General features: G+C 34.8%; 1 protein-coding gene and 1 pseudogene across 7 annotated transcripts in view; one reads left to right on the forward strand and one right to left on the reverse strand.

Annotated features, from left to right (window-relative positions):
- The first annotated feature begins 28,758 nt into the window (after positions 1 to 28,758).
- LOC146888758 (uncharacterized) lies at positions 28,759 to 48,824 on the forward strand (annotated as a pseudogene).
- Positions 48,825 to 68,692: 19,868 nt separating this feature from the next.
- The window catches only part of LOC114186008 (bromodomain testis-specific protein), a 17,641-nt gene continuing 14,244 nt past the window's right edge, over positions 68,693 to 72,089 (reverse strand). For 6 of the 7 annotated variants that reach the window (XM_085670457.1, XM_028074008.2, XM_028074016.2 and 3 more), the window contains 4 exons: positions 71,400 to 71,489; positions 70,836 to 70,894; positions 69,138 to 69,288; positions 68,693 to 69,014 (listed from right to left, as the gene is read on the reverse strand). In XM_085670457.1, coding sequence (XP_085526583.1) covers positions 68,931 to 69,014; positions 69,138 to 69,288; positions 70,836 to 70,894; positions 71,400 to 71,489 — 384 coding nt within the window. In that variant the 3' untranslated portion in view covers positions 68,693 to 68,930. Of the gene's footprint in view, positions 69,015 to 69,137; positions 70,749 to 70,835; positions 70,895 to 71,399; positions 71,490 to 72,089 lie in introns of all 7 variants that reach the window. The other variant, XR_014993307.1, reaches the window with a different exon arrangement.

Genomic DNA, 72,089 nt, shown 5'->3' on the forward strand with positions numbered 1-72,089 from the left:
TTATTATCCTTACTCTTTATTTTAATTTACATATACTATGTTTATTCAAAATGATTATCAAATCTCAACGAACTCTATTCAAGCCCCCCTTTCTGGAGCCACTTTGCACCAACACTACGAAATCAATACATAATGTTACAAACTTTTTCAAGAAGATTTTATGTATTGAATATAGTCTTTTAGATTATGTTCTTGTCATAGAGACCCCATTTTCTCTATAATTCTCTGATAGTACCATTGCGTCACAAAGCCCTTTTGTCTTCAAGACATGATCTTCTTCACAAAGCCCTTTAATCGAGAAGCCTTTGTCAACTCTCACTCCTAAATTATCTTCTTCTATCTGAACCGGTAGAGTCTGGCTAATCTCACTATGGAGACTAGCAATTCAATATACCTACCTTGCACACACATAGTTATTTCCTACCTAGAATCACTTTATACAAATAAATACACATTTATTTTAATACCATAAGTCTAAATTTTATTTGGCCTTTATAACATACAAAAGATACATACATATGCATATATGTTTCCAGTGACTTCTAAACTTAATGCATCTCACTAATGTATTCATTCTTATCTAGGCCTTAATGCCACTGAAAGTAATTTTCAAGCCTTAATATATATATATATATATATATATATATATATATATATATATATATATATATATATATATATATATATATATCCTTGTATATTCTAGACTTATTGCCACTTATTGATGATTCCCAACCTCAATGCCTTTATCACACTATAATGGCCCCATTGCCTTCATTTTGTACCTTCTCATTCCTTCAGTATCTTGATAAATTCATCAGATGAGTTATCGTCTAATAACTGTAACATCTAATACTTAATGCACTCATCAAATGAGACTATTGTTTGATAGTCATATCATGTGATGGTACATCTCATTATACTACTTCCACTTACATAGTGTGATTAGTCTAATAAGGTTATTGTCTCCTTTTCTTACAAATACAACAATGTCTTAGTTTGGCATTACTTGGCTTCTACATAAATTTCCTTCTTCAAAAATCTTTTAAAAATGTATCATCTGATATAGAATATATATATATATATATATATATATATATATATATATATATATATATATATATATATATATATATATATATATATATATATATATATATATATATATATATATAAACTTATACTAATTAATCCTAAATCACTCATTAATACTCTACATAACCTTATAGCACTTTCCATTATATCAGCTATCTCATTTGATCTTGTATTATATTTAAAATGTTTTAAAACTAGGACTTCTATTTCAGTAAGAAAACTTTCATATATTTTTGCAACACTTGAATCAGTCGATATAATGAGTACTGAAATGTTCCTGTTTCTTGATAACTTTTCTTGCAATAGATTTTATCAATAATTCAATCAACCATATAAATCATATTAACATGCAACAATTTCACACAATCGCACTCTTTTGTCATATTAATCACACAACATCAATACATATATTCACAGCTTTTTTGTATTTCAGGGTTCCTTTTACCAAAATATTGTAAAATGGGGTTCGTTGAATTTTTTTTTTAAAAATGGGTCATGTCGTTAGCTAGGAGGACGACTTCCGAGGTGAAGTCGTCATTCCCATGACGGTTTCGCTTTTTTTTATTTTTTTATTTTTTTTTAAATGAATGTCGTTACTTCACGTAACGTTTTTTTTAATAGAGAAGTGAAGTCGTCCTGTAGCATGACGACTTCACTTTTCATTTTTTTTAACTTTTTAGTTTTTCAGTTTTAATTATTTCTTTTTCTTTATTTTATTTTTTAAATATTTCAGATTTCTTTTTTTTTTAATTTAACAGTTTTGTTTATTTTTTTTATTTTTCAGTTTTGATTAATTTTTTTTATATTTTTTCAATTTTCGTTATTTGTTTTTTTTAAAACTGATTAGTTATCAATATTTTTTAAATTTTTAATTTTTTTTCAAATTTTATTAGATATAAAAATTATATTGATTGTATCTATAATTATTTTTAGTTTATTTTTATTATGTAATTTTATATTATCTAATCTATTTTATTAAGTTTATTTTATTACAAATACAATCAACATAATTTTTGTATCTAACAAAATTTGAAAAAAAATTAAAAATTCAAAAAATATTAATAACTAATCGGTTTAAAAAAAACAAATAATGAAAACTCAAAAATTATAAAAAAATTAATCAAAACTGAAAAATAAAAAAGAATAAGCAAAACCGTTAAATTTAAAAAAAAAAGAAATCTAAAATATTTAAAAAATAAAATAAAATAAAGAAAAAGAAAAAGAAATAATTAAAACTAAAAAACTAAAAAGTTAAAAAAAATGAAAAGTGAAGTCGTTATGCTACAGGACGACTTCACTTTTCTATTAAAAAATATCGTACGTGAGGTAACGACATTCATTTTTAAAAAAAAAAAAAAAACGAAACCGGTCTTGGGAATGACGACTTCACCTTGGAAGTCGTCCTCCCAACTAACGACATGACCCATTTTTTTAAAAAAAAATTCAACGAACCCCATTTTACAATATTTTGGTCAAAGGGACCCTGAAATACAAAAAAAGCCTATATTCACCATTATCACAATCAAAGAATCAAAATTACATATGATCATAGCTACACATCTCAACACACAATGCACACCAAAAAGTTAGCTTCCCTTACCTAGAAGTTAGTTATGTACTTTATCTTACTGCGCCACAAGATTTTTCATTGAAATATTATTTTACAACAAAATAGAACTTAGATTATTACAATAAACCACCTCTACTAATAAAAAAATGGGTTAAGTATATTTTTAGTCCCTGAACTTTGACACAAAATTGGAATTCGTCCCTGTCTAGAACTTCGATACATTTTAGTCCCTAAACTTTAGAAATAAATGAATATAGTCCTTTTAGCCTAATTATGTTAACTTTTTTTTACTTGTCGAATGCGTTTTCAGGTTAGTATTGGAGTTGTTTACATTGTTTGACACATTCCTGGTTCAATATCTATTGAGAAATGCGTTCGACACCTGAAGAAAAGTTAACATAATTGAGTTTAAAGGACTATATTCATTCATTTTTAAAGTTTAGGGACTAAAATGTATTGAAGTTTCAGACAGGGACGAATTCCAATTTTGAGTCAAAGTTCAGGGACTAAAAACATACTTAACCCTAAAAAAATCACTAAAAGTTTATATTTAACTTAAAAGAATCTCATTGATAGATCCTCTAAGCTACACTAATTCTAAGAAGGATGTACTTACCTATAAACCAACTCTAGTTATATTTACATACAAATCTCTTTACTAGTATGTTGTAGATTAATTTTGATATTCAAAAGGAATAGATACATGAATAGAATTTGTAAAGAGAAATGAGAGAAAATGTAGTTCTAAAGAGAAGTTTTGAATTATAAAATGAACTCAATTTCATTAACTTTTTTTTATTTGAGAAGCCTTTTCAATTGACAATCTAATCAAGTTACATGTTATAAGTATCTATCTTCTCTCGTGGACACTTATTTTCCACTTTTTGGCACATGTGCTCCACAATGGCTTAAGAATTTGATGCAAAACATTATAATTTATGATCTAATCAAGTTACACATAATAAGTATTTATCTTCTATCATGAACACATGTTTCCCACTTTCTAGCATATCCACTCCACCATTGATTAGTCATTTAATGCATCTTTCCACAACTATTCTACTAGCACTAGTGCATTTTTTGCTTTTTAATTTTGCCTATATGCAGTGGTTCCAGTTCTAGCGAAAACAGGCATATGAACATGGTGGCAATTTTATAAATATTGTAAATTTTTAGGCCCTAGTTGCAAAATAACTGAAACATGTTCCCCTTTATGCTTCGATTCCTTTGAAACTGAGACCTAAAGGTTAGCTAGATATTAAATTTTCTCCCTTTTTAAATTACTTTATTTAGGGGAAGAGGAACATGCACTGTTTACAAAAGAATGAAAGCATGTTTCCCTTTATGCTTCGGTTCCTCTATAATCGAGAATTAAAATTTGACCTAAATCTCAAATTTTTTATTGAGGCCAGCGTTTTAGGCTTTGGTTTCTTGGAAACCTGCAACCTAAAAGTTCATTTTAGGCTTCGATTATTAGTACAACTAACGCATAAGTGGAATATGCCTATGTTTTTCTTAATAACCAAGGCCGAAAGTTCTTTCCAAGGTTAAAAATTGGGGAAATTTTCATAAAGTTTCTTGGGTCTTCTTCTTCCTCGCAATTTTCTTCCTCGTCTCCGTTCTCGTTGCGTAGGTGTAGTAGGCCGCCGTCTATCTTCTCTCACAATTTCCATAACATTTGGACCTTAATTGCAAAAACTATATCATTGATTTCATCAAAAACCTTAATTTCAAGCTTAGCACAATTGTATCTTGATACTAATTCGCTATATGAGAAGCACCAAACTCAACATAAAGTTATTTGATGCTAAGAAAACTACCTAACTATACTAGACTAGGCAACTCATTGGCTATATTTCACTTAAGAATTAAAATAATACTAAACTTATTACTTATTTACTTTAAACTTGACTATGACTCAATACAACTATTTGAATGCTCACAAAAACAATCCTAATCCAAACTAAACTATTTAAACTAACTAAGAATACTAGTCTACTATACACTAACCTACTACAACACATGAACTACTACTAAGTCTATCTATTTAGGCTAGAATACTAGATAACACACTAAAGCATGACTATATAACTGAAATTCTATAGAACTAAGGTATTCTAAAAGCTAATTCTAAAACCTACAGTAAAATTCCTTTAAAATAGCATAATTAAGCTAAATTCATGAAACTAACATAAATTGCTTCTTAAACTAAATGTAGACTAAGAACTCACAATTAACAACTTAAAATCACCTAAAAGAATGCAATTAGTCAAGAAAAATTTCAAGGATAACACACTTATCACTTTATTCTAGTGTTTTTGTTGCATAAGCTTGGTTTACATATTGAATTCGTGATTCCATTGCATTTGATCAGTTCTGCATTTGCATTCAAATATTTTTAATGATTTTGAATGTGTTCCAATCATTCATACTGCATAATCTTTATCTTTAATTCTCATGTGCATTTTGTCAAATACTTAGTATACATTATGTTTTCACCATGGCATTTTATCAAACAAATTTCATTTTCGCATGTATACATTGTTTTAAGTAACCCTAGGGATTAGAACTTGTCTTATTCATATCTCCTTATTGTTTTGCATATTCATTGATCATTCTAAATCATTCTAACTTCATATTAATTTGACCATTCCATTCACATTTTATACTATAACATGTTGCAGTTTTGAACATTCCCTTTTATCATTTTTTTATTACTTTGCATGAGTTTTTTTACATCCTTTTATGCTATTTTACATTTTCCCTATAGTCTTCTTACTTTTCGTGGTAAAGTAAGCACAAAATAGCTACTAATAACTTAATTTTCCTGGGATTGACACTTAGGTTGTCCCTATGCTACATTTAGGAGCAACTTATATTAATTAGAGCCTTATGCTACACTTAGGATATCTTACTTAATAAGTGAGATATATCCCAACAATGACACGATTTTAACTAATACGGGGGGACACGTGTCTCACCAAATTTCAATTCTCCCTTTTACATTCTAATTTAACGCATTTATTATTTTATATAACATGGGTAAAGCTCCTTTCAATCGTGCTTGGATGTATGATCGTTGTTATAATGGAAGAAGAAGATTGAAGGACTCTTTTGTGATAGGCATTGAAGAGTATGTCCAAACAACAAGACAATCTAAATATTTTGAGCTTGAAGGTGGGATTAGATACCTTTGCATTAAGTGTGATTGTACAAGGATTTTGAAAAATGAGATTGTCAAAGTTCACCTTTATAAAAAAGGGTTCATACCAAATTACTGAATTTGGACATTACACAATGAAGATATGCCACATGTTTATTTACATGAAGGTGATAATTTTGTCCTTAGAGATGATGTACGTACTTTTGAAATGGAGCAATTGTGTGACATGGAAGAGATGGTGAATAACACTTTGTGTCAATTTGAATCAGCTCAACAACCCAATGACACTAACTTAGAAGAGTGTCCTAATGAATCCAACTAAAGGTTTAATAATTTGTTGGGGGAGGTAAATCAACCTTTATTTGAAGGTGTGACAAACTCTAAATTTTTAGTATGTGTTACACTTCTATCTTATAAGTCTAATTTAAATATTCCCAACCAATGCTTAGATGCTTTCACCGAACTTTTGTTAGATCTCACACCACCAAATATGAGCATGGCAAAAATTTATTATGACGTTAAGAAGTTAGTATCAACGTTGGGATTGAAGGCTAAGAAGATTGATTGTTGTGTGAGTGGTTGTATGCTCTTTTATGATAACGATAGTGGAAAAAAAGATGTAACATTGCTTGAATGTAAATTTTGTCACAAACCAAAATATCACTAAATTCATCAAAGATCAAGGTGCAAAAAGCCAATTGCAGTTAAGTCAATGTTATATTTGCCTATAATCCCAATATTACAAAGAATGTTTGCTTCTATGCAAACTGCGCCACATATGACTTGGCATCATGAAAACCAAAGCCAAGGAATGCAACCATACCCATATGATGGTGAAGCCTGAAAGCACTTTGATATCGCTGTTGTTGGGCGATCAAATTACCACTACTTTAGCAACTTTAGTATTGCCAGTTAGTAGTGAACAAAATAGTTAGGGTTAAGATAACCCTGAGTCGTCTCACAACGAATACGGAATTGATCTCAAATATTTGATTCTTAAAAATACAATTAAAACTAGCAACTATAAAAATAGGGGGGATTTTGATGTGCAAAGAAAATGACACGGAAGATTGTAAACACAGTAATATTAAATAGGTCAATTCCACTGCTTTTTCTAAATAAGATTCTTCATTGGTTATCTAGAGATTATTGTTAAATTAATTATTGTTGTTGATTTACAAATCAATCAATGTAAAGACTCAATTCATTTGTTGGCATCCTACTTTTAATCAAAGTACAGTCTCAATTAAAAGTGAGAATTGTTAGATTGTCCATAGTAAATTCAATCAAAGTACAGTCTCAATTAATTTTACTATGCCTAATCATGTCTATTCCTTTGTTTCTTCACCAAATAGAAAACTTAATTAATCAAAGTAAAGTCTTGACTAATTTTAGTTAAAGTAATTACCTCTAATCAAATTAAAGTCTCAATTATTGGCAAAAACTTATTTAATCAAATGAAAGTTTCTAAACAAAATCAAAGTAAAGTCTCAATTTAATTTAAAAACCTTTTAACTCATATGATTAGCATGCATGTAGATTTAAAATCATTATTTTCTATTCGATTAAGAAGCAAAGGACATAGATAAACAAAAACCACAACAATTATCAAAATAACAAACGTATAAATTCATCTAACCACAGAATCCAGTTAAGAAATTACAGTGGAATCAACCCTAAAAGCTTAGCCCTCCATGGCTTTGATGGAATACATGATGATATGAAGGAAAGAAAATAAAAGAAAAGAGAGATGTGATGGATGACGGTGTCTGCCAAAACCAGAGAGTTTTCAGCTGTCTAAGTTGTAAATTGTAAGTTGTCCCGCTTCTGCTCCCTTAAGTCTCTTTATATAGGCTTCAACTGGACTTTGGGCTTTATCTATCAGTTGCTAAAATCTTTTATTTTTATTTAATTAATTAGCAACTTAATTCCTGTCCAATTTCCAATTCTGCCCCTCTCATTTAACCATATTTGCAGTTTTGACCAGAGTTGACTGCTGACTTTGACCAGTTGACCAGAGTTGACTAGTTTGACTGTCCTATCAGATGCTGACACGTGGCGCAGAGTACTCTCTCTTCAGAATTAGGGTTTGCTGCCCCTTCCTCCTTCCTCCCTTGGCTGCGCAGGTGCAATGACAGTGCGGCTGACGGCGCGGCACCTCCTTCTCCGGCGAGGCTTGACGGTGGCGGAGTTGCGGTGCTCATGGTGGTTGACGGAGATGTCGCCACTGGATGTGCATTGCAGGTGAAGGTGGCGCAAAGGAGGAAAATGGTTGGTGGCTGCCATGGCTGAGGCGCGATGGTGGTCGGAAAACAAGCTTCCATGGTGGCTAACGGAGTTGGCGGCGGCGGCTGCCGTGGAGGGTGGAAGGGAAATTAGGGTTAGGGTTTCATGTGTGAGATAAAGGAGATGATGACGTGGCAAGATCTGAGTGGTCAATTTGGTGAGTGGAGGATTATGACACGTGGCAGCTTATGGTTGGCTAATTTTAAAAGGTGGGGATTGCCACATGGCATGATCTGGTTGAGTGGAGTTTAAGTGGTAGGAGGGGTGCAACTTAGTGAAAACTGGGGGTGCAGAACAGGGTTTTTGGTGGTCCACTTTGCAGGAGTGTGCAAATAAAATCTGGGGGTGCATTTAGCTCCTGATTTATTCTTTTTCAGAATTTCTTGATTTTTGACTTATTTTGTAACTTTGAATATTTTAAAATCACACTATTAATTGACCAAAAATAAATTCCAGTTGCATTAACAAACGTTAGAATATCCAATAATATTTTATGCAACTAAAATCAATTTTTACGCCACTTTTACCAAACTTACTCAATAAATCCAATAATCACAAATCCTAATTAAATCAATCTTTAAGCACAAAAAAGCTTAATTAAATCCCCAAATTTAAATATTAAATGAGGGCAAAAATAGGAACTCATCACACACCCACACTTATCCTTTTGCACTCCTGGGCAAAATTGAACAATTTCAAAACTTTATTTTGAAGTCTTTTATTCCATATTTTCAGTGGATTAAAGAAATGAATACAAATGGAAACAGATCAATCTTCTAGAAATCATGTTGTCATGCACAAACAAATGGATAAAATTATGTTTTTCACACATGTGTTAATCTTTTGAGTTTACAAGATAATCAAATATGAAAGAGAAACACTCAAGTCAAATGTATATTTTCTCACCAAAATTCGCTCAAGTGTTTTGGCTTGTGTTTTCACTCAAAATACCCATGCAAGTAAAACTCTCAATGCTTAGCAAGACTCTAATATTCACAGCTTTCAGAAAACATGCATTCAAAAATCATGAGGACTTTTCAAGGTTATAATGAGGCCAAGGCAAAGGTAGGAAAAACTTTAGGATTTGTGTGTTTTTGAAATAGTAGGGAAGAAAGAGTTATGGAGCATAGTTTCAAAAACAATCCTTACTTCTTTTTTTTTCTCCTTTATCCTTTGTTGCTCTTTTTCAGACAGCAATCATTTTTCATTTCAACACTCTATCATCAACAATTATTTTCCTTTTGCCATTTTTATAACTTTGTGGGGGAAATACTCACCCCCACACTTTATTCCCCAATCAATCTCAACATAATCCACTAGCTCCTTCTTTCTCCCTAAGGTAAGGAAAAAAATGGTCTTTTTCTTTTTAAGGTTTAACAGTATTCTCAAAACAAGAAAAAGAGGTTTAAGCTCAAGGGGCTACCAAATGGATCAATGTCATGGTTAACTTATTTGGCCAAGTAGCTAAAAACAAGAAATGCCTCAGTCATATCAAACAATGCATGTTCACCTAAGATGCAAAACAATAGAATCAAGCTAAACATTTGAGTACCAACAAGACATGAGCAAATCACACAAGAAAAATAGGCATGACACATGGTAGTTCATCCTTACAATAAAGCTCAAAACTCACAAGGTCAAAAACTTTTTCACAAAGATTTATTCCAAAAACTCTCAAATCAACTCAATTAGTAAATCACAAAAACAATCCATTCATAGCACATGACTCTTATTTTCCCTGAATTATGACCGTTCCAATTAGTGAATCAAATCCAAAAATCCAATGTCAATATGTTTTATTGAAAGCAGAAACCTTTTTTTTTAAATAAAAACAAACAGAAAACAAAAAACAAAATTTAGAGAAGAAAGAAAACAAAAATAGAAAACAAAAGCAGAAAAGGGGGAAATCTCCCTACACCCCCACACTTTATCCATGCATTGTCCTCAATGTATTCAATATGTATAAAATGCAAAGAAAAAGTATGAAGTGTACTTACCTCCTCAAGGTGGAAGGTATGAGGGAGAAGTCAAGTTCATCCCATCCATCGTCTTATTCAGCATATCTTGATTTTCATTGAATATCCGAAGACAATGCCCATTAACTTTAAAAGTTCTTGCTGAGGATTCTTCCTTGATCTCCACTGCTCCATAAGGGAAAACTTCTGTAACAATGTATGGTCCTTCCCAAGTAGAGCGCAACTTACCACTCATGTGACCAAGCTTGGATTTGTATAGTAACACCTTCTGGCCTACCTTGAAATCCTTTCTAGCCACAAGCTTTTGGTCATGGAACTTCTTGGTTTTCTCTTTGTAGAACTTTGAATTTTCATAGGTTGCAAGCCTAATCTCCTCTAGTTCTTGCAACTGAAGTTTTCGCTCATTTCCTGCTTCTTCCAAATCCAAGTTGCATGCTTTCACGGCCCAATAGGCCCGATGTTCAATCTCCACAGGTAGATGACAAGCCTTTCCAAAAACCACCCTGAAAGGTGACATACCTATAGGTGTTTTGTAGGTTGTCCTGTGTGCCCAAAGTGCATCATCCAATCTTGTTGCCCAATCCTTTCGGCTAGGCTTCACTACTTTTTCTAATATCTTTTTAATCTCCCTGTTAGAGATCTCTGCTTGTCCATTAGTTTGGGGGTGATATGGTGTAGCAATGCGATGTGTCACCCCATACTTCTTCAACATGTTCTCAAGTAGCCTATTACAGAAATGAGTCCCCTGGTCACTAATGATGGCTCGTGGTATCCCAAATCTGCAGAAAATGTTAGACCTGACAAAACTCATAAGAACTCGAGAATCATTAGTCCTTGTAGCTATGGCCTCCACCCATTTGGAGACATAGTCTACAGCAAGCAAAATATAAGAAAACCCAAAAGAAGGAGGAAAAGGACCCATAAAATCAATACCCCAAATATCAAATACCTCACAATATAGCATAGGTTGTTGAGGCATTTCATCCCTTCTTGTAATGGATCTGGCTGCCCTTTGGCACTGCTCACAATTTTCATATACCCTCTGTGCATCTTTAAAAATAGTAGGCCAATATAATCCACAATCCAACACCTTCCTACCTGTTCTTTGTGTGCCATAATGTCCACCAAAAGGAGACGAATGGCAGAACTCAAGCACATGAGGTATCTCGATATCTGGAACACACCTCCTTATGACTTGGTCACTACCAATGCGCCATAAGATTGGGTCTTCCCAGATGTAGTATTTTGCCTCACTTTTTAGCTTGATTCTTTCATATTTGGAGAAGGAAGGAGGAATAGCAGAAACAACCAAATAGTTAACAATGTCAGCAAACCAAGGTTCAGGAAACATACCTTTCACAGTAGTCAATGCTAGGAGGACTTCATCAGGAAAGTCATCCTTAATAGGAACGTTATCTTCTCCATTTTCAATCCTGCTAAGATGATCGGCTACTAAGTTATGTGCTCCACTTCTGTCTAGAATCTCAATGTCAAACTCTTGGAGCAGTAGCATCCATTTGATCAACCTTGGTTTCGAATCTGCTTTCTTCAGAAGGAATTTTAATGCTGCATGATCAGTATAAACAATTACCTTGGAACCTAGTATATACGGTCTGAATTTGTCCAAGGCAAACACAATAGCCAATAATTCCTTCTCAGTCGTGGTGTAGTTAGCCTGCGCTATATCCAATGTTCTGGAAGCATAATATATCACATGTGATAGCTTCCCATCTTTTTGTGCAAGCACCGCTCCTACTGCAAAGTTTGATGCATCACACATCAACTCGAATGGTAATGTCCAATCAGGTGGCTGGATGATAGGAGTAGTGGTAAGCGCCTTTTTCAATGTATCAAATGCATCTTTGCACCTCTCTCGAAAGTCAAATATTGCATCCTTTAGCAACAGGTTGGAGAGAGGGTTGGCTATCTTGCTGAAGTCCTTGATAAATCTCCTGTAAAATCCTGCATGTCCAAGAAAAGATCGAACCTCTTTCACAGAAGAGGGGTAAGGCAATTGTGAAATAATATCAATTTTAGTAGGATCTAAAGATTTACCATTCTTGGAAACAACGTGACCTAAAACTATAACTTGTTCCACCATAAAATGACATTTTTCAAAATTTAGAACAAGGTTAGTTTCTTCACATCTCTCCAAGACTCTAGCAAGATTAGACAAGCAGTGGTCAAAAGATGAACCATATACACTAAAATCATCCATAAAAACCTCAATACAATGCTCCAACAAATCTGTAAAAATACTCATCACACATCGCTGAAATGTTCCAAGAGCATTGCAAAGGCCAAATGGCATTTTCCTATAAGCATATGTACCGAATGGACAAGTAAAGGTAGTTTTATGTTGATCCTCTGGGGCAATACAAATCTAAAAATACCCAGAGAGTCCATCAAGAAAATAGTAATGAGACTTACCTGCCAATCGATCTAACATCTAGTCCATGAATGGTAAAGGGAAGTGGTCCTTCCTGGTGGCCTGGTTTAGTCTTCTATAATCAATACAGACCCTCCAGCTATTCTGAATACGAGTAGGAATCAACTCGTTCTTCTCATTCTTGACCACGATGATCCCAGATTTCTTGGGGACCACATGTACAGGACTCACCCAAGTGCTGTCAGAAATGGGATATATAATACCTGCTTGTAGCAACTTGGTGACTTCTTTCTTCACAACCTCCATCAGCTGAGGATTCAGTCTCCTCTGAGGTTGCCTTACTGGCTTAGCATCCTCCTCCAAGAGTATTTTGTGCATGCAAAAAGAAGGACTAATACCAGGAATATCTGCCAAAGTCCAGCCTATTGTTCGCTTGTGATCTTTGATAACCTGCAATAGCTTTTGTTCCTGCTCGTCAGTAAGCAAGGCAGATATAATAACAGGGAGTTTCCCATCCCTCTCAAGATAAACATATTTCAAATGAGATGGTAAAGGTTTCAACTCCAAAGTGGGTGGTTGTTCCACAGATGGCAACATTTTACTGCCTAAGGTAATTTCAGCCACCTCAGCATCACACTTGGACGCCACAGAGGTATCAAATAGTGACACCGCGTCCTCAACATCACCTGTTTTACAATTTTCTCTTTCGTCTAAAATTGAGCCCGAAATATTCGAAAAAGAAAAATCCAAAGAAGAAGAAAAACCAGATAAAACGTCCAAAAGTCCAAAAGCATAATTGTTCACTACATTACTCAATAAATCAATACAAAACAAAGAATGGTCTTCAATTGGGTGCTTCATGGCTTCTAGCACATTGAACTGCACCTTCTCATCTCCTATCTCCATAGTCAAGGATCCTACATGCACGTCTATCTTGGTACGTGCTGTCATCATGAATGGTCTTCCCAAGATAATTTTGGTTGAACTCATTCCTTCATCATCCTTCATGTCCAAGATATAGAAATATGCTGGAAAAATTAACTTGTCCACACGGACAAGCACATCTTCTAGCACACCTGCAGGATTAACTGTGCTACGGTTGGCCAATTGAATGACCACACCAGTAGACTTAAGAGGTCCAAGATGAAGTGAAGTAAAAACAGATAAAGGCATTACATTAATGGAAGCTCCTAAATCTAACATAGCATTGTCAAACTTAGTACTTCCTATAATGCAGGGAACAGAAAACATACCTGGATCCTTACATTTTTGCGGCATTCTGACTGCAGGCTTCTTAATTAAGCTAGAGACATTTCTTCCCATGTTCACTACCTCTTTGTCCATAATACGCCTTTTATGTGTACATAATTCTTTTAGAAACTTGGCGTATTTAGGAATTTGTCTTACAGCATCCAACAAAGGGATGTTTATCTCCACTTTCTTGAAAGTATTCAGGATTTCTTTGTCTAACTCTTCCATCTTTTTAGTTTTTGGTTTCAAACAGTTTGGATAGGGAGGAGGAGGAGAATAAGGAGAAGAATTTTCAGAGGAAGTATTAGGGGATACCAACCTGGAGTTATCACTAGGTGCAGGCATTTCAGATGTTGCTTGTGTTGCTTCATTTGATCTTCCTCTTTCATCATTAGGTACAACTTCATTGTCCTTATCTTCATCTTCTTGGGTATCCCCAAGGCCTTGTATTTGCTTACCCGATCTTAAAGTAATAGCACTTACATTTCGTGGGTTGATTACAGTTTGTGTAGGCAAATTGCTCGAGCCTTGTTAAGACTTCATCTGATTTAACTCATTTGCCATTTGTCCAATCTGATTTTGCAAATTTTGATTGGTTGCTTCCATTGTCTGTTTTAACTCATTGATTTGTCCCTTCATCATGTCAGCCATCATTTTCATCATTGCTTCCATGTTTGAATCACCAGAGGTTGTAGCTGGTTGTGGTTGTTGCCTCTGTTGAGGTGGAACATAGACTTGTTGGTGTTGAGGCTGTTGATTTCCCCATTTCTGGCTGGGATATTCCTTCCAATCTGGGTTGTACTTGTTGGAGGACAAATCATGGTTGTATTGCTGCCGAGGTGGTCTATTATTGCCATAGATGTTTGCAGCATATGCCTGAGGTTGTTCATTGTCTAACGTCTCTGTCTCTTTTAACATAGAACAAGCCTCTGTAGGATGATTAGTAGAAGCATAAATTCCACATAAAGTAGAAGGGATATGCTTTTTCTGTAAGTCTATCAAGGTCCTTACCATGGCCGCTAAGTCGTCCAACTTCCCTTCTAATTTCTTGTGATCTGCAACATATGAAGCTTCTACTCCATGGGTTCCCTTCAATAGAGTTATAGAATTACTCCTTGTGGAAAATTGTTGATGGTTTGACGCCATAGTTTCAATCAATTGTCTTGCATTTGTTGGCGTTTTGTCCACCAATGACCGTCCACTTGCAGCATCTATCATTTGTCTATCCATGATACTCAATCCCTCATAAAAGTACTGAATGAGGAGATGCTCGTTTATTTGGTGTTGAGGACATGAAGCACATAACTTTTTGAATCTTTCCCAATACTCGTGAAGACTTTCTCTTTCTTGTTGCCTTATCCCATAAATATCTTTGCGAATAGCAGCAACTCTAGATGCTGGAAAAAACTTTTCCAGAAATAATCTTTTCAGAGTCTCCCAAGTATTGATGGATCCTGGCGGAAGGCAGTATAACCAATTCTTAGCGGTATCTTGCAATGAGAATGGAAAAGCCTTAAGCTTGATATGTTCCTCTGTCACTATTGTAGGTCTCATGGATGAACAAACAACATAAAATTCCTTCAAATGATGGTACGAGTCTTCTCCTGCTAATCCATGGAATTTGGGTAAAAGATGGATTAACCCAGACTTAAGCTCACATTCTCCATCTGGATATTGGATGCACATGTTTTGTGTAATTGCTACATCCGGTGAAGCCAACTCTCTTATTGTTCTTTCTTCCATTCTATCTTCTTGAATTTCTGGTTCAGGTGATGGATCAAAAGATATGTTCATCACCAGAGGTGATTCTAGTGGTACACTTTCAGTGGTAGGTTCAGATGATGATGGTGCTCCTTTAGTAGAACACCTGAGTTCAAGTCTCCTACGTGATTTACGCAAGTTCCTTTCAAGTTCTGAATCAAGTTGATAAAATTGACCCGGATTGGCCCGAGTCATGCACTATTCAAGTCCACCTGAAAGTGTTTCCCTGTGTGTTTTTTTTTCTTCCTATTCTTGTTTTAGAGAAAGATTTCAAGAAAGAAATGAGTTAAGATGTCGTTGGGTCTACTCCCAGGAAAGAGAGGTGTGTCACAGTGGACAACTTAAATACCAAGTCTTTCCTAGACAGAGTTTTCCAAACTAGTCTCAAAAAATTTCTTAAAAGAAATTCTTAATCAAAACAAAAATAGAACTTTGCTTGAAATATATTAAAATAAAACTAGAGACTACAAAATAACAAACTATATTAAACGTATATGCGTAAAATAAATAAATAAATAAAAATAAATAAAATAAAATAAAATAAATAAATAAAAACAGAATCAAAATAAAAGAAATACTAACTGTATTCCCCGGCAACAGCGCCAAATTTGATATCACTGTCGTTGGGCGATCAAATTACCACTACTTTAGCAACTTTAGTATTGCCAGTTAGTAGTGAACAAAATAGTTAGGGTTAAGATAACCCTGAGTCGTCTCACAACGAATACGGAATTGATCTCAAATATTTGATTCTTAAAAATACAATTAAAACTAGCAACTATAAAAATAGGGGGGATTTTGATGTGCAAAGAAAATGACACGGAAGATTGTAAACACAATAATATTAAATAGGTCAATTCCACTGCTTTTTCTAAATAAGATTCTTCATTGGTTATCTAGAGATTATTGTTAAATTAATTATTGTTGTTGATTTACAAATCAATCAATGTAAAGACTCAATTCATTTGTTGGCATCCTACTTTTAATCAAAGTACAGTCTCAATTAAAAGTGAGAATTGTTAGATTGTCCATAGTAAATTCAATCAAAGTACAATCTCAATTAATTTTACTATGCCTAATCATGTCTATTCCTTTGTTTCTTCACCAAATAGAAAACTTAATTAATCAAAGTAAAGTCTTGACTAATTTTAGTTAAAGTAATTACCTCTAATCAAATTAAAGTCTCAATTATTGGCAAAAACTTATTTAATCAAATGAAAGTTTCTAAACAAAATCAAAGTAAAGTCTCAATTTAATTTAAAAACCTTTTAACTCATATGATTAGCATGCATGTAGATTTAAAATCATTATTTTCTATTCGATTAAGAAGCAAAGGACATAGATAAACAAAAACCACAACAATTATCAAAATAACAAACACATAAATTCATCTAACCACAGAATCCAGTTAAGAAATTACAGTGGAATCAACCCTAAAAGCTTAGCCCTCCATGGCTTTGATGGAATACATGATGATATGAAGGAAAGAAAATAAAAGAAAAGAGAGATGTGATGGATGACGGTGTCTGCCAAAACCAGAGAGTTTTCAGCTGTCTAAGTTGTAAATTGTAAGTTGTCCCGCTTCTGCTCCCTTAAGTCTCTTTATATAGGCTTCAACTGGACTTTGGGCTTTATCTATCAGTTGCTAAAATCTTTTATTTTTATTTAATTAATTAGCAACTTAATTCCTGTCCAATTTCCAATTCTGCCCATCTCATTTAACCATATTTGCAGTTTTGACCAGAGTTGACTGCTGACTTTGACCAGTTGACCAGAGTTGACCAGTTTGACTGTCCTATCAGATGTTGACACGTGGCGCAGAGTACTCTCTCTCTAGAATTAGGGTTTGCTGCTCCTTCCTCCTTCCTCCCTTGGCTGCGTAGGTGCAATGACAGTGTGGTTGACGGCGCGACTCCTCCTTCTCCGGCGAGGCTTGACGATGGCGGAGTTGCGGTGCTCATGGTGGTTGACGGAGATATCGCCGCTAGATGTGCATTGCAGGTGAAGGTGGCGCAAAGGAGGAAGATGGTTGGTGGCTGCCATGGCTGAGGCGCGATGGTGGTCGGAAAACAAGCTTCCATGGTAGCTGACGGAGATGGCGGCGGCGGCTGCCGTGGAGGGTGGAAGGGAAATTAGGGTTAGGGTTTCATGTGTGAGATGGAGGAGATGATGACGTGGCAAGATCTGAGTGGTCAATTTGGTGAGTGGAGGATTATGACACGTGGCAGCTTATGGTTGGCTAATTTTAAAAGGTGGGGATTGCCACATGGCATGATATGGTTGAGTGGAGGAAAAAGTTGTTGGTTTGACTCACGTCGTAGGTTCTTACCTAATGAACATCACTTCAGGAGAAATAGTAAAGCCTTTCGAAAAGGCCAAGCTGAAACAGATGGGTTGCCTCCTAGTTTGACACCATTACAAGTTTGGAGAAGCATGAAACATTTTCCAAAAGTCATGGAAAGTGGTGGTACAAGGATAAATGGATATGAAGAGTTGCATAATTGGAGAAAAAGAATCATTTTTTGGGATCTTCCATATTGGAAAGATAACTTGTTAAGGCATAATTTTGATGTAATGCACATAGAGAAAAATTTCTTTGAGAATATATTTAATATTGTTATGAATGTGACGGGGAAGATAAACGACAATAAGAAGGAAATAAGGGATTTAGGATTGTATTGCAAGCAAAACGACTTTTGTTCTCATTACCTCAACAACACCATGTCATCACCATGCAATTGGAGGAATGAAGTAGAATTTCCAAGTGATTTGTCAACGTTGTCTATTTTTCAACAATAGGATCGTCATGCAGGGAGAGAATAAATTCATTGGTTAACTGATGTGGAGTTCAAATTTGTTCATGTTCATGCTTAATAAATCCCACTGAAGTCAAATCCTATCCTGAGTATGTTGTAATATCATTTGTGAAAAACTTTGTGGTCAATTATATATAAGCCTATTTATATTGACCATTGTAATAATGTATTTTGGTCAACTCAATCCTTATGTTAGAGCAAATACCTGCGACGAGTGCTTCTACTCGTATTCATTCGGTGTTTCCTCAATGGTTTAAATATCAAGTATGTATCATATCATTAATTATACAAATATGTTTCCACGTAACATAATTATTCATAAATGGTGTATTTGTAGGTTTATAACGAGCCATTAAGTGTTAGGAACCAATAACTAAGTGATTTGTCAAATTGGCCCATGAAATGTGTTAAAAAATGGCACAAATAATTCGTGAATGGGTACAAGTTCCATACTAACTCATGGAGTAAAGGGAAAAAGACTATAAATAGTGGTTTTCATGTAAAGGGCCTTACCGAAGGAGGTAAAGATGATTTTTATGGAATTATTCATAGAATATATGAACTAGAGTATAATACTTCTAATAAATCGAAGAAAGTTGTACTTTTTTTGTGAATGGTTTGATCCCTTTAGAAAAGGTACAAGAGTGGATCCTAAATATAACATTGTGGACATTCACAGGAGTTCAAGGTACCAACAATTTGATCCATTTATTTTGGCAAACAATGTTAGACAAGTAAATTATGTAAAATATCCAGCATCTCGAATAAACAAACGTGGTTGATGTGTTGTAATTAAAACAAAGTGAGGTCGCATCGAATCAAATGAGGTGGAAAAGGATGTCCCTTACCAAGTTGATGAAATGTCACACGTCAATGAATTAATTGAAGTAGAACATGTATCTAGATTTCATGACATACAAGGTCATGATGAAGAGTTAGAACAACAAGAGGTGGACAAAGAAGAAGAAGATGAAGATGACGAAGAAGAGGAGGAAGAAGAGGAGGAGGAAAAGCTAGAGGAAGAACAAGAAAGTGAAGAAGAAGAACAAGTGGAGGAAGAGGAGGAGGACAATGTCGATGAAAGTGATGTTAATCACTAATTTTGTCTTTGTTGTTATTGTACTTTAAGTTTTTAATATGTTTTGGTTTTTTGTTATGCATGTTATAAATTTGCAAACTATAATGTTTATTTTGTCTATCGTCATTGCAAACTGGAATGTCTGATTATTAATGTTATAAATTGGCAACTATTTATTTTGTTTGTTGTCATTGACCATGTTAATTTATTTGAAACTTAGATCATAAACTCATTACACCATGTCATCGACAAGTCCACCTCGATACCCACAAGTTGATAAGGGGAAAGGTATAGCAAAACCAAGAAAGAGACGTAATAATTATGTGCTTAACATTCCACCCAGACCATTACCATCTATCCCAGCCTTATATATGCCATCCTCATCTTCTCTAGCTCGACCCACAGGGTTACATACTCCTACTTCTATCCCGACCTTACATTTGTCATCCTCATCTTTTATGGCTCCACCCATAGGTTCAGTTATCCCTATTTCTATCCCGGCCTTACATATACCATCTTCATCTTCCTCATCTTCACAGACAAACTTGCATACTTGTTCTACACACGTTGCACCATCCACTTCACCTCATGTTGTACCATCCCCAACCTCGATTGATGCACCATCTTCTATTATTGTGACAACTCTACACCATCCTTAGTTCCACAGGATATAGTTGCACCATGAAATATTGTTGATTCTGATTCAAATGCAGCACATGAGCCTCATCTGCATGGCCACCCATTGATATAACCTATTGGTCGAGGGTAATATTTCCAATTTAGTGTAAATAATTGTTTATATTATATATATATATATATATATATATATATATATCTTACTCATCTTTCATTTTATGACAATTTTTCACAACTTTTAGGTTTGTTCCATCTAGGGTTGCTTCATAAGCTATCACAAAGGCAATCAAGCAACAATTTCTTCATTCTTAGCCATCATGGGGAGCAATACTTGAGGCATACAAGGATTGTTTCTGGCAACGTTTCAAGGTAACTTGTTTTAACTTATTATATTGTGATTTTTAATTGTATTGATATAGATGAGAGTTCAGTGGGCACTAGAGCAAGAAAATGAAATTAAGAGAAATTTCAACAATAGAGCTTCTCATCATCTATCTGAGCTTTTTGGAGAAGCTATAATAGATGAAGAAAGGCCTGAATGGATTCCTAATGATATGTGGACCCTGCTACAAGAACATTAGAATTCTACAAACTATCGTAACAAATGTGCAGTAGCAAGATAAAAGTATGGCTTTTGAAACGGGTGGGACCTTACACACAGGTGGTTTCATTACCAATCACGAGCATGCCCTTCATATGGTATACACATTTCTATTAATCACATTTCACCTACATTTTTAAAGTTTAACATCACATGAAATTTATAACATATTTTGAGCCGACACATGAGCTAGGACGACACATGTTTCGATCCTTTCAATCACTAGTTCTGTAATATCTCCCTCATGATGCTCAAGCACGTCTTCAGCAGCCACAGCCACAACCATAACCACAACAACAAGACTCTAAAATCCCTCAACCTAGTCACACCCTCCTCAACAACAAAATAATCTGGAGGACGATAATTTAAATGAAGAATCTTCTCCTGATTATAAAGATTATTAGTTTACGGATTAGCTAACAAACTTTTGTTTTAATTATGTAGCTACTTGGTATCATGATGTATTTTTTGACAGATATTTTGGATTATTTGGTATGCCTATATATGTCTTTGGTACAAGACATAAATAATAGAATGTTTGGTATAATGGCATATGCAGGTATAATAGGCATATCAAAGAAACAAATTGAACAAAAAAAAGTCAAGTTATCGACAAATTAATCCACCAGAAAAGACCCCTCTTCAGTTGTTGCATTTATCGACGGAAGGATTCGTTTATAATTACTGAAGGATTACTCTATTGGTAATTACCGACAGATCCATCCGTCGATAAATCCGTTGGTAATTAACGATGGAGCAGTCTGTCGATAATTATTGACGATTGTTTTCGACGGATTATTTTGCCGGTAGTTACCGACGGATCTAGAGCATTCATGGGTAAAATTTACCAACGAAGGTTTCTTTGATGAATATTTAGCAGTCAGTAAATACGCAATATTGAAGAATTTTTTCCTTTACCGACGGATTATTGTCGTCGATAATTAATGTTTTTCTTGTAGTATTCCCTAAGTTTTCCAAATAGAGTAGTAGTGGTAATTGTTGACAAGTCCTTGGATTCTGAAATTGTCGTGACTTTCGATTGATGTTTAGCTCCTCTTTCTCAAAGTCTTTTCCCAAGCCAATGAGGTGGTTGGCAATGTGTGTAAACCTTTTATGAACTTCAGCTATTGTTTCTGTTGGTTGCATTTTAAACAAGTCATTTTCTTGGATCAATGCATGCTTCCTAGCCCTTTTCACATCATTGGTTCCTTCATTTGTGATTTCAAGCACGTCTCACATGTCCTTTGCACTACTACATCGAGAAACCCTATAAAACTCATCCAAATTTAATGTGGATGTCAAGATGTTTTTGGGAGAATAGTCATATTGAGCCTTCTTTTCCTCATCTTCTGTAAGATTCCATGACTTATCAACTTGTTTATTATCAACAACATGCTTATGAAGGAATGGTCTATTCATGATAGTATTCCAAATTCCTTGGTTTAATAGATTTTATAAAAAGATTCATATTATATATATATATATATATATATATATGTATATATATATATGTATATATATGTATATATATGTATATATATATGTATATATATGTATGTATATATGTATATATATGTATATATATATATATATATACATATATATACATATATACATATATATATATATATATATATATGTATATATGTGTGTCTATATATATATATATGTATGTATATATCTATGTATATACATATACATATATGTGTGTGTAAAATTTAGGTTGCTTAATAAATTTTGATTACTTTAGTCATTTAAACAAGGAAAATAAGATGAGTATTAAGATGAGGACATAATGAATATATACATATCATTTCTTTCTCCATCTTCAATTATAAAAAAAATAATTATTACTCAAATTCATACTTAATGTGAAGATTCTCTATAGTTGGGGCAAATGTCTATTGATATGGAGATGGGTTTATAAGTTAAACAGGATAACAATGTTTAGAGTGTTATCTAATGTGATTTTTATTAAAAGAAAAAAAAGGACGTGTGGAATCATGCATATAGAAACTTTATAATAAACGTGTTTCGTGGATAGTTTATTCCAAAAATAAAATGAGTGTATAAATGGAAAACTACGATATGAGCTTTTCCAAAATAAATTTATGATACATGTGGGTATATATGTATAAGAAAAGAAAATAGATAATAATATTTCCACTTTCAAATTTTTATTACACTTATTTAACACTATTTTTCACTCTTCTTTCTTTACAAACACAATAATTTATATTTTTATAATTATTTTATCTTACGTGAGTGTCAAATGAATTTAAATATGCTTGATTTTATGGGCTTGACAAGCAAGATTGAACAAAGTGCTATAAATAATTTCAAGGGAGATTCTATGGTTGCTAAGTGGGTGAAATAGATTGGTCTTCACATTTTAGATGTTTCAACAATAATTGTGCATGTGTTTTACTAGTGATACAATGCAAGATAAGATTGTGGTATTTGAGGTTGGGGAACATTAGTGAAAGATGTTTGGTGGAGCTAGGTAAGCAAAACTTGTAAGGAGGTGATAGGTTAGGATAGCTCAACTTGCTAGAAGAAAGGAATACAAAAGTGATAACCAATTATCAATCATACTTGATGTACTACGAAATTTCATATACACAGAAACCAATTGAGAATGTAAAACACAGAATCACAAAGCAGAAGTCACACACATAATTTCAGCACCCCTAACTTGAATTCTTGATTGAAATTGGGAAGAAAGTAGGGGTTCCTTGGTTCACCAATGCTTTGCTTCACTCTCTCTCCCAATTCAGCCCTTGCATACCCAAAGACTCACCTCTCACTCTCAATTTCGTGCCCCTTTCAAGACTAGTTCGTAACACTGCCAAAACCCTTTCTTTTCCCCTAAAATAGCCTTTTATATGTGTCTTAATTATGGGCTTAAGTACTAAAACGAAAATGAGACTAATGGTGTTTTTAATTTTCAATTAAGGGTAATTACTTAGTGTTTTAATATTGTTTTGCTAGCCCTTTGGCTCCTCCTCATTCTAGTTTTACCTTTGCCCTTTCACCTCCACTCCAAGCTAAAATTAGCCAAAATAAAGCCTATTTTATGTTCATCAAGGTTTGAACCCGTGACTCTCCACTCATGAGGCCAAAGCACAACCACTAAGCCAATTCACGTTTAGTGATAACTATTATAATCCTATGATTATAATATCACTCACTAGTCACATTATATTATCAAAATAATAATAAACCAAACAACACATAAATGGCATACATAGGACTCGAACCCAAGTCCTCTCACTCATTTAAGTACTCTCAATCACTTGAGCTAGTACTTTTCCACGTCATACTAATTAACCTTTAATGACTTCAAAGTTTCCCACCACCCGCATTTATTACTTAATTAATTATTTAATTAATTAATTTCCACGGGTCTTACATAACTCGGGATAGTGGATAAACACGAGGAACTCTTGAGTTGTGGCTCGGGTTGGCAAGTGTTGCCGGTGTGAGTCTGCTTGTTGGGGCCAATACAGATGGGTCCAGATAGATTGCCCTCCTCAGTACTTAGATGACAAGTTTGGTAGTCTTGGGACGTTACAGACTATGTTCGTATTGGGAACTCTACCTAGCGTTACGGTGTGTGATCCGTAGCATGGTTTCCCGCACGTGCTCTATCGGTTATGGTCGATAGGTGTGGTAGCAAGTCATCTTGAGGTACTCACTAGAAGATGTAGAACACAGTTAACATGGTTGTGGCCATGTGGAAGGAAAGGATGAGTTTTCTTTGATGAAATTGGATATCAAACCATGGTTGTGGCCATGTGGGACCAAGGATGGAATTTTTGTGATATGAATAGATATCAAACATGGTTGTGGCCATGTGGGATAAAGGGAGGGAATTCTTTTGATGTGTTGGGATATATGTATATGATTTGTAGATATGTGTTATTATATTAGCTCACCCTATCTGTTTGTATTTGGCGATGATCGTGTACACGGTATACATGAGTAGAGTATATTGGAGGTGGATCTGGTGAGGCTTAGGCTCGGAGCGTGGCCTAGTTGGGGAAAATGTTATAAAATTTTACTAGAGTTTTATTATGCCTTTGGACTAAGTTGTAAAAGTTATATTATGAAATTTTAACATTTTATTTGAATTCTTTAAGTATGAAATTAATGGTATTGGATGATTGAAATAAAGTTTTAAATTTCCCGCATTTTTGGGAAATTATGTTTTATTAAATAAGGTTAATCATATTTTCAGGATGTTACATTTGGTATCAGAGCAACGATTTTCAAAAGATTTTTGGGGTCTTTGGGGAGTGAGCTTACTGTGTTTTGCTTGTGAGACAATTTTGAGTTTTGATTGTTACTGCTTGTTGTATAAGTCTTAACCGAAGTTGTTTGATGTGATCAGTTAATATGTGGCGTGCTTAGGCTGTGGCAAATAGACGAAGGAGGAATAACGCTGGGGTTGATGAGATTGCACATGCGATATACCGGATGGTGGATGCGATGCAGCCCATTGTAGTGCAACCTAGAGCCGTGGTAACACTCACTCGTCTAGTGACGATGGAGGACTTTATGAGATACAAGCCTTCAAAATTCACGGGCAAATCCACTCCTGATGAAGCAAATGCATGGCTTAGAGAGTCTGAGAAAATTTGTAGAGTCATAGAGTGCACTGATGCACAGAAGCTGACTTTCGTTACATTCCTGTTGAAGGCGGATGTTGAATACTGGTGGGTAGGGATGCAACAACTGATGCAAACTTGGGCAGAGGAGGTTACCTAGGCTTCCTTCAGGACGAGATTCTTGGAGAAATATTTCCCTGATAGTGCCAAACATGAGAGGGAAGCTGAATTCCTCACGTTCCAGTAGGGGAACCTGATGGTGCAGGCATACATAGACATGTTTGAGTACCTGGCGAGGTTCTGTTCGCCTGCTGTCACTGAGGAGTGGAGGTGCAGAAAATATGAGGGCAGACTAAAACATGAGCTGTGCCAATTCATAGTACCACTCCGGATAAGGTAGTTTCCCGTCTTAGTGGAGCAGGCCAAGGCAGTTGAGCAGCTGGAGGTGGGACCCAGTAGAGTGGCTCGACCTCAGAAGAACACCACCGACTCACGGTACCAGAAGAAGCCGTATGATACACCACAATCTTCGGCCAAGAAACTACAGTGATATAATTGTGGTGGGGAGCATCTCAGGAGGGATTGTCCAAAACCCTATGGCAACTCAGTTGGCGGTAGTAGCACTGGCAAGTGCTCTGTGTGTGATCAGATGGCGCATTTTGCATGCCACTACCCTAAAAAGAAACCAACTGGAGGTGTGCCAGCAAAGAAACCAGTTGGAGGCCTAGAGCATCGGGTCGTGTGTTCGCCTTGACGACAACTAAGGCAGCCTAGATAGGTAACTTGGTGCAGACTACTTATTTATTGTTTGATCATGAGGTTGTTGTGTTGTATGACTCAGGAGCTACCCATTCATTCGTAACCAATGAATGTGTGAGGAGGCTCAGTCTAGTGATGTGAGAGCTAGGGTGCGAGTTGATAGTTGCAACACCAATGTCTAGTGAGGTATCCACCACTTCTGTTTGTGTGGGATGCCCTATGGAGGTAGCAAGACACAGGTTCAAGGTGAATCTCATATGCTTGCCAATGGAGGGTTTGGATGTAATTCTGGGTATGGACTAGTTGGCTAGTAACCACATTGTGATCGATTACGGACAACGTAGAGTGGTATTTTCCAGATTCAGAGGGGCTGGAATTGATCTCACCTAACCAGGCAGTGAAGGAGATTGAAGTTGGAGCTACTAGCTTTATGATAATGGCCCAAACCAAAAAAGAAGAGCATTGAGGAACAAATTAGCATGATTCCAATGGTTGATGAATATGCATATGTGTTTCTAGACGAGATACCTGAGTTGTTGCCGAGTAGGGATGTTGATTTCACTATTGATCTCATCCCTAGAGCTGACCCAGTCTCGATGGCACCATGCAGGATGGCGACGGCAGAATTAGCCGAGTTGAAGAAGTAGATTGAGGACCTGCTTTCAACCGAGTGCATCACCTTGGGGAGCGCCTATGCTCTTAGTGAAAAAGAAATATGGAAGCTCTATATTGTGTGTAGATTACTGGCAGTTGAACAAGCTAACAATTAAGAACCGATATCCATTGCCAAGAATTGATGACTTGCTGGATCAGTTGAGAGGAGCAGCAGTGTTCTACAAGATTGACTTGAGGTCTAGATATCATCAGATCTTGGTCAAGCCGGAGGATGTGCAGAAGACAACTTTCAGGTACCGATATGGACACTACAAATATGTGGTGATGTCGTTTGGGGTGACTAATGCTCCTGCAATTTTCATGGACTACATGAACAGAATTTTCTGACCGTATCTGGATCAATTTGTTATTGTATTCATTGACGACATATTGATATATTCTGAGAGTTAGGAAGAACACGCAGAAAAGAGTGGTATTGGAGGTTCTGTGGGAGCATAAGCTGTATGGGAAGCTGTCGAAGTGTGAGTTTTGGTGGATGAGGTACAGTTCTTGGGTCATGTAATCTCAACCCAAGGAATAGCGGTAGATCCGGCTAAGATTGAAACGGTGGTGAAATGGGAGCGACCGTAGATAGTTACAGAAGTGATAAGCTTTTTAAGTCTGGCTGTTTATTACAGGAGGTTTGTGGAGGGTTTCTCCAAGATGGTGAGTCCACCGACCTAACGCACCAGGAAGGACCAACCTTTCTCTTGGACAAGTGAGTGTGAAACATGTTTTGAGGATATGAAAAGAAGATTGACTACCACACCAATTCTAGCTATTCCACACACGACTAAAACCTTTGAGGTGTATTGCGACGCTTCATATTAGGGGTTGGGTTGTGTACTAATGCAGGAGAAAGGCTGGTCGCATATGCATCTCGTCAGCTGATGGTGTATGAAAAGAACTATCCAACTCATGACTTGGAATTAGCTGCAGTGGTATTTGCTCTTAAGACTTGGAGGCGTTACTTGTATGGTTCACAGTTCCAAGTGTTCAGCAATCATAAAAGTTTAAAGTACTTATTTGATCAGAAGGAATTGAATATGAGACAGAGACGTTGGATGCAGTATTTAAAAGACTACGATTTTGAGCTCCTGTACCATCCTGGTAAAGCTAATGTCGTTGTAGACGCCCTGAGTAGGAAGAGAGTCCACATGTCTGCTATGATGGTGAAAGAGCTAGAACTGATTGAAAAGCTGCGAGACATGAACTTGGGTATACACACGGGTGCAGGTCATATTCGGTGTAGCATGCTGCGAATCACTAATCAGTTCCTAGACGAGGTTCGAGTGGAATAGGGAAATGATCAGGAACTACAACATATCATTGGTGAGTTGGGCACTAAGAAGAGAAAGGACTTTAGGATGGGTAAAGACGGCATCCTACGTCTCAGGTAGAGGGTTTGTATACCTAGAAGCCCTGTGCTGAGAAAGATGCTCTTGGAAGAAGGGCATAAGAGTCGTCTTAGCATACACCCATGTATGACTAAGATGTATAAAGACCTGAAGGCAACCTTCTGGTGGACAGGTATAAAGACAGATGTAGCGAATTATGTGGCATCGTGCCTAGTATGTCAAAAGGCGAAGATTGAGCATCAGAGGTCGGGTGGTACGTTGGAGCCTCTTGATATTCCACAGTGGAAATGGGACATCATTTCCATGGATTTTGTTACACATCTGCCAAGGTCAGTGAGAGGGCATGACTCCATCTGGGTAATAGTGGATAGGTTGACGAAGTGCGCTCACTTCCTGCCTATTAATTTGAAGATGTCTCTAGATAAACTAACAAAGTTGTATGTTAGAGAAGTGGTTAGACTACATGGGGTGCCTGCGAGTATTGTATCAGATAGAGATCCGAGATTCACATCTAGGTTCTGGCATTCATTACAGGCAGCACTGGGCACACAGTTGAGAATGAGCTCAGCTTATCACCCTCAGACAGATGGGTAGTCTGAGAGAACCATACAGTCATTGGAAGACTTGTTGAGGACTTATGTGTTAGATCACCTGGGCATGTGGAGTGATATGCTGCCATTAGTGGAGTTCACGTATAATAACAGTTACCATTCCAGCATTGGGATGGCACCATACGAGGCATTGTATGGTAGGAGATGCAGGACTCCGTTGTGTTGGCAGAAGGATGGGGAGTCAATGGTGCTTGGGCCAGTATTTTTGCAGTAGACCACTGAGAAAGTGAAGGTGATACATGAATGGATGCGTACAACTAAGTGTCGCTAGAAATCTTATGCAGATAGGAGGAGAAGGCCACTTGAGTTTGAGGCGGGTGATCATGTATTCCTCAAGGTTACCCCGACGGCAGGTATAAGGAGAGCTCTTAAGTCGAGGAAGCTGACTGCTCGATTCATCGGGCTGTACCAGATTATGAGGAGGATTTGACCAGTGGAGTACGAGGTTGCTTTGCCACCTTACATGGAAAACCTACACAATGTCTTCCATGTATCACAGCTGAGGAAGTTCATTGCGGATCCTACTCATGTGCTAGAGGAGGATGATGAGTAGGTGCGAGAAGACCCAACGATCGGAGTTGGACCAGTGAGAATCTTGGATTCTCAAGTCAAACAACTCAGAGGGAAGGAGATCCGAACTGTGAAGGTTCTCTAGGACGAGGCAACCCAGGAGATGACGTAGGAGATGAAGGATCTCATGAGGAAGTCTTATCCTTATCTGTTTCCTGGTAAGTCCTATTTTCGAGGACGAAAACTTTTAAGGTGGGTGGAATGTAAGACCCACAAAAATTAATTAATTAAATAATTAATTAATTAATAAATGTGGATAGTGGGAGCCTTTATGGCATTAAATATTGACTGATGTGACGTGGAGAAGTACTAACTCAAGTGGTTGATAGTACTTTGATTGTGTGATGGGACTTGGGTTCGAGTCTTGTGTATGCCAATTATGTGTTGTTTGATTTATTAATAATAATATGCATGATCATGTTGAGTGATAACATAATTATAGAATTATATGAAATATCATAAAACATAAATTGCTTTAGTGGTTGTGCCTTTATTTGATGATGTACATGGTATGGGTTCAAATCTTGGTGAACTCAAATTTAACTCTTTTTGTTAAAAGGTTAGTGTGCCCTGAATATGAAAGGGTAGTGGAGTGCTAAACTTCTTAGGTTGATTCCATTGTAATTTCATTATGGATTCTGAGGTTAGAATGAATTAATTTCTTTGTTCTTTTTATTATTGTTGAGGTTTTAATTCATCTATGTCTTTTATCTTTGAATCACGTAAAAAGTGATGAAGGATTGACTCCAACCAAGGATGAAGGCACATGCTTAAGAAGACTAAGCATGTTTAAAAAGGAAGTTCACTAATCCTTCATCCCTTTCATTTGTGTTTGTTATTTTTGATTCCCTAAGTTGACTTAGTTGAATCAACTTTAGTTGACTTGTTGACCTTTGACTAGGTTTGACTTGTTCACTATAGTTGGCTTGACTTAAGCCAACATGCTAATCTATGTTTATTTGCTTTGTAGGTTAATTAGGAGTAAGAAAGCAATGCTAGGTGGCGCATGGTGATTGGGGAGCATAAATGATGTGGAGGAGAGAGTAAAGCAAAGGCATAAAGCATAAAGTAAAAGGCATGAAGCAAGTGTACCTATGATCATCTTTTTTGGGATATGAGCAACAACCATATTCTGAGTGTCCACCTCAGCAACCATATGTTCCAAATAGTTTTCAGCAACAATATGTACCACCACAGCAATTTGAAGCAACCAATGGACCATCCTACAGGGAAGTTATGATATTAATGGGTGAAGTTATAGAGAAATTAGAGTCCATGGATGAAAGGTTGCGAGTTGATCAAAGATGCAGAAATATTGAGCAAGAGTGGTACAAAAATAAGCAAATATTGTCTGATATGTTGAGGGATGCAAGTAAGAACAACTTCATAGAATTACTTGTAACTGTTAATACCACCCCTCAACCCCATCAGAGATTTCCTGAAAATCCAGATTTTAATACACTTCGTCATGAAATCAAAGATGTGCTTCTGAAGGTGGCCATCAGAGTTGAACAAATGTCTGAAGATTTGAGTCAGCTAATGAATGATGCAATGAGAAAGGTCACTTTGGAAGATATGATGAATATGATGACTGAAATGATGAAGATGAGTCAGGCAGATCATAAAGAGATGATGAATGCCGCCACACAAAACTTGCAGAGTCAGTCTGAAAATTCAATAACGGAATCACATCACATTGATATATCTACTGAAAGATATAATGATGCTTATAGTAATATGTCTACTGATGGACATATCAATTTTGCTAAAGATGTTGCTAATGAAGAAATTAAAGATTCTCACACAAACATATCTACTAATGGATATGTTGACGATGCTCCATGTGAATATAAAGTTGTACCTGTTGATGAGAATATGAGTACAAATGATCATTTTCAAGAGCAAAGTTGTGAGGATAATACAATGGAGGAACCAGGTGTAATTGAAGAGCCAACAATATTCGAAGATGCAGCTGAAGCATCTACTATTGCAATTGACTTGGTTAATGATGAAGCAGCAAATTCAACTACTTCAAGTGCAGATTTTTGCTCACAAGGTGAGATTATGAGGATTACTGATGATCCTGTTAACAATCTGAATGCACTTGATGATGCTCAAGTTGAGTTAAAGCCACACAATCCACGCATCAAGTTTGTTGATGTGAATGATGCAAATAAGTTTTCAGTGGTTATCTTTGTTGACATGGTTGCAGAAAAAGAAGAAAGGTTGTTGCAACAAGAAAACAGGTTAGATTCAAATTCTTTTGAAAGCATTGTTGATAAAAAATTTAAATTGCATGCATATTTGTTTTTTGTTTTTGATTTTAATAAAAAATATAAAAAAATTTCAAAAATATGTTTTTTTGTTTTTAGTTCTCATAAACATCAAAAAGTAAAAATTAAAAAAATGGTACAAGCTGACTTGTACTTTATAAAATTAAAGAAAATAAATTTTGACATAAGGACAGATTGAGCCAGAAATCAAAATTTTTTTCGTTTCCTCCCCAAAATAAGTCCATCAAGGACATTTTTTCTGAAATAAGTGTGGGGGAGACAAATTGTAGGTAGGATTTTCCTTTTGATGTTTTTTGTTTTTGTTTTTTTGTTTTTTGTTTTTTGTTTTTTGTTTTTTGTGTTTTTTTCATTTAAAAAAAATTGATTTCTTTTTGAGAAAATTGTGAAAGTATTAACTTTTTACTAAGTGAAACTTTTAAACAATATGTCTCATAAGAAATCCACCAAAAATATTTCCCTGCTTTCAATAAAACATATTGACATTGGATTTTGGGATTTGATTCAATAATTGGGATGACCATAATTCTAGAAAAATAAAAGTCATGTTGATATGAGTGGATTGTTTCTATGATTTGCTAAATGAGTTAATTTGAGAATTTCTTGATTAAATCTTTTGTGAAAGAATTTAACCTTGTGAGTCTTGAGCCTTAGTGCAAAGGATGGACCGCCATGTGTCATTCCTATTTTTTCTTGAGTGACTTGCTCATGTTTGTTTATACTAAAATGTTTAGCTTGACTCTTTTGTTTTGCATCTTAGGTGAATATGCATGATTTTATATCATTGAGGCATTTCTTGTTTGTGAATATTAGAGTCTTGTTAAGTATTACAAGTGTTTACTTGCATGAGTATTTTGAGTGAAAACCCAAGCCAAAACACTTGAGCGAATTTTGGTGAGAAAATACACATTTAACTTGAGTACTTTCTTTCATAATTGATTGTCTTGTGAATTTAAAAGATTAACTCATGTGTGAAAAATATAATCTTTCCGTTTGTATATACACGATAATTTGATTTATAGAAGATTGATTTGTCTCCAATGATGTTCATTCCTTTGATCCAGTGTTGATGTGAAATGAAATACCTCAGAACAAGTTTTGAAATTACTCAATTTTGCCCATGAGTGCAAAAGGATAACTGTGTGGGTATGATGAGTGTGTATTTTTACCCTCATTTAATGTTTAATTCTGGGTATTTTAATTGAATTTGTGTGCTTAAAGATTGATTTAATTGGGATTTCCTATAATTGGGTTTAATGAGCATCAGATACAAAAACATGTTAAAAATAGCTTTTTAGTTGGATAAATGTTCTTTAGATATTTTGAGGTGTGTTAGTGCAGCTGCAGCTAAGTTGAGCTCATGGAGGTGTGGAAATAAATTGCTTAAAGCTTCATGACACCTTAAAGATAAATCCAAGAATAGGAAATTATCAAAATCACAAAAATCCAAGCCAAGCATTCCATGAAGACGGCAAGAAAAGCTTGAAAAAGTGAAGAACTTTGGCTAAGCCAAGAAGAGAGCAACAAAAAAATTGGACCTTGTGGTTTTCTTTATCTTTATGATAGAAGATAATTTGGGAAAAATATATCTTAGATATTTTATTTGATATTTTAAAATAATTATCTTATTTAATTATATCATAAAATATTAAAAGATAATAACTACCAAATCTTTTTAGATATGACAAGATCTTCTTGAACATTTTTAGTTCCACAACAAACAAATATATCTTGAAGATATTGAATTATTTAGAAGATAATTTAAGGAGATTGCAAAGGGTTGATTTGGAAAATTAATACAAATACTAATTGGTGATAATTTATCATATATCTTTAATTAATTAATTAATTTAATTATATTAGATATTGATATTATCAACCAATTATATTTGTCAAATAGTCTATATCTCTCCGAATATTTTTAAATATTTATCTTTATCTTTATTTTAAAAGATATTTGAGAGATTTTAGCAACAGAAAAGCCTAGTCCAATTCCTATATAAAGACACCAAGGGAGAAGCAGAAGGAACAAGCTCGGGACTTAATTTTGTTTCCTTTCTCTCTCTATTCTTCTTTTATTTCTATTTTGTATTTCATGGAGTGCTAAACTTCTTGGGTTGATTCCATTGTAATTTCATTATGGATTCTATGGTTAGAATGAATTAATTTCTTTGTTCTTTTTATTATTGTTGAGGTTTTAATTCATCTATGTCTTTTATCTTTGAATCACGTAAAAAGTAATGATTTTAAATCTATATGCATGTTGATCATATGAGTTCAAGGGTTTTTAAATTCAATTGAGACTTTACTATGATTTTATTTAGAAACTTTCATTTGATTAAATAAGTTTTTGCCAATAATTGAGACTTTAATTTGATTAGAGGTAATTACTTTAACTAAAATTAGTCAAGACTTTACTTTGATTAATTAAGTTTTCTATTTGGTGAAGAAACAAAGGAATAGACATGATTAGGCATAGTAAATTTAATTGAGACTGTACTTTGATTGAATTTACTATGGACAATCTAACAATTCTCACTTTTAATTGAGAGTTTACTTTGATTAAAAGTGAGAATGCCATCAAATGAATTGAGTCTTTACATTGATTGATTTGTAAATCAACAACAATAATTAATTTAACAATAATCTCTAGATAACCAATGAAGAATCTTATTTAGAAAAAGCAGTGGAATTGACCTATTTACTATTACTGTGTTTACAATCTTCCGTGTCATTTTCTTTGCATATCAAAACCCCCTATTCTTATAGTTGCTAGTTTTAATTGCATTTTTAAGAATCAAATATTGAGATCAATTTCGTATTCGTTATGAGACGACTCAGGGTTATCTTAACCCTAACTATTTTGTTCACTACTAATTTGGCAATACTGAAGTTGCTAATGTTAAGTGGTGGTAATTTGATTGCCCAACGACAGCGATATCACACACCCGCACTTATCCTTTTGCACTCCTGGGCAAAATTGAACAATTTCAAAACTTTTATTCTGAGGTCTTTTATTCCATATTTTTAGTGGATTAGAGGAATGAATACAAATGGAAACATATCAATCTTCTAGAAATCATGTTGTCATGCACATACAAATGGATAAAATTTTGTTTTTCACACATGAGTTAGTCTTTTAAGTTTACAAGATAATCAAATATGAAAGAGAAACACTCAAGTTAAATGTATATTTTCTCACCAAAATTCGCTCAAGTGTTTTGGCTTGTGTTTTCACTCAAAATACCCATGCAAGTAAACACTCTCAATGCTTAGCAAGACTCTAATATTCACAGCTTTCAGAAAACATGCATTCAAAAATCATGAGGACTTTTTACAGGTTATAATGAGGCCAAGGCAAAGGTAGGAAAAACTTTAGGATTTGTGTGTTTTTGAAATAGTAAGGAAGAAAGAATTGTAGAGCATAGTTTCAAAAACAATCCTTACTTTTTTTCTTTGTTTCTTTTTTCTCTCTTTTATCCTTTGTTGCTCTTTTTCAGACAGCAATCATTTTTCATTTCAACACTCTGTCATTAACAATCATTTTCCTTTTGCCATTTTTATAACTTTGTGGGGGAAATACTCACCCCCACACTTTATTCCTCAACCAATCTTAACATAATCCACTAGCTCCTTCTTTCTCCCTAAGGTAAGGAAAAACATGGTCTTTGTCTTTTTAAGGTTTAACAATATGCTCAAAACAAGAAAAAAAGGTTTAAGTTCAAGGGGCTGTCAATGGATCAATGTCATGGTTAGCTTATTTGGCCAAGTAGCTAAAAACAAGAAATGCCTCAGTCATATCAAATCATGCATGTTCGCCTAAGATGCAAAACAACAGAATCAAGCTAAACATTTGAGTACCAACAAGACATGAGCAAGTCACACAATAAAAATAGGAATGACACATAATAGTTCATCCTTACAATAAAGCTCAAAACTCACAAGGTCAAAAACTCTTTCACAAAAGATTTATCCAGAAACTCTCAAATCAACTCAATTAGTAAATCACAAAAACAATCCATTCATAGCACATGACTCTTATTTTCCCAGAATTATGATCGTTCCAATTAGTGAATCAAATCCAAAAATCCAATGTCAATGTATTTTATTTAAAAGCAATTTTTTTTTTAAAGAAAACAACACAGAAAAAAAAATTAGAAAAGAGAAACAAAACAAATAGAAAACAAAATCAGAAAAGGGGGAAATCTCCCCACACCCCCACACTTTATCCATGCATTGTCCTCAATGTATTCAATATATATATATATATATATATATATATATATATATATATATAAAATGCAAAGAAAAAGTATGAAGGGTACTTACCTCCTCAAGGTGGAAGGTATGAGGGAGAAATTAAGTTCATCCCATCCATCGTCTTATTCAGCATATCTTGATTTTCATTGAATATTCCAAGACGATGCCCATTAACTTTAAAAGTTCTTGCTGAGGATTCTCCCTTGATCTCCACTGCTCCATAAGGGAAGACTTATGTAACAATGTATGGTCCTTCCCAAGTGGAGCGCAACTTACCACTCATGTGACCAAGCTTGGATTTGTATAGTAACACCTTCTGGCCTACCTTGAAATCCTTTCTAGCCACAAGCTTTTGGTCATGGAACTTCTTGGTTTTCTCTTTGTAGAACTTTTAGTTTTCATAGGCTGCAAGCCTAATCTCCTCTAGTTCTTGCAACTGAAGTTTTCGCTCATTCCCTGCTTCTTCCAAATCCATGTTGCATGCTTTCACGGCCCAATAGGCCCGATGTTCAATCTCCACAGGTAAGTGACAAGCCTTTCCAAAAACCACCCTGAAAGGCGACATACCTATAGGTGCTTTGTAGGTTGTCCTGTGTGCCTAAAGTGCATCATCCAATCTTCTGGCCCAATCCTTTCGATTAGGCTTCACTACTTTCTCTAGTATCTTTTTAATCTCCCTGTTAGAGATCTCTGCTTGCCCATTAGTTTGGGGGTGATATGGTGTAGCAATGCGATGTGTCACCCCATACTTCTTCAACATGTTCTCAAGTAGCTTATTACAGAAATGAGTCCCCTGGTCACTGATGATGGCTCGTGGTATCCCAAACCTACAAAAAATGTTAGACCTGACAAAACTCATAACAACTCGAGAATCATTAGTCCTTGTAGTTATGGCTTCCACCCATTTGGAGACATAGTCTACAGCAAGCAAAATATAAGAAAACCCAAAAGAAGGAGGAAAAGGACCCATAAAATCAATACCCCAAATATCAAATACCTCACAATATAGCATGGGTTGTTGAGGCATTTCATCCCTTCTTGTAATGGATTTGGCTGCCCTTTGGCACTGCTCACAATTTTCATATACCCTCTATGCATCTTTAAAGATAGTAGGCCAATATAATCCACAATCCAACACCTTCCTACTTGTTCTTTGTGTGCCATAATGTCCACCAAAAGGAGACGAATAACAGAACTCAAGCACATGAGGTATCTCGATATCTGGAACACACCTCCTTATGACTTGGTCACTACCAATGCGCCATAAGATTGGGTCTTCCCAGATATAGTACTTTGCCTCACTTTTTAGCTTGGTTCTTTCATATTTGGGGAAGGAAGGAGGAATAACAGAAACAACCAAATAATTAACAATGTCAGCAAACCAAGGTTCAGGAAACATACCTTTCACAACAGTCAATGCTAGGAGGACTTCATCAGGAAAGTCATCCTTAATAGGAATGTTATCTTCTCCATTTTCAATCCTGCTAAGATGGTCGGCTACTAAGTTATGTGCTCCACTTCTGTCTAGAATCTCAATGTCAAACTCTTGGAGCAGTAGCATCCATTTGATCAACCTTGGCTTCGAATCTGCTTTCTTCAGAAGGAATTTTAATGTTGCATGATCAGTATAAACAATTACCTTGGAACCAAGTATATATGGTCTGAATTTGTCCAAGGCAAACACAACAGCCAATAATTCCTTCTTAATTGTGGTATAGTTAGCCTACGCTATGTCCAATGTTCTGGAAGCATAACATATTACATGTGGTAGCTTCCCATTTCTTTGTGCAAGCACTGCTCCTACTACAAAGTTTGATGCATCACACATCAACTCGAATGGTGATGTCCAGTCAGGTGGCTGGATGATAGGAGTGGTGGTAAGCGCCTTTTTCAATGTATCAAACGCATCTTTGCACGTCTCTCCAAAGTCAAATACTACATCCTTTTGCAACAAGTTGGAGAGAGGGTTGGCTATCTTGCTGAAGTCCTTGATAAACCTCTTGTAAAATCCTGCATGCCCAAGAAAAGATCGAACCTCTTTCATAGAAGCGGGGTAAGGCAATTGTGAAATAATATCAATTTTAGCAGGATCTACAGATATACCATTCTTGGAAACAATGTGACCTAAAACTATACCTTGTTCCACCATAAAATGACATTTTTCAAAATTTAGAACAAGGTTAGTTTCTTCACATCTCTCCAAGACTCTAGCAAGATTAGACAAGCAGTGGTCAAAAGATGAACCATATACACTAAAATCATCCATAAAAACCTCAATACAATGCTCCAACAAATCTATAAAAATACTCATCATACATTGCTGAAATGTTCTAGGAGCGTTGCAAAGGCCAAATGGCATTTTCTTATAAGCATATGTACCGAATAGACAAGTAAAGGTAGTCTTATGTTGATCATCTGAGGCAATACAAATCTGAAAATACCCAGAGAATCCATCAAAAAATAGTAATGAGACTTACCTGCCAATCGGTCTAACATCTGGTCCATGAATGGTAAAGGAAAGTGGTCCTTCTTGGTGGCCTGGTTTAGTCTTCTATAATCAATACAGACCCTCCAACTATTCTGAATACGAGTAGGAATCAACTCGTTCTTCTCATTCTTGACCACGGTGATCCCAGATTTCTTGGGGACCACATGTACAGGACTCACCCCAGTGCTGTCAAAAATAGGATATATAATACCTGCTTGTAGCAACTTGGTGACTTCTTTCTTCACAACCTCCATCAGCTGAGGATTCAGTCCCCTCTGAGGTTGCCTTACTGCTTAGCATCCTCCTCCAAGAGTATTCTGTGCATGCAGAAAGAAGGACTAATACCAGGAATATCTGCCAAAGTCTAGCCTATTGCTCGCTTGTGATCTTTGATAACCTGCAATAGCTTTTGTTCCTGCTCGTCAGTAAGCAAGGCATATATAATAATAGGGAGTTTCCCATCCCTCTCAAGATAAACATATTTCAAATGAGATGGTAAAGGTTTTAACTCCAAAATGGGTGGTTGTTCCACAGATGGCAACATTTTACTGCCTAAGGTAATTTCAGCCACTTCAGCATCATACTCGGACGCCACAGAGGTATCAAATAGTGATACCGCGTCCTCAATATCACATGTTTTACAATTTTCTCTTTCGTCTAAAATAGAGCCCGAAATATTCGAAAAAGAAAAATCCAAAGAAGAAGAAAAACCAGATAAAACGTCCAAAAGTCCAAAAGCATAATTGTTCACTACATTACTCAATAAATCAATACAAAACAAAGAATGGTCTTCAATTGGGTGCTTCATGGCTTCTAGCACATTGAACTGCACCTTCTCATCTCCTATCTCCATAGTTAAGGATCCTGCATGCACGTTTATCTTGGTACGTGCTGTCATCATGAATGGTCTTTCCAAGATAATTGTGGTTGAACTCATTCCTTCATCATCCTTCATGTCCAAGATGTAGAAATCTGCAGGAAAAATTAACTTGTCCACACGGACAAGCACATCTTCTAGCACACGTGTAGGGTTAACTATGCTACGGTTGGCCAATTGAATGACCACACCAGTAGACTTAAGAGGTCCAAGATGAAGTGAAGTAAAAACTGATAAAGGTATTACATTAATGGAAGCTCCTAAATCTAACATAGCATTGTCAAACTTAGTACTTCCTATAATGCAGGGAACAGAAAACATACTTGGATCCTTACACTTTTGCGGCATTCTGACTGCAGGCTTCTTAATTAAGCTAGAGACGTTTCTTCCCATGTTCACTACCTCTTTGTCCATAATACGCCTTTTATGTGTACATAATTCTTTGAGAAACTTGGCGTATTTAGGATTTTGTCTCACAGCATCCAACAAAAGGATGTTTATCTCCACTTTCTTGAAAGTATTCAGGATTTCTTTGTCTAACTCCTCCATCTTTTTAGTTTTTGGTTTCAAACGGTTTGGATAGGGAGGAGGAGGAGAATAAGGAGAAGAATTTTTAGAGGATGTATTAGGGGATACCAACTTGGAGTTATCACTAAGTGTAGGCATTTCAGATGTTGCTTGTGTTGCATCATCTGATCTTCCACTTTCATTATCAGGTACAACTTCATTTTCCTTATCTTCATCTTCTTGTGCATCCCCAAGGCCTTGTATTTGCTTACCCGATCTTAAAGTAATAACACTTACATTTCGCGGGTTGATTACAGTTTATGCAGGCAAATTGCTCGAGCCTTGTTGAGGCTTCATCTGATTTAACTCATTTGCCATTTGTCCAATCTGGTTCTGCAAGTTTTGATTGGTTGCTTCCATCGTTTGTTTCAACTCATTGATTTGTCCCTTCATCATGTCAGCCATCATTTTCATCATTGCTTCCATGTTTGAATCACCAAAGGTTGCAGCTGGTTGTGGTTGTTGCCTCTGTTGAGGTGGAACATAGACTTGTTGGTGTTGAGGCTGTTGATTTCCCCATTTCTAGCTGGGATATTCCTTCCAATCTGGGTTGTAGTTGTTGGAGGAAAAATCATGGTTGTATTGCTGCCTAGTTGGTCTATTATTGCCATAGATGTTTGCAGCATATGCCTGAGGTTGTTCACCGTCTAACGTCCTTGTCTCTTTTAACATAGAACAAGCCTCGGTAGGATGATTAGTAGATGCACAAATTCCACATAAGGTAGAAGAGATAGGCTTTTTCTGTAAGTTTGTCAAGGTCCTTACCATGGCCGCTAAGTCATCCAACTTCCCTTCTATTTTCTTGTGATCTGCAACATATGAAGCTTCTACTCCATGGGTTCCCTTCAATAGAGTTATAGAATTACTCCTGGTGGAAAATTGTTGATGGTTCGACGCCATATTTTCAATCAATTGTCTTGCATTTGTTGGCGTTTTGTCCACCAATGACCCTCCACTTGCAGCATCTATCATTTGTTTATCCATGATACTCAATCCCTCATAAAAGTACTGAATGAGGAGATGCTCGTTTATTTGGTGATGAGGACAGGAAGCACATAACTTTTTGAATCGTTCCCAATACTCGTGAAGATTTTCTCTTTCTTGTTGCCTTATCCCATAAATATCTTTGCGAATAGCAGCAACTCTAGATGTTGGAAAAAACTTTTCCAGAAATAATCTTTTCAGAGTCTCCCAAGTATTGATGGATCTTGGAGGAATGTAGTATAACCAATTTTTAGCGGCATCTTGCAATGAGAATGGAAAAGCCTTAAGCTTGATATGTTCCTCTGTCACTGTTGTAAGTCTCATGGATGAGCAAACAACATGAAATTCCTTCAAATGATGGTACGGGTCTTCTCCTGCTAATCCATGGAATTTAGGTAGAAGATCGATTAATCCAGACTTAAGCTCACATTCTCCATCTGGATATTGGATGCACATGTTTTGTGTAATTGCTGCATCCGGTGAAGCCAACTCTCTTATTGTTATTTCTTCCATTCTATCTTCTTGAATTTCTGGTTCTGGTGATGGATCAGAAGATATGTTAATCACCGGAGGTGATTCTAGCAGTACACTTTCAGTGGTAGGTTTAGATGATGACGGTGCTCCTTCAGTAGAACACCTGAGTTCAAGTCTCCTGCATGATTTACGCAAATTCCTTTCAAGTTTTGAATCAATTTGATAAAATTCACCCGGATTGGCCTGAGTCATGCACTACGCAGTCCACCTGAAAGTGTTTCCCTGTGTGTGTTTTTTTTCTTTCTATTCTTGTTTTGGAGAAATATTTCAAGAAAGAAATAAGTTAAGATGTCCTTGGGTCTACTCCCAGGAAAGAGAGGTGCGTCACAGTGGACAACTTAAATACCAAATCTTTCCTAGACAGAGTTTTCCTAACTAGTCTCAAAAAATTTCTTAAAAGAAATTTTTAATCAAAACAAAAATAGAAATTTGCTTGAAATATATTAAAAGAAAACAAAAGACTACAAAATAACAAACTCTATTAAACGTATATGCGTAAAAAAATAAATAAAAAAAATAAAATAAAAAAAATAAAATAAAAAAAAAATCAAAATATAAGAAATACTAACCGTACTCCCCGACAACGGCGCCAAATTTGATATCGTTGTCGTTAGGCGATCAAATTACCACCACTTAACTTTAGCAACTTCAGTATTGCCAAATTAGTAGTGAACAAAATAGTTAGGGTTAAGATAACCCTAAGTCGTCTCACAACCAATACGGAATTGATCTCAAATATTTGATTCTTAAAAATGCAATTAAAACTAGCAATTATAAAAATAGGGTTTGATATGCAAAGAAAATGACACGGAAGATTGTAAACACAGTAATAGTAAATACGTCAATTCCACTGCTTTTTCTAAATAAGATTCTTCATTGGTTATCTAGAGATTATAGTAAAATTAATTGAGATTGTACTTTGATTGAATTTACTATGGACAATCTAACAATTCTCACTTTTAATTGAGACTTTACTTTGATTAAAAGTGAGAATGCCAACAAATGAATTGAGTCTTTACATTGATTGATTTGTAAATCAACAACAATAATTAATTTAACAATAATCTCTAGATAACCAATGAAGAATCTTATTTAGAAAAAGCAGTGAATTGACCTATTTACTATTACTGTGTTTACAATCTTTCGTGTCATTTTCTTTGCATATCAAAACCCCCTATTTTTATAATTGCTAGTTTTAATTGCATTTTTAAGAATCAAATATTTGAGATCAATTCCGTATTCGTTGTGAGACGACTCAGGGTTATCTTAACCCTAACTATTTTGTTCACTACTAATTTGGCAATAATGAAGTTGCTAAAGTTAAGTGGTGGTAATTTGATCGCCTAACGACAGCGATATCAACTGCCTAGTGATCAAGGAGGAATGCTCAAAATCTGCATTTTCTAAGCAAAGGCAATTAGGTTAGGGGAGCTGAACTTGTAAATTGTATGTTTTGATAATATTGCATGATTTTGATGATGTTAGGCCATGAATTTCGTGTTGCGTATGAAGGAATTAGGGGTTGGGTGTTATGGTACTGTTTTATTGAAATTCTTACCTAAATGTATGAATATAATGAGATTATGCATGATATATGATGTGATTGTGCGAACTTGGGTTGTTGGAGTCTATATTGTGTCTAAATTATGCTCATATGTTTAGTGCAATGTTTCAAACTAATTAGTATGAATTGGAGTGTGATTTGCGCATGGTTGCTAGTGTTAAGTGCGTAAACAGTGTAGGAATCTGCATTTCTCGCTCAGGCGAGATTAGCAGAGACTCGAATACTATTATGCTCGAGCGTCTTGCTCAGGCAAAGGATCCTAGTCTTGGGTGACAGGCCATATCGCTTAGGGGAGAGTGCCTGGCCTAAGTGAGAGTCCTTGAATGTTGGAGGTTGTGCTTGGGGCATCTCGCCTAGGCGCGAAGCCCTACTTTGGGCGAAAGAGTACCTCGCTCAGGCGAGAGTCCCTCGCCTAAGCGAGAATTTGAAGAATGAATTGACGTGGGATTAACTGGTCTCTTAGGCGAGAAATTTGCTTTATGGGCGAAAGTTGGTCTCGCCCAGGCGAGTAGGGCTCGCCCAAGCGAGAGTTCGAGGTTTGTTTTGTGTGAGTTGCTCGCTCAGGTGAGGTAACCTAGCTTAAGCGAAGTAGGCTTAGGTGCTTAGGCCAAGGCTTCAAGCTTAATGGAAGGATGGAGAGTTTGTGTGTTCAAGGCAATCGATGATGCTATATTGGATTGGTTGGTGTTCGAATTGTAATGCATGGTCTATATGGCTTCTAAGATATCTCGAAGGTGGGTTTGTTGGTGTTCCTTGAGTTGTGGGTCAGAACGTATTTAGTTGTGGCTCGGGATAGGGGTTAAGAACGTGGCATTCTCTGGGTTGTGGCTCGGAATGACGTCCCTTTAGTTGTGGCTCGGGATAGTCGATGAACACGAGGAACTCTTGAGTTATGGCTCGGGTTGGCGAGTGTTGTCGGTGTGAGTGTGTTGGTTGTGGCCAGTACAGATGGGTCCAGATAGATTACTCTCCTCAGTACTTAGCTGACAAATTTGGTAGTCTTGGGACGTTACGGACTATGTTCGTATTGGGAACTCCACCTAGCGTTACGGTGTGTGATCCGTAGCATGGTTTCCCGTACGTGCTCTATCGATTGTGGCCGATAGGTGTGGCAGCAAGTCATCTTGAGGTACTCACTAGAAGATGTAGAACACGGTTAACATGGTTGTGGCCATGTGGAAGGAAAGGATGAGTTTCCTTTGATTTAATTGGATATCAAACCATGGTTGTGGCCATGTGGGACCAAGGATGGAATTTTTGTGATATGAATAGTTATCAAACATGGTTGTGGCCATGTGGGATAAAGGGAGGGAATTCTTTTGATGTGTTGTGATATATGTATATGATTTGTAGATATGTGTTATTATGTTAGCTCACCCTATCTGTTTTTGTTTGGCGATGATCGTGTACATGGTATACGTGAGCAGAGGATTTTGCAGGTGGATCTGGTGAGGTTTAGGCTCGGAGCGTGGGCTAGCTGGAGAAAATGTTATAAAATTTTACTAGAGTTTTATTATGCCTTTGGACTAAGTTGTAAAAGTTATATTATGAGATTTGAACATTTTATTTGATTTCTCTAAGTATGGAATTAATGGTATTGGATGATTGAAATAAAGTTTTAAATTTCCCCGTTTTTGGGAAATGATGTTTTATTAAATGAGGTTAATCATATTTTCTTTATTATATTATTTAAATCCGTAATATCCGGTCGGGATGTTACAGCACCTGCTGCTGGAATCTTGGTGGCTTGAAGCAATAGAGAAGGGGTTGCCCTTGGTGAAGTGAAGAGATGTTTTAGCTTAATTAGGGTTAGAGAAAAATTGGGTTTGACCCTATTCGGTTTTCTCGCGCACCCCCAATGTTAATTTTCTACACACCCACGAGTTTCCTATGGGTTGGATGGTTATTCACTTCGTGCACCTCCATTCATGACAATCTTGCACCCCCACCTTGTTTTTGTTTGTTGGGTTTTCGCTGCATTATTCACTTCCTCGCGCACCTCCATCATTGTTAATCTCTGCACCCTTGTTTTCACTTCATACAGCTCTATATTTTGATAACTCTACACCCCTATGTGTGTTCTTTGGGCCTATTTTATTATTATGCTATGTGTATTGGATGTTTACTAGCCTTGTGTTTTATTATATTTGTTTGTGTTTACTCATTACACCCCTCCTGTTTACGCTTTGCACTCCTTATCATTGGTCCCCATTTGTTGAATGCACTCCACTTTTCACAATTCATACCCCTCCTTCTAGGTTCACTTCACTTTCAGCTCTTACTCGCTGCACTCCCACCTTTAATAACCACACCTCATTTACTTCATGTACCCCGCACATTACTTATACACGCTCATATTTTTGTTCTCCACTTTTATCCTTCTTAATTAAATTTTTATTTTTATTTTTTATTTTTTTTATTTTTGTTTTCTTTTCTCTTCTTTTTTTCTTCACAAAAATATGAAAAAATGTTTTCTTTCTCCTTTGATGTCTGTCGACCGCTCGCGTCGTATGACATTTCTTTCCAAATAATTCAAAAATACCAAAAATAATTTTCTTTCTCTTTTAGTGTTTGTCTAACCACTCGCGTCGTGTGACACATATTTTCAAGTAATCCAAAAATACCAAAAAATAATATAAAATTTCAAAATATAAAAATATCAACTTTTTTAAACAACTATATCCTTTTAAGAACTACGTGATCCTTGATTCTCCACTGTGAGATATGTAGGAGCAAGGCTAGTCCTTTTAGGTTCATTTTCAAAAAATCAAATCATTTTCCAAAAAAACTTTCCAAATATCTTTTAAAGAACTACGTAACCCTGATTTCTCATTTTGAATAAGAATACGTATGTAATCCATTCTTATTATGCAGGTCACATATGATGTCCCAAACAGTAATCTGCTGAGGACGAAATGGATTTCATTTGATGGGAACGATTGATGAAGGATTATGTTGTTTCTTTTTAAGATTATTGAATATGGTGTGAGTTGATTAAGAAAGCTAAGTGAAATCCCCACTGGACATTAACATAGCAAGCTATCTAGATGTGAAGGTTCCTTTCACAAAGCTCAAGAGAAGAAGATGATGGATTGATTCAAAACAAAAAGGAAATGGAAAGCACATAAACCATAGAAAACCAAGAACAATTAAAGGAAGAAGAAAACATAAAATGGAAAGGAAAGAAATGGTAAAAATGTGAGAAGCACGCCACTACAAGGCTAGGCTAGAAGCCATGGCAACCTTGAAGATGAGTGGATGTGTGCCGCCACTTGCTATGCAAGATAGGCTTAAAAGTATTCACTCCCAAGGGAGGAAACTCTCACAAATGGTTGAGACACAAGAGTGTTTTTACTTCAAAATGTTCAACCCTTTTACATGTCTAGGAGCACCCCTTATATAGAAGAGTTTAGGGGCCTCTAAGCAAACAAAAGATACCTAAGGATGTCTCTACAAAAACCTAACCCATTCTTCTAGAAACTAGGTCAAATAAGGTTACAAAAATGAGAGACAAAAGAGCCAACTATGGTGTGTGCAAGGCTAATTTCGTTCTAGCACAAAAGGAGACAAAGAATGTGCCTCATATGTCTCCAAAAAGTGGCTAAAGTGTGCTAAAAACAAAGGAGACCAAAGGTACATAGGTACACTTGTTTTATGCCTTTTACTTTATGCTTTATGCCTTTGCTTTACTCTCTCATCCACATCATTTATGCTCCCCAATCACCATGCGCCACCTAGCATTGCTTTCTTACTCCTAATTAACCTACAAAGCAAATAAACATAGATTAGCATGTTGGCTTAAGTCAAGTCAACTATAGTCAACAAGTCAAACCTAGTCAAAGGTCAACAAGTCAACTAAAGTTGATTCAACTAAGTCAACTTAGGGAATCAAAAATAACAAATACAAATGAAAGGGATGAAGGATTAGTGAACTTCCTTTCTAAACATGCTTAGTCTTCTTAAGCATGTGCCTTCATCCTTGGTTCGGGTCAATCCTTCATCAACGATGGAAGGGTTTTAAGATGGACCTTACAAGTCGTTATATCTATGGTCCCTTAAGTGATAGAAACCCTTGTGAGAAGTATCCATTCATTCCTTGATGAAGACACATGGCGTGCTTTTAAAGAAAGGCGATTAAATCCTGTCTTTCAGGTAAATTCATATTATATGTAGGTTTAACTGTTTAATTGAACATATTGCTAACATAAATCATTCTTTATACTTTGGTGCTCATAGGCTAAGAGGAAAGTTGCACAAGAGATAGCAAAAAAGAATGTCCACCCTTATAGATTGTCTCGTGGGGGTTATGATAAATTGAAGCAGAAGATGATGAAAGAGCATCTGCCTCTAATTCCAGTGGGACTACTGTTACTCATCCTCCTCGCCATTATAAATGGAAAAGAGCTCGTCAAAAACCAACAGGCGATTACATATCTACAGAAACATAAAGCGTAGCTAGGCGTATTGTAAGTAACTCAAACTAATTTATTTTTGGATGTGTATTAATATATTTTTTTTAATCTTAACTTAAACTTTTTGTGTTGTAGGATGAGCTGGTCGAGCAAAGCACACAAGGATCATTCACTCCACAAGGGCGTGAGGACATATTGGCAGTTGCCATTGGTCGTCCAGAGCATCTTGGGGTCAACCATACACCATGCAACCATTGCAGATGATATGATGAGAGTAGTTGTTGTAGATGTTCGAGATGCTACTACTCGAGTCCCAGTGCCCACTCAAGAGGTTAAGACAGTGGGTCAGGCCCCTGGAAATTTTATCCTTTGGCCAGTTAGATTAGCAAAAGTAATTACAAAGGAGGTAATTGTCCTTACTTGTTTTAATTATGCATTTATTTACATCGGTGTATACTAATATTATTTATTACTTTAAATATGCATAGCAGATTAGAGTACAAGAAAAGGAAGATGTGAATGAATCATTACCACAACAGACAATTCTAAAACGACTTGGTGCAATGGCAGCAACTATCGCCTTGCAACCTATACAATTAGAAATGGCTCCCCAAGCCACAAATAGGACCTTCAACACCCCTTTTTTTATATGTCAAAAGGATATTTTTGAAGTTCTCTCTGGCACTGATATGTTATGTATATCAGTAATACAACTTTGGTTGTTGTAAGTAAACCTTTATTACTTTTATGAAGTTTGAATATATTCAATATGCTATTCTTATATTATTTATTTTCAATGTTTAAGGTATTTACATTGTAGATGCACTGAGAAGAAGAATGATTACATATATGGATTTATTGATCCTATTTCCATTCAAGGCGTTGGGAATAAAAGTGAAGAGGTTCAAAAGTACCTATTAGAGGCATTTGATGTTGGGAAAAAAGAAGTGTACTTAGCGTCTTATTTGCAGCAGTACGAATGTCTTTTATACATTAAATTATATTTATGTAAAACTTAATTGTATATAATGATATTTGAATCTGTAGGGGTCACTGGCAGTTGCTAGTAATTCTTCTCATAAGTTTGTTGTGGTTCTTTTGTGTTCATTACACAAGAAGCCTAACACTTTGAAAATTAAAAGTACTTTACAAGCGTAAGTTTTTTTTATTAAATTATTTTTTGTGTTATATAATTTAATTTTACCAAGTCCATATTAGGCACAATTTAAATATACATTAAATTTTACAGAGCGGTTGAGGCTCATTCTAGGTTGCAGGGACAACAAATCACTTCTAGAAAGAAGTTGCAGTTCATTGCGCCAACTGTAAGTAGTTAATCTTCAAACTGTTGAAATACAATTATCAAATTTATGATATTATATGAATTTAACTTGTAGTGCTCACGTCAACCGAGAAGCTATGAGTGTGGATATTATACCATGAGGCACATGCATAGAATCATATTCGCAAACATTGTTGACTCATGGGATATGGTAATATGTACAATTTATAAATCACATCTTAAGTATTTATCACTAAAAGATTGTTGACTCAACTATTCATTGTGTAGATTTTCAATGACACATCTCCAATGGATCAAGGAGTCTTGAAGGAAGTTCGTGAGCAGTGGGCTTCGTTTATTTTAAGTGTTTATATAAGATGATGTTAGGTGTTTTATGACTTATATAGTAATTCTTTTTGGAGTAGTATTATATTTCATATAAACATTAGATTCTATTTCATGTAAATATTAGATTGAATGAGATTTGTTTTCTGGATATTTTGGGTAATTATATACAATATATAAGATGATGTTAGGTATTTTATGACTTATATAGTAATTCGCTTTGGAGTAGTATTATATTTCATATAAACATTAGATTCTATTTCATGTAAATATTAGATTGAATGAGATTTGTTTTCTAGATGTTTTGGGTAATTATATACAAGTTTGGTATGTGGTAAGAAGCATAAACAAATTTTCATAAAAAAATAATAAATCACTTTTTATACCGGTTGAGGTCATACTTGGTGTAAAATGTGTAATTTTTTATACCGGTTGAGAAGAACGATTCTAGAAGAGGGACACAAAAGTCATCTTAGTATACACCCTAGTATGACTAAGATGTATAAGGACTTAAAGAAATTTTGATGGAGCGGGATGAAAAGAGAAGTGGTGGAGTTCGTGTCAACATGCTTAGTATGTCAAAAGGCTAACATGGAACATCAGAGGTTGGGAGGTATGTTACAACGATTGGATATTCCCCAATGAAAGTGGGATAGTATCTCGATGGACTTTGTAACTCATTTATCAAGGTTGTCAAGATGTCATGATTTTATGGGTGATCGTCGACAGGTTGACAAAGAGTGCTATCTTTTTTCCAGTTCATCAAAGGAGGAGACTGTTGGAGTTTGAGGTAGGAGATCATATGTTTTTACGAGTGACACCGACAATGGGAGTTAGAAGGGTTGTCTGATCAAAGAAGTTTTCGCCAAATTTTCTTAGACCATACCAAATCCTCAAGAGGATTGAGCTAGTAGCTTATGAGATAGCATTACCACCTCAATTTGTAAACTTGCATAACGTGTTTCACGTATCTCAATTGAGGAAGTATGTTAGAGGTGGATGACATCCAGGTCAGAGAGGATATAACTTTGGATGTTGAACCAGTACAAGTGTTGGATGTTCAAACTAAGAAGCTTAGGGGGAAGGAGATTCGCATGGTGAAGGTACTTTGGAATGAAAAGACACAGGAAATGATGTGGTTGCTGGAAGACCATACAAAGAATGAGTACCCTTATCTTTTTCTGAAATAGAACAATTTTCGAGGAGAAATTTTTTGAGCTGTGGAGAATGTAAGACCTGAAAAAAACTTGGAATTTTCAGGTGAAGTTATAAAGTGGTTGATGTTCTAATGAGAACTCTTGTTGGTATAATGGTCATGAGGTGCAATATTTTGAGACACGTGGAAATATTTAATTACTTGGTTAAGGTTGTTGTTTTATTTATTTTAATTATTTTATTTAATTATGTCATGTGAAATACATATGTCTATAAATTTGTGGTGTGCATTATATCATAAGAAAGCATGTGACTTAGTGGTTGGTATATGTGTTGGTATAAGGAAGATTGGTTTTCCCTTTTTCTCTCTCTCCCGTTTTTGGTTACGTACAACAATGGGGTTTTTTTTATCTTTAATCGTTGCTGCCACACGAAGCTAAGAAACGACCAAGGTTTTTTTTTAATTTTCAAAATCTTAACTGAAAGATTAGAATCCACGACTTTAATGAGGGTTTTGGAGAGGATGGATGGGGACGACTGTTCTAAGGCAAACCATATAGGTTATTTAGTTTCTAAAAGAGCTTAGGAAGGAGAGGAGAAAACAGAAAGAGGAAGGAACCAAAGAGAATCATTAGTGAGTAAAGGTTGAGGCTGCAAGGGGAACGCCTATTGGAGGAACTAATCCAGGTAGGGAAAGCTAAACTTTTGTGTTTTATTCTTGCTTGCTTTTTGTATGATGTTTTGCCTGAGTTTCGTGTGTTTGAGGTTACCTTGTGGTGATGTTCCTTTGTGCAGAATGCTTTCGTTGGTGCTTGAATAACGTGTTATGGGTTCGTATTCTACATGGGAAATTCTGAAGGGTTCTCTAACTTATTTGTTGCATGATGGTTACCCTTTTAGAAGTTGTACACATGATAGTACCTCAACCCTTCTCGTGGACGCATTGGTTGTGTGTGTGATGCAATTGTTTTTTTTTTGTGTTTTCCTTACCCATCAGATAATCTTGCTAGCACTAGATAGAAGAACCTAGGCATGCGTTTGTTTTTGTTTTCTTTTTTTTAAACAGAAGTTTTTGAGCAAGTTTTCCTAGTGGTGGTGCATCCAGAAAGTTGCAAGATGCTATTTCTTTTAGTTTAACCTAAAGGCTTGTTACTTTTTGTTGGGTTTATATTGCATCATATAGGTTATATTTTTTCATATATATGGTTTATGGTCATAGTTATTGAAAATTGTGGTTCTATATAGTTATATGACATTAGTCTTACACATATAAGATATTTGACACCAGTTTTTACACCAAAACCTTAAAGCAATAGTGTTATGGGTCTTTATTCTTATATAGTGTTTAACTTTGTCTATTCTATTCAATGTGGGACTTTTGACTCACACTTGGACTATTTCCAACACTTTTGGTGAGTGGTCTTATAGAACACCCTTGGTTGCCTAGGTTTCTATTCTTGTATGGCTTAGGACTCTCGTAGACCTTGAGTGGATAGTAAGTTCTTTGTGTGTAATTTCCTTTCCTTCAATATTTCATTATACCTTACCCCATGTTTAGGTGCTTAAAGACCACGGGCCCGCATATATTATGGTTGTTTTCTTTATGCTTTTTGGGTGCAGCCTTACTCACTTCTTTTGGCCATTTCTTTGACATCATGTCAAGTCTTTCATTGAAGGAAAATGTTAAGCAAACCAACCTTTTTCTTTTTCCCTTCCTAGCTCTATCTTCTAATATTTTTAGGGCATTTGCAATGGTTGACTTGACAGTAGTAATTGTGCACCCTTTAGTACCACTTGATGCGTGTGTTCGCTGCCCTTGCAGCAAGCTTCACCTTCTAATTAATTCATGTAAGTGTAACCTAACTTTTGTGATTTTGAGGCGTGATATTCTAGGCCACGTAGGTCTCACTCGCTGGTTAATGTTCAACTTGAGTTTTCTTGAGATAAGTGGGGGAAAACACTGCATCTTGACTCGTGGGGGAGTTGCTTTGAATGTGGGAGATGACGAGAGGTGGCCAATCGTGAGAGGGTTAGGAACGATGTTGTTCAAGTCAACATGGTGGAATTGAAGTCCTGGTCTGCAACAATTAAAAATCCATATAATGAATGTTGCTACAATAGTATAAGGATGAGTGTGTGTTTTTTTATTACTCATTACGAAGATAATAAGTCGTAGATGAATAAGTAGTTGCAAATACTTTATATATTAAAGTACCTTGTAGTTATATGATTGAATTGCTCTTGGACATGTTCCTGTGAACATGTTACCGATGAGGATGAGCTTGATATTTATATGGTTGAGTGGTAGGTAAGTGAGGGGATTTTACTTGGTTAACTAATCACGTAGAAAGGGATTTTGAGTTTGCGTTTCTTTTCGGTTAAGTCTTTGTAAGGGACATATGGGTCTCAATCAGATTTGCAAGAGAGATCTTAAAGGATAGGTCGTTACGAGGTTTGTCGGCATACCTAGAAACTCAAAGATGACTCTTTCGCTTGTGTGAGGCAATGGAAAGGGTTTCTCTTCGTCTGTGTCAGGTAGTGGGAGAGGATGGGTTCGAGCGTTGTACTTTTTCGCCTATGTGAGGCAATGGAGAGGAGAAATATGTTTCGCCCTTAGTTACGACTCGTTGAGTATAGTGCTCGGTGTGTGATTCATCGAAGATATTATTCGTAAGTCCTTGCAGAGCAGGGGTGACAAGTTTGGTGCTACGAGGGCAGAATGACTCGAACATTCGGGTTCTAGAAAATTGGATCATGTGGTAGGGAACATGTGATAGGAAAACCAGGACATGGTTGTGATTATCATGTTGAAGTATTTTACTTGGTTGGATGTGATGTTTAGTATGACTTGTAATATCGTATTTCGCTAAATTTCTTTTATATATCATTGTTTGTAGTTAGCTTACTCCTATTCGTCTGGTGTGATTATTGTGTGTGCGATGATCGTATGACAAATGTCTTATATGGGAGTAGGTGATAATGTAGATGTTTCTAGCGAGGAGTAGATTGAGGAGAGGATGGGATGAACTTGTGATTTTATTCTATCTTATTAAGTTATTTTAAAATAAATGTTAATGACAATGTATTTTATTTGTTGTTGTTACTTAGAATATTTTGGACAATTGATGTTTTGAACTATGCATTTAAAATTAAATTATAAACTTTTGCTTAAGTACGTTCTCGGCAATAATTATTTTATGCTAAATATGCATGATTTATATCTTTCTGTGACATCCTAAATTGGGGTGTTAGAATTGCATTCCTAAAATAGATATGGCAAGCTGAACCAAGTAAGGGTCCAAAACAATTAGGTATATAAAGGTGACTTGCCCCACGTAAAGGGTTATCTTCAATTATATACATACAATTGGATTACCTAGATCACATCAACTTACTTAAGTGTTGGAGTGTTTATAAGTACCCCCACCCCTTCCAATTCATTCAAGAGTTGCACAAAGACATTCCAAACATTGGAGCAGGGACATATCAAATCTTACACAATAGCTCAATTCCATTTAAGAACATTTGGCGACCATTATGGAATCGAGGTATACTTGGAAGAGCTGAGCTTCCAGGTGTTGTACTCTCTTGTATTTTGTTATGTAGTTAGTGTTCATGGATTGATTCCAGGTCTGTAAGAAGATGTTCTTGTTGTGTTGTGAGTTTCTTCTTGTGTGAATCAAGCAAGTTGTATTTAGTTGTATTTTTGTTAAATAAATTGTTTGTAAGGATCTTGAATTTATTGTGATAGTGAAAAGCCAAACTCAGGTTGCTTTGGTTAACTGAATATAGCTCCTTGTGAGTGAACCAGTACGAAAATTCTTGGTGCATTGGTTTTAATTCTTCTAGAAAATTAAGTTTCTAGTTCAACTCATCAAGAAAATTAACAAGTATCTTTATGAGTAAATTCGTTTTAATCGAGTTATCTGTCAATAAGTTTGTTTGTCTATAAACATCTTGGTTAACCTTTCTTATCAAATCACTCAAATCCATCATATGTTAGTTGTGTTATAAATTGCCAGATCTTTGTTTTTAACTCAATTCATCAAGAAAGTTAACAACTTGTATTTGTTAGAAAATTTGTTGTAATCAAGTGACCATTTATTAAATTTGGTTAGTTGTTAATATCTTAATCATTCTTTGATATCAAATTATTGAAATCTATAACATGTTTGATGTGTGAAAATAAATGACATTTTGCTAAAATTTTAATATGTTGGTTGCTTATATTATTTGGTTAAATGTGTGATCCAATAGTCATTCGAGTCTAAGTTTCTTGGTCAATCGAACTCTAGAAAAAAGTTCTCATAAAATTTTAATTGAACACTAGTTTTTATAGTCCCAATTCAACCCTCTGCCCCCTGCCTCAACCATCTTGTCCTTGATATCTTTTAGTGTCTATACACTAATTCAAGATAATTTATTCCATTATTTGTTTATATTAATTGGGTAAGGAAGCTTTATCGTTTGATATGATCCCTCCCAAAAATTTATATTAATTGGGTAAGGAAGCTTCATCATTCAAGATGATTCCTCCCACATTTTTTTATTAATTGCATAGCTTCATCGTTTGAGATGATACCTGCCACAAATTTATATTAATTGGGTAAGGAAGTTTCATCGTTTGAGATTATACCTCCCAAAACTTTATATTAATTAAGTAAGGAAGCTTCATCGTTCGAGATTATCCCTCCCACCACTTTATATTAATTGGGTAAAAAAATCTCATTGGTCGAGATAATCCCCCGACTTATTTGTCTTTGAAAGATCCATTTAATTATCTTTATTTTATAAGATAGCTTCATCCGAAATGACCTCTCAATCACTTGCATTGTATCACACATTTATCGGATTCAACTAATTTGCTAAGATAATCCCTTTCGATAAAATTTAACAATACATTTTCATGTTTTAATGTTAGCCAAAATGATAGTGATCAAAGATAAAATGCATTACTCAAAATAGAAATTTCATTCATATGTTGTTTACTTACATAGGAGAGTGACATCCTTGATATGTTTTATTCATGTTTAACCACTACTTAGACTTGCTTTTGAGGTGAATTTTTGTGTTGTTTCATTGGTTGACCAATCAACTTTTTGTTGTTATGTTTGGGCATTATTTTGTTGGTTGATTTAGACAACAAGCATAAGGTTGTTTTGTTGATGTTGTGTAGTTGTCTCACTCTGTTTGGACGTGTTTTTGAGTTGATTTTGAAGCTGTTTAGACGCTTTCATGATTGATATACATGTTGTATGTTATGCTTATTTCTGTGTCAAAATTCTTATGAGTATAAGGTTCTTTTCTTGAATTTCTAGCTTGCTTGAGTCCATTGTCTATCACTTTTCTCTTTGAGTTTGATTTTCCTTTGATTCTTGTGTTGTGGGACAATGTACCATGAAGTATTGCTTGAGTATTTTGTTTCACATTTCCAGTAGTAATTCTAAATAACCTATTTAGACTACTATTGTCTTTTAAAGTGTTTTTCTCGTTGTCATTGTCTTAGTTTGTCACATTATTACTCCCTTTGGTTTAGCCATATCTTGATTTGGTGCTTTTTAGTTTGTCTTCAAATTTCCTTGGTTTTGTCATAGTTTTCCTTACTTGTGCATATTTTAGTTTGTCTTCACATTATTACTCCCTTTGGTTTAGCCATTTGACATATTTTATCTCCATTACTTGTGCTAATCACTTACTGTGTTTTGTGTTTGTTCTTGTTGCCTATCCCTCACTGTAGGATTTATCATGTTTGAGCACACACATTAGACCTTGATGGAGGATATCAACTTCATTATGTCCAGAATTATCAGGCTAAATATCAAACTTGAGAATCTTAGAAGGGAGCACAAACATGATAGAAGATCATTGCAAGAGACAAAACAAGTGTTATTAAGTGCACCAAGTGTGAAGGTTATGGACACGAAAATTATCAATGTCCTAATTGGAACGCAAATTACATGAATCTTCAAGCACTCCAGGATTACATTGTATACTTGAAAGAGCACTAAGCGAAATGTGGGAAAAAGCAAGACAAATGGAAGCTTTGAAGAGAGAGCAAACGGAGAAAAAGCAAAGAGAAAGTGCAGAGGCAAAGATGAGAGAAAGAGGACAAAAGAAGAAAGTGCTCATAGAAAGAAAAGAGAAAGAGCTAAAAGAGTGACAAGAGAAAAAGCGGTGAGAAAAGGAAGAAGAAGAACAAAGAGAGAAACGCGAAAAGGAGTCTCTCCTTGCACCCCTGACATGAATGGTTGAGATGAAATCCTTAAAGGCAGATGATAATGCGTTAAATTGTTGTTCACATTCACAACATGATTTTGCATTTTCATTGGGAACACTTACTAACACATCTCTTTTTGTCTTAATGCTTAAGGAAGACTTATACATTAAGGAGCAATAGCATAAGCAATGGGGTGAAGAAGATATGATAGAAAAAGAAGAAAAAAGATTAGAAAAATATGAACCTATTGTTGGAACTATGCTTGTTGGTTTGTCATGCAATGAACATATTCCAAGACTTTTTCTCTCTTTTGTAGTTCATTTGAGTGTTCTTAATTTTATTTTTTTTGTGAATAAAACAATTATGTTGAAACTCTGTGATGTGTGTAGCAGATTGGTCTTTGACCTTGGATTGACCTCTCCCAAGATTCCAATATCATTTTAGAGAGCATTTTGTTTTTGTCTTTAAACTGTTCTGGTTTTGTATGCTTTTAGCATTTATGTTTGTGTGTTTATTTGTAGGTAATAAAGCACTAAAATTCGAGATTGAATTTTCTCCAACCCGGAGGTAATGATGGAGGCATGAAGGGTTGTCATGGGAATTTCGGAGCAGTTGATGGAATCATGTCCCAAGACATTCAAAGAGATCTCGGATTAGCTTCCGATCGTAGAATATGAACTCTTTTTTTAATTCTTGTAATGTTTATGTTTGGGCCTTATCGCACCATTAGTCGTGTTGGGGTTTTTGGTGTTTTGACCCATAGTATTTATACCTTTGTGAAACACTTTGTATTCATATTTGAGTTTTATGAAAAAGTGAGTTTTCTCTTAAGTCTTGAGGTTCTCCTTAGAAGCATTGATCCTTATCTTTGAATCCTCGATTCAGAGGCAAATCTTCTTTACTTATATTGGAACCTCCTCCAAGTGACGTGCTTTCCTCCCGTTCTGCAAATCTCCCCAATCGACATCCTCCAATTTTCCTCCATTTGTTCTAGGGTTCATACCCAATTTAGTGCGAGACCCAAATTTGCCCCAAATTTGAGACGATCTTACGTCCCTTATTCTCGGTATCCTCCTCTACACCATGACATCATCAACATCATCCTCGTCGGCACCAATCTCGCTGATCTCCTCAATCGGAACCTGTGTTTTCTAATGCACATCCTTGTTCACATAAAAAACTTTCATCGTCAACGAAGATGTCAAACAACAATGTCGCCTATCAAAATGCATTTTTTAAGCTTTCTTAGTGCTCTAATAAGACATTTTTGTACCTCCAACAACTCTTGCACCATATCCTCATGAGCATATTCTTCCTCGGCATAGGGCGAGGCCATTTCCCCCAAAGCTCTTTTAGCTTTCTGATGAGTACGTATTTTTGCCCTCATTTAATGTTTAATTCTGGGTATTTAATTGAATTTATGTGCCTAAAGAGTGATTTAATTGATAATTTTGATAATTAGGTTGTTTGAGCTTGTGTGATAAAAATGTCTTAAAAAGTGATTTTTAGCTGCATAAATTATTTTTGGATATTTTAACGTTTGTTGATGCAGCTGAAGTTAAGTTTTAAGCTCATTTAGAGGTGTGGAAATAAATTGATTAAAGCTTCATGACACCTTAAAGATAAATCAAAGAATAAGAAATTATCAAAAGCACAAAAATTCAGGCCAAACATTACATGAATACGGCAAGAAAAGCTTGAAAAAGTGAAGAAGTTTGGCTAAACCAAGAAGAGAGGAAAGAAAAATTGGACCTTGCGATTTTCTTTATCTTTATGATAGAAGATAATTTGGGAAAATATATCTTTAGATATTTTATTTGATATTTTTAAATAATTATCTTATTTAATTATATCATAAAATATTAAAAGATAATAACTACCAAATCTTTTTAAATATGACAAGATCTTCTTGAATCTTTTTAGTTCCACAACAAACAAATATATCTTGAAGATATTGGATTATTTAGAAGATAATTTAAGGAGATTGCAAAGGGTTGATTTGGAAAATTAATACAAATATTAATTGGTGATAATTTATCATATATCTTTAAGTAATTAATTAATTTAATTATATTAGATATTGATATTATCAACCAATTATATTTGTCAAATAGTCTATATCTCTCCAAGTATTTTTAAATATTTATATTTATCTTTATTTCAAAAGATATTTGAGAGATTTTAGCAACAGAAAAGCCCAGTCCAATTCCTATATAAAGAGACCAAGGGAGAAGTAGAAAATAAGCTGGGGACTTCGGAGTTTTGGAACCCTTAGGGGTGCCTAATTTCGTTTCCTTTCTCTCTCTTTTCTTCTCTTTATTCTTCTTTTGTATTCCATGGATTGCTAAACTTCTTGGGTTGATTCCATTGTAATTTCATTATGGATTTTGAGGTTAGAATGAATTAATTTCTTTGTTCTTTTTATTATTGTTGAGGTTTTAATTCATCTATGTCTTTTATCTTTGAATCTCGTAAAAAGTAATGATTTTAAATCTATATGCATGTTGATCATATGAGTTCAAGGGTTTTTAAATTTAATTGAGACTTTACTTTGATTTTATTTAGAAACTTTCATGTGATTAAATGAGTTTTTACCAATAATTGAGACTTTACTTTGGTTAAAGGTATTTACTCTAATGAAAATTAATCGAGACTTTACTTTGATTAATTAAGCTTTTTATTTGGTGAGGAGATTAAAGAATAGACATGATTAGGCATAGTAAAATTTGATTGAGACTGTACTTTGATTGAATTTACTATGGATAATCTAAAAGTTCTCACTTTTAATTGAGATTGTACTTTGGTTAAAAGTGAGAATGCCAACAAATTAATTGAGACTTTACATTGATTAATTTGCAAATCTACAACAATAATTAATTGAGCAATAATCTTTAGATAACCGATGATGAATCTATTTTGAAAAAGCAATGGAATCAATCTATTTTCTTTACTATTATTTTTATTTCTTTTTATCTTTTAAATTTTATTTCTATCTTTGTTTATCTTAATCCCCTATATTTTTTTATAATTTTATTTGACTAACTCTTGTATAGTTTTATAAGAACTAATTTGTTAAAAATCAATTCCGTGTTCGTTGGGAGACGACTTTGGGTTACTTTACCCTTTCTATTATGTTGACTACTATCTTAACAATACTAAAGTTGTTCTAGATAAGTAGTATTAATTTGATCGCGTCAACGACATCGTTATCAAATTTGGCGCCGTTGCCGGGGAACACGGTTAGAATTTTTATCATTTTAGTTCTTATTTTTATTTTATTCTTTTGATTTTATTTTATTTATTTTTATTTTTATTCTTTTGATTTTATTTTTTATTTTTATTTTTATTTTTTTAATCACTAACATTTTCTTTTCTCAATTTTTGTTCTAACATTTTTTTTATTTTCTTTAGTTATTTTATTTTATTTTATTTAGTTATTTTTTTTTTAAGCATAGTTTTTGTTTGAGGAATTTTGTTGGGAAATTTGTGAAACTAGTTGGGAAAAACTTTGGCTAAGGAAAGATAAGGTACTTAAGTTGTCCATTGAGACGCACCTCTCTTTCCTGGAAGTCTACTCAACAAGCTTTCAACTTATCTCTTTTCAGAAAACCTCTTTCAAAAATGCAAAATAATTTTTCATATGAAAATAATCAATTGTGTGATTTTCAAGTGAATTATGATTACTATCCACAACAACCACGTGATTTTCAGCAACAAATTGTCACACCTACTTCTGCACCTGATATAAGTGGGTTAACTTTACGACAATTTAATGATCTATATCCTAGATCATCTTTTTTGGGATATGAGCAACAACCATATTCTGAGTGTCCACCTCAGCAACCATATATTCCAAATAGTTTTCATCAACAATATGTACCACCACAGCAAGTTGAAGCAACCAATGGACCATCCTACAGGGACGTTATGATATTAATGGGTGAAGTTATAGAGAAATTAGAGTCCATGGATGAAAGGTTGTGAGTTGATCAACGATGCAGAGATATTGAGCAAGAGTGGTATGAAAATAAGCAAATATTGTCTGATATGTTGAGGGATGCAAGTAAGAACAACTTCATAGAATTACTTGTAACTGTTAATACCACCCCTCAACCCCATCAGAGATTTCCTGAACATCCAGATTTTAATGCACTTCGTCATGAAATCAAAGATGTGCTTCTGAAGGTGGCCATCAGAGCTGAAAAAATGTCTGAAGATTTGACTCAGCTAATGAATGATGCAGTGAGAAAGGTCACTTTGGAAGATATGATGAAAATGATGACTGAAATGATGAAGATGGATCAGACAGATCAGAAAGAGATGATGAATGCCGCGACACAAAGCTTACAAAATCAGTCTGAAAAACCAATAGCGGAATCACATCACATTGATATATCTACTGATGGATATAATCATTTTCATAGTAATATGTCTACTGATGGACATATCAATTTTGCTAAAGATGTTGCTGATGAAGTAATTGAAGATTCTCACACAAACATATCTACTGATGGATATGTTGATGATGCTCCATGTGAATATAAAGTTGTACCTGTTGATGATGTTATGAGTACAAATGATCATTTTCAAGAGCAAAGTTGTGAGAATAATACAATAGAGGAACCAAGTGCAGTTGAAGAGCCAACAGTATTTGAAGATGCAGCTGAAGCATCTACTATTGCAACTGACTTGGTTAATGATGAAGCAGCGGAGTCAACAACATTAGGTGAAAATATTTACTCAGAAGATGAGATTATGAGGATTACTGATGAACTGGTTAACCATCCGAATGCACCTGATGATGCTCAAGTTGAGTTGAAGCCACACACTCCACACATCAAGTTTGTTGATGTGAATGATGCAAATAAGTTTTCAGTGGTTATCTTTGTTGACATGGCTGCAGAAAAAGAAGAAAGGTTGCTACAAAAGGAAAAGAGGTTAGACTCATATTCTTTTGAAAACATTGTTGATAAAAAAGTTAATTTGCATGCATGTTTATTTTTTATTTCTATTTTTAATTTTAAAAATATTAAAAAAATTTCAAAAATATGTGTTTTTGTTTTTAAAAATAAAAATGTAAAAATTAAAAAAATGGTACAAGCTGATTTGTACTTTGTAAAATTAAAGAAAATAAATTTTGACATATGGCCAGATTGAGCCAAAAGTCACAAATTTTTTCGTTTCCTCCCCAAAATAAGTCCATCAAGGACATTTTTTTTGAAATAAGTGTGGGGGAGACAAATTGTAGGTAGGATTTTTTTTTTTCATTTAAAAAGAAAAAAAAATTGTGATTTCTTTTTGAGAAAATTGTGAAAGTATTAACTTTTTACTAAGTGAAACTTTTAAACAATATGTCTCATAAGAAATCCACAAAAATATTTCCCTGCTTTCAATAAAATATATTGACATTGGATTTTGGGATTTGATTCACTAATTGGGATGATCATAATTCTTGAAATATAAAAGTCATGTTGATATGAGTGGATTGTTTCTATGATTTGCTAAATGAGTTGATTTGAGAATTTCTTGATTAAATCTTTTGTGAAAGAATTTGACCTTGTGAGTCTTGAGCCTTAATGCAAAGGATGGACCACCATATGTCATTCCTATTTTTTTCTTGAGTGACTTGCTCATGTTTGTTTATACTCAAATGTTTAGCTTGAGTCTTTTGTTTTGCATCTTAGGTGAATATGCATGATTTGATATGACTGAGGCATTTCTTGTTTTTAGCTACTTGGCCAAATAAGCCCACCTTGATATTAATCCATTGGTAGCCCCTTTGAGCTTTAAACCTCTTTTTCTTGTTTTAAGCCTATTGCATAACCTTTAAAAGAAAAAGACCATATTCTACCTTAGGAAGAAAGAAGGAGCTAATGGATTATGTTCAGGAATGGTTGAGGAATAAAGTGTGTGGGTGAGTACCTCACCCACAAATTAATAAAAATGGCAAAAGGAAAAATTGTTGATGAAAAAGTGTTGAAATAATTGCTTTCTAAAAAAAAGAGAGAGCAACAAAGCAATAAACGAAAAAGAGTTGTTTTTGAAATTATGCTCCATTATTCTTTCTATATTTTAATTTCAAAAACCCAAAAATCTTAAAATTTTTCCTACCTTTGCCTTAGCCCCATTATAACCTGTGAAAAGTCCTCATGATCTTTGAATGCATATTTTCTGAAAGTTTGTGAATATTAGAGTCTTGTTAAGTATTATGAGAGTTTACTTACATGAGTATTTTGAGTGAAAACACAAGCCAAAACACTTGAGAGAATTTTGGTGAGAAAATACACATTTAACTTGAGTGCTTTCTTTCATAATTGATTGTCTTGTGAATTCAAAAGATTAACTTATGTGTGAAAAATAGAACATTTCTGTTTGTATATACATGATAATTTGATCTCTAGAGTATTGATTTGTCTCCAGTGATGTTCATTCCTTTGATCCAATGTTGATGTGAAATAAAATACCTCAGATTAAGTTTTGAAATTGTTTGATTTTGCCCAGGAGTGCAAAAAGATAAGTGTGTGGGTATGATGAGTACGTATTTTTGCCCTCATTTAATGTTTAATTCTGGGTATTTAATTGAATTTATGTGCCTAAAGAGTGATTTAATTGATAATTTTGATAATTAGGTTGTTTGAGCTTGTGTGATAAAAATGTCTTAAAAAGTGATTTTTAGCTGCATAAATTATTTTTGGATATTTTAACGTTTGTTGATGCAGCTGAAGTTAAGTTTTAAGCTCATTTAGAGGTGTGGAAATAAATTGATTAAAGCTTCATGACACCTTAAAGATAAATCAAAGAATAAGAAATTATCAAAAGCACAAAAATTCAGGCCAAACATTACATGAATACGGCAAGAAAAGCTTGAAAAAGTGAAGAAGTTTGGCTAAACCAAGAAGAGAGGAAAGAAAAATTGGACCTTGCGATTTTCTTTATCTTTATGATAGAAGATAATTTGGGAAAATATATCTTTAGATATTTTATTTGATATTTTTAAATAATTATCTTATTTAATTATATCATAAAATATTAAAAGATAATAACTACCAAATCTTTTTAAATATGACAAGATCTTCTTGAATCTTTTTAGTTCCACAACAAACAAATATATCTTGAAGATATTGGATTATTTAGAAGATAATTTAAGGAGATTGCAAAGGGTTGATTTGGAAAATTAATACAAATATTAATTGGTGATAATTTATTATATATCTTTAAGTAATTAATTAATTTAATTATATTAGATATTGATATTATCAACCAATTATATTTGTCAAATAGTCTATATCTCTCCAAGTATTTTTAAATATTTATATTTATCTTTATTTCAAAAGATATTTGAGAGATTTTAGCAACAGAAAAGCCCAGTCCAATTCCTATATAAAGAGACCAAGGGAGAAGTAGAAAATAAGCTGGGGACTTCGGAGTTTTGGAACCCTTAGGGGTGCCTAATTTCGTTTCCTTTCTCTCTCTTTTCTTCTCTTTATTCTTCTTTTGTATTCCATGGATTGCTAAACTTCTTGGGTTGATTCCATTGTAATTTCATTATGGATTTTGAGGTTAGAATGAATTAATTTCTTTGTTCTTTTTATTATTGTTGAGGTTTTAATTCATCTATGTCTTTTATCTTTGAATCTCGTAAAAAGTAATGATTTTAAATCTATATGCATGTTGATCATGAGTTCAAGGGTTTTTAAATTTAATTGAGACTTTACTTTGATTTTATTTAGAAACTTTCATGTGATTAAATGAGTTTTTACCAATAATTGAGACTTTACTTTGGTTAAAGGTATTTACTCTAATGAAAATTAATCGAGACTTTACTTTGATTAATTAAGCTTTTTATTTGGTGAAGAGATTAAAGAATAGACATGATTAGGCATAGTAAAATTTGATTGAGACTGTACTTTGATTGAATTTACTATGGATAATCTAAAAGTTCTCACTTTTAATTGAGACTGTACTTTGGTTAAAAGTGAGAACGCCAACAAATTAATTGAGACTTTACATTGATTAATTTGCAAATCTACAACAATAATTAATTGAGCAATAATCTTTAGATAACCGATGATGAATCTATTTTGAAAAAGCAATGGAATCAATCTATTTTCTTTACTATTATTTTTATTTCTCTTTATCTTTTAAATTTTATTTCTATCTTTGTTTATCTTAATCCCCTATATTTTTTTATAATTTTATTTGACTAACTCTTGTATAATTTTATAAGAACTAATTTGTTAAAAATCAATTCCGTGTTCGTTGGGAGACGACTTTGGATTACTTTACCCTTTCTATTCTGTTGACTACTATCTTAACAATACTGAAGTTGTTCTAGATAAGTAGTATTAATTTGATCGCGTCAACGACAGCGTTATCACTTTCCTTTCCTTCTCTTCAAGTTCAAAGCAGGAGTTCTTCCAAGACTTCAAAGTAGATCCCAGCTCACGCCTTTCTTTCTCCCACTTTTCCTTGTTAGTCGCAAAGCCTTCCACATGCCTTTTCAATTTGATCATCTCAACAACCATCTTTGCCTTCTCCTCACTAGCCACTAACTTAATTAAGAGGCTCACAACCTAGCAACCATAAATTATTGTGTAGTTGTGAAGCTCAACAGAATCATCTATCAATGCTTGATGGGTGCTCTCTCTAATCAATTGTGCATCATCCTCGGCCAAAAATATCTTTATACTGTTACAAAGGTCAAGTTGAGTGCCCACAAGGCCACCCCATCCCTTCATTGGTAAACCAAAGTTCTTAGTGTAAGCCTCCTGAGTTGAAGGCTTCTTTCTCTCCCCTTTACTAGCCCGCATAGGAGGTAGATGGAGATCGACGATGAGTTTAATCTCGACAATGGCAGAAAGCCCACTTCCATCACTCTTCTTACTTTCAGCTACTACTTTGCATCGAAGTTCCTTGAAAATATTCTTCTTACCCAACTTAGCCTCCATATGCGCCATGATCTCTGAAAATACCAAAAAGTATTCAAATTAGACAAATACCAGTCTTAGCCTACAAATAAAGGAAACATGCCAAACATGTCAGTCAGATGAAGCATTTACACAGGGACTTTAACAATTTTCCTTGTAATGGGAAGACCATGGGGAAGTTCATCAAGGATTCTTAGGATTCTTCTATCCTCGTCGGTAATCATACCCTTTGGCTACTTTTGATACCTGATAGGATCTTAAGTCCAATACAAGGGAAATTTTGGCTTATCATCAGAATAAAAATATTGACACCCGATAGGATTCACTATGATCCTAAAAAAAATCCCGTTTTGAAGTTTTTGAAGGATAATGAGTAGAGGGTGAACAAACAAGATGTAGCCTGCCATTTTAAGGATAACCAGCTAACCAAGTCATGAGGTCGTGTACTATAATAATAAAGAAAAACTTGGGTGAAGGTTTCTTCTTTAGGGCCATGCTTATGACACAAAAGGCATGCAAGGCATCCTAATTATTAGGATGTAGTTAGGTAGGAGCCATGATAAAAATGTGCAAAACTCACATGGTGAGTTCGTCAAAAGGGAGGTGGACATGCAACTCGAAGAATAAAGTCACGTACATGTAGAAAAAATGACTTGGAGAACCCCCTCATCCATGACACATTGTCAATAGCATAAGCCCTTTGGACCAAAATGATGTCGTCCTCAACACGACCATCTAGCATATATATGCTGCCATAGAAAGATTAAGTAGTAGAAGACCATTTCACCCCATGATCTACACACTCATACCCTTCTCTCAAAGGCATATTATGCTCAACCCACTCAATTGCGAAATTATCTCGGTTCTCCTTAGCAGCATCTCCACTGGAACATGACTCACTCACTAAAGATCTCGCCCTTTCCTCATGCCTAAAGGCCTTCTCAACATTGCTAGACGACATATCGAAAGTGCTAGATGAAGAAATACCTAAATGAGAAACACCCTTAAATGCATAAATGCTTTCTCAACAATGCAACATTGTCGATAGAAACACCCTATTTCTCACTAACGCAGATAAGCCCAAAATGTTCAAATGAAACCCCTTTTAATAGCCACTAGTGTGCCCCTTCATATGGCACTACTTCATTCTCAATCATTAAATCTTTTCATATTTGATGGTTGCAACGCCTAGTTATTGCTCTTCTCGTGTAAAGATCCTTCCTGACACACCTTAGACCTGTCCCTCAAGTGTTATCGTCATTACACTTCAAGAGACTGGGGTTTTACTATACCTATACTTATGCGAGCGGAAGAAGGACAAGGCAACCAAAGAATATAAGTTTTCTTTGCAAAATAAGACTCTCACATAGAGCACATCGAGTCTAGGGGCTAATGTACCATATGTGACCGAGACCTTCTCGAACAACCTAGGATATCACTTTGTCAACAAAGATACTTCGACCACAATGACTATGGAACCATATCGATAAGGATATCTTAGCTAGAGCAGTATCAGACCATAACCCTAGTTGAAGGCACTAAAGAGGATCGAGCATAATTAAAAAGAAGATTAAGGTCTATGACGAATTAGCAAAACCTTAAACAACTTAAGACAAGTAAAAGCCTAGATGACTTAAGCCCAACCAAGTAAAGGCTCATGAAACTGTTATAAATATCATTATTCGCGAAATAATTATTATGTATTTATTTTGGCATTTATTTTACACACATACCTAACTTGGGTGTCAAAGTGTCTCTACAAAAACCACTTCCACTTGAATGTTGGAGGCACCTTCACCAGATACATATTGTACAACTTGGTAGTTGAAGGAGAATATCTCAAATTAAAGATAAAGTGTTCAAAAATACTTTTGGTGAAATCTTTTTAGGATATATTTGGGCCTATTAAGAACAAATACATAAAGTATGAAAAAACTATTTTTTTACTTCGTAGAATTAACCTTGTGTTGAAACTAAGAATTTTTACTCTCAAGAAAGAAAGTATATTTTCAACATTCTTATTTACAAAAATGTTACAAGAAATATAAAAAAAAAAATTGTAATAGTTTTTCTAACATTTTGTGAATTTTCTTCTTCCATAGCCTTTGAAGTAATTTATAAACTCCTCTTAATCTCCTTTTTCTTGAACTCTTATAATAATTTCATTTTGTTATGATATAGATTATTTTTAAATTCGGATAGCATTAAGAATTAAAGGAGAGAGCAAATGGAAATTAGAAAACATAAAGAACTTGGTTATATTCGGATAGCGAGCCAAAAAATTTGAACCTGGTTCGGCCCACCACAAGTTGGTGGGCTAAACGGGTTGACTCACAGGTTCACTTAATTAAAAAAAATACAATTGTTTTTTCAGTTAAAACTAAATTATAATTCTAATTAAAATCTAAATAAACTTTAATATAATCCAAATACAAACCAAAATCACAAAAATACAAATTATCTATGTGTTGGTTAGAAAAAACAATCTAACATGATCAAATGCAAAGCTCAACTCAATAAAAAATATTTGTGACCCTTTATTTGTGGGTTGGTAAACCAACCCGGCTCACCATGGGTTCAACCTGCATGAGCCAAGTTATAGATGAGTCGGGTCAAAAATCAACCCGTACTGAAATTTGTGAATAAATTTCAACCCAACCCGTGGTAAGCCAAATTGACTCGCGAGTTTCAACCCATTTTTACATATCCGGTCAAAAATTATCATTCTTGTCTAGGATATCTCGCATCACCTTTTGGAATGTTTCCTCGTGTACCACCCTTTTTTCCTTCCTGCACCCTCATAATATTCATAAATCCTAAATCACTCTCATTAAAATTATAATTATGATAAAAATTTAAAATATTTTTGCACCTCTTTAATGTTCATCCCCCTCACCTCCGGGGCATCTCCACTCTCCCACTCTAAATAAATTTCGTACCTTCATCTTCATCTCCACCCTTCCACCCTAAAAATAAATTTTAACACCTTCATCTCCATCTCCATTCTTCCACCCTCAAAATATATTCAACACCTTCATTTTCATCTCCACTCTTCCACCCTTAAAATAAATTCCACACCTTCATCTATATCTCGACACATCTATCTTCGCTCTTCCACCCTCAAAATAAATTCCCCTTGCTCCAATCCTTTTTAATAAAATCCACCTCACACATTAAGTGAGTGATGGAGGAAACGCTATGAGGAGAGCCTCCACTGTTAATGGCCAATGGTTTCGGATTATAAAACACTTCCGAATTAAAAAGATCATCATAGAAAACAAAGTTCTGGATTCACCAATCCGGAAAAGATTTTTTGAAAAGCATTCTGAATTACAGTCTAAACCGTATCTAAAAAAATTACATTTCAAAATTCATAATCCAAAAAATTTTTCCGGATCAAAAAGATCTTCTCTAATGTGTGTATTCCAGCCGTCCAGATTGCATAGTTCGTAATTTGTTTTTTAATATATTCTAGAAGGTAAAGAGGTAATTTTTACCTTTTTGGATTGTGGTGCAGAGGTAATTTTTACCTTTTTATTATAATTTTAGTGAAGAGTAATTTAGGGTTTATGGATTTTATGGGGGTGCAGGAAGAAAAAGGTTGGTTCAAGAAGAAACAGTTCATCTTTTGCTATAACAATCTGGGACGATCCTTAGACACGTCAAGTCAGGGAAAAAACACTAAATCCTATAAATTTCATTATGTCCCAGTAATAGACTAAAGTATCCCTATGCCGAAACTGAGACAAGAGTTTAAAAATCTGTATACTCTGGAATTACGAGATCAGAATGAGTTATGAGGAACTACCAATAAGGCTAAGGCTTTCAAAAGCATTTACAAAACTAGTCGACTAGGCTACAAGAAAGACTTTTGGCTTTGTCAACAGCTTCAACATAGTAATACAGTCTCCACAGTGAAGCATTATCCTGCAGCAAATCAACAGGTTGAACATCTTATAATGCTGATTAAGTCTGTAATCATAAAACATAGTATGCAGATAAGAGAATAATAATAAATTTTACATTATATACACCCAATTAGAGTACTACCTCTGTTTCGAGATCAACAATTACTTCGTCACAACTTTGTTCTTCTGCTGGCCTATTTCGACGAAGTAACTCCACTACACGAACAAGATTTCTTGCTGGTAGCTTCTGAATTAAACTCTGTAGCTGTTGTTTCTCAGCAAGGGTCATGGACCTGTATATAGGAGTGAAAATATGGTTGTGTAAGAATGTCTGATGCAAACTAAACATCAAAGGAGAAAAGGATAACAGAGTAGGCAGAAGGTTTTAGAGGTCCCTTGAACCACCAAATCATGTCTGATTTTGTAATGAAAACAAAACAAAAAGATTGAGTACAATAAAAATGAAAAACAAATGACCAGAAATATAAATTTTGTATTTTTTTTGGGGGGCATTTTTCATCAAGTAATTCAAACTCGATAATTTAACTCTAGAATTGTGAATATGACAAAGTATTAGCAATCCCATCAGAGTGTGACTCAATCTGTCGTAAACCATGTTTCTATAGATTCATTAGCATGGAAAATGTTAAGAGATATCAACAACTGCCATGGTCAAGATCATGTATAAACGTGGGAGCAACCCCTGCCCATGTCAAGTTCACCATGTCATGAAGATTTGTGTATATTGCATTGCTCATTCTTATAGTCATCACCATGTAAGTTCGATCTTAGGGCAAACAAATGTGTATAAGAGGTGCAAGTTTTATAATTTTCGAAGTAGTCTAACATTGGTCTCTACGGGTGTCACTTTTCACGAAACCAAGTGAATCTTTGTCAGTTCCTACTTCAGGGGGAGAGAATTCTGAAAGATGAAGACGAGTCTAATATATAGTATTAGATGAAGAGGAAGCCCACAACCAATTTGAAGAATATTCTTTGGACAAAAAATATCAGAAGAGGGAAAAACTCTCTTTAGCCCCACAAAATTGAGTCGCTTGATACGGAGTTTCAGTCAAACGGGGAGTTAGTTAATACAGTTTGGATACTAATTAGTTGGCTGGGGTGTGAAAGAGTTAAATCAATGCAAGGATATGGCTATTGCTTAATATAAAAAAAAATAAAAAAAAAAATAAAAAAAAAAAAAGTCTTGTGTTATGTTATTTCTTAATATAAATAACCCTCTTTGTGGGCGAAGGTTGGTGAGCATTGTTGTGCCAATTAGACATGTGGCTGCTGTGGAAGAAAAGTCGCGTGTCAAGGCACGTGGATGGGTGGTGCATTTCAAACCCTGTGTTCATTAGAGAAAACGGTGGTCACTGGAATGTCAGCTGAAAACTTACCAGAGGCGGCACTGGAAAGCGAACCTGGGAGAAAAGTTTGCAAAGAAAAAATAAAGTAACACCTCCGGAGACAGTGAGACTATCAAGCCAACACGACTTTGAAAAAGCCTCTGGATACTATGTTAAAATCCAAGGAAGAGAGAAATACTGATTTAAACTATATTTATGAGACAGTACGAATACTTTATTTATATTGAGAAAAAGGAATCAATACAATAAACAGAATAATATCTTGTCATAACAAAGACATTATAAAGGAATAAAGCAATATATTTGCTAAACAGAGATGAAATAAAATCCACCAATGGCCTAAAATCTGTTGTCTTGTTATATTCGTGCCATTTGATCTAAATCTGTATATCAAAATACATAAACCAATAAGTATGCAACAAGCAGTTACTATTCCTATAAATATCCGTATAACAGTAATTACAAAATACCTGCACTTGAGCATTATAGTATCCAGAAGGAACTCAAGTTTTTCTTCCATATACCCTAGCTAAGAGTAAACATTAAACACCAGTTAGATAAACATATTATATAATGTACAACAAATGCTTCTGTATCATAGTTACTATGATTTTGATAATTATACAAACATACAGGCGGTGATTGGAAAATGGATTCTTTTATATTTCCCATAAATCTTCGGTTAAAGTATGTTACCTTCCTATTTTTGGTGTGATAATTTTAAATTTTTTTTACAAGAATCCAGCACTAGTTGGAATTTTTTTTTTAAATTAATCTTCTCACTAAAACTTCCTCGTGAAAGAGTAGAAATCCAAGATCTCAGGAAAGGGATTTTTTTTGTAAGTATGTCGAACATATTTATCGCATTCCCAATAAACATAATTCACAGAATATATAATTCCTAGGTAATATGATTCCCCAAACACATTTTTAGTAAGAAACGTGATTTCTAGGAATGCAAAAATACCAAACACAACTTAAAGATGATGATGATAATAGCAACTTTGGAAACACAGAAGTTCGAGAAAAATTACTGTTTTAGAGAGTTCACTGGAATGTCTCTTCACCATCTCCGCAACCTCCGCACTATCATTCTCAAGTAGGAATTGAACATCATCACTAATCTAAATATTCAAAAAGAAATGGATATGTTAGAATAAATAATCTTTAATAGAATTCATTATTATATGTTGTGTGCTTTGTGCTGGACCTAGTTCCTAAAAATGTCCTCCAGAATTCTCTTCTATTCACCATATCTGATGTATCCCAAGCTATTATAAATATGAAACCCTAAAAGAGAGGAATATATACTCCCATCAATTCACTCTAACTCCACTATATTTTTCTCAAGTATGTATCAGAGCCTGTCAATCCCGCTCAACTAGTCTATATCAAAGTAATTCTCATTGTCTTTGTCCAAATAATCTGTCATCCATCAGCGTCTGTAATCGTCCACTGGAGTTCCGTCTTCCAACACCTAAGTATGAGGCACCTTCAAGAAGTGCAATCCAACCCCAGTGGTCACACTTCCATACACTTATGTGGTAATGACTCTTTAAGCAACGAATCTAGAATTTGATCATGTTAGAGATCAAATTCTAACTCGTCAAGAAGTCCCATGTATGGAAAACTTGAATAGAGGTATTGATATCGAATAATGTAAAATATCGAATACACCAAAAATCCTTTATAAAATTATAACAAAAATCATAACAGGTTAAGGA

Source organism: Vigna unguiculata, chromosome 1 (assembly GCF_037176805.1).
Source record: "Vigna unguiculata cultivar grain cowpea cultivar isolate G323 ecotype 2 chromosome 1, ASM3717680v1, whole genome shotgun sequence".
Lineage (NCBI taxonomy): Eukaryota > Viridiplantae > Streptophyta > Magnoliopsida > Fabales > Fabaceae > Vigna > Vigna unguiculata.